The sequence below is a fragment of the Centropristis striata genome, chromosome 4 (assembly GCF_030273125.1).
Source record: "Centropristis striata isolate RG_2023a ecotype Rhode Island chromosome 4, C.striata_1.0, whole genome shotgun sequence".
NCBI lineage: Eukaryota > Metazoa > Chordata > Actinopteri > Perciformes > Serranidae > Centropristis > Centropristis striata.
Genome location: NC_081520.1, coordinates 25,731,448 through 25,803,536, shown reverse-complemented (window position 1 = coordinate 25,803,536; position 72,089 = coordinate 25,731,448). Strand labels below are relative to the sequence as shown.

Genomic DNA, 72,089 nt, shown 5'->3' with positions numbered 1-72,089 from the left:
AAAGTGTGTGTGTGTGTGTGTGTGTGCGTGTGTGTGTGTGTGTGTGCGTGTATGCGCGTGTGTGTGTGTGTGTAATTTATCCAACTTCATCATCACCTACCAAGGTATTTCCAGGTGCATCCGCTTCAGACACACTTCATCACACACACACAGACACACACAGACACACACACACATAGCGAGTGGCTGCAGTCCAACACTCTCACTTACATCACAACAGGAGGCTCAGCTGTGTGTGTGTGTGTGTGTGTGTGTGTGTGTGTGTGTGTGTGTGTGTTGTTGAAGCCCTATCTCATGGCCAAGGCAACCAGATAGACTTGTCAACAAACGTCTACATTAAAATGAAACAGATCCGTCAGCTTCCACTTCCACTGAGCTCCACAGTGAAACCGGCCTCGGCTCCCAGTGAGCACGTCAACATTACAGGAGGGCCACATCCAAAGGTCAGAGGTCAGAGGTCCACCCCGTCTACCCCCTCAAAGTTAAGCTCTTTGGTGGATGCAAACAGGGAGTATTATGTTATTGCGAATATTTTTACATTTTCTCAAACTTCAAACTGTTTTGTGTGCGAAATGATCCGTGAGCTGCTCCTGTTTGCAATGAACACATGGACGAACACACAGCTATCACAGGATTACTGAGATACTGAAGAAAACGTAAACATTATCTTTGTATCAATTCCCCTGAGGATTAACTAGAAGTCCAACGCACTATCCATTGTGCCACAGAGCCTCACATAAGAGCAAACTCTGTGGAGGGAGAGAGAGATAAAAATAGCCCGTGTCACCACCAACAGGTCAGACCTAAATACCACATTATAATTACTATATGTTACAATTACCACCTTCAGTGATCACTCATGTCAGGAACACAAAACGGCCTCATGAATCTCATGAGCTTTGAATAGATAAGTCTTCTGGAATGAGCACATGAGAGGTGATACAAAGGCTGAGGGTTTATGTCCCAAAACAGCAGAAGTTTTAAAGTGACACAGTGGCTTCATAAAAGTTATAAAAGTAAAAACAGGAAGTTTTCACACTGTATACTGTTATATACTGATATTCTGAGCATGCTGATTTGCCTTCAGTCAATTCTATCCAGGGTTTGGTGTCCCTGGTGGTCTAGTGGTTAGGATTTGGAGCTCTCACTGCCGCGGCCGGGGTTCGATTCCCGGTCAGGGAATGTGAGTTTTGTGGCGGCAGTAACTCAACTAATGGGGGCAGGGGGGCAGCACCATAAATTGTTGGAAATATGGATTTTACTCTCTGTGATAATTCTGAAGAGCTGGAATGATCTCTTTTTGACTCCCTTTCCTTCTGCCTGTATATAAACTTTTTCAGCAACCTCACCTATATGACCTGATCACTATGAACCCCAAAAGCACAAAAAAACACATAAAATCTCATGCTCTTTTCTAGTTGGCTGGTTTTTGTAGACGTGCTGCAGCAGCAACCAAGTAGCTACAGAGACTTAGTCCTGGTGTTCTGGTGCATAACAATACAGAGTGCAAAGGTCAAGAGATGAACAGAAAATAGAAAAGTTGCAATAGAAAATATGAAAAAAGGAACAAATAGAGATGTTGCAGAAATCTGTCTTTGACTTTGCGTTAAATTACAATCAGATTATAGTCACTAATAACCCAAAGTTATCATTTGGAGATATTAAGTCCAATAAAAATGTCACAAAGAGTCATATCACTATTTGCGTGCCGTTCATAGAAACTGTAGAGAAGGTCAACCAGGTCACACACACACACACACACACACACACAATGGCTGCTGCCCACTGTTCCTGTCTGGGACAAGACAATGTGAGGAGGCCACACTGACCCAGAGAAGGAAACACACACACACAGAGGCTCAGGGTAAGCAAACACAGTGATGGGGAGTGTGATCTTCCAGTAGTTCTGCTAAGAGAAGAGACACACTGACGCCCTTCTTTGTGTGTGTGGGTGTTCTCTACAACAACAATACTGTTGTTGAAGTGTTTCAGTGTGACAAGACACAGCATTTCTGAAATTAGTATTAATGATTAATATATTAATATTGTATAAACTAATATGCTTTATAACTGTAACATACTTAATATTTAAATATATGTGTCTTTTAAAATGTTTTGGTCAATCATAGCTCTCCCTTCTTTTTTCTTCCGTGACACATTCATGTAAGCACACTATGTAGGCCAGTACACTGTGTGTGGTCCCATTGTGTGTGTGTGTGTGTGTGTGTGTGTGTGTGTGTGTGTGTGTGTGTTCAAAAGAGAAATACAGTGTTTTGCTTATATACAAAGACACACACACACACAGACACACACACACACACACACACACACACACACACACACACACACACACACACACACACACACAGTGAGTGACAGTTGGTCTGAGCACTAACACAGCCTTGTGGCTCTGTGGCGCAATGGATAGAGCATTCAACTGCTAACAAAGTACTAATGCAGTAATTCAAAGGTTGTGGGTTTGAGTCTCACCAAAGTCGATTGTTATTCAGCCTCCATGAAAGCCAATTGTGCATCTGTTTAAAATACAAAGCAATAAATCATTAAGTGAAAGATTGTCTGGCCCAGCATGTAAAGATTTGCAGCAAAGCTCTCAGATACAACAGATACAATCATGACTTATGTAACAGAAAAACGGATGTTAAATCAGTGTTGTGAAAGTTCTCCTGAGGGAAACATGAACTCTGAGACAGAGAGACCTCTGACCTCAGTCTGTTAACAGCTAAATACGGTTCTCTTTCTGTTTGCACTAGTTTGTAGTAGCGTTTATTCCAGTTCAGTTCTGTTTGAAACAGGACAATAACATCTTTTACGTGACCTGATAAAGACGAGGGCCATATAATCTTATAATAAATGTTTGTCTGGGAACGTGCTGACATCACTAAAAAGAAGCAATGATACTTGTAGCAAATTCATTTTGTCTTCTTCTGAATATTATCCTTAGTTTATTTTGTTCAGACAAGGGAAAGTAGGAGATGTTTTTTTACCTGACATGTTTCGACTGACAACTTCAGTCTTCTTCAGAGGTGTCAGCTGATCGATGTGACGTGTCTTTAGTGGAGTTCCATCTGGTACCCACCGCAAACATAATATACAGGATATACGGAACACCCAAAATACATAAAAAAGACCACCCACTCCGCCCCATAGTCGACAGCATAGGATCCGTCACATATAACCTCTCAAAAGCTCTAGTTGAACTCATCAAACCACTACTCAGATTAACAGACCACCACTGCAAGAACTCCAAGCAACTGGCACAAGAAATCAAGAACATAACAATAGCCAAAGACGAGATCCTCATTTCACATGATGTCATATCGTTATTCACAAAAACCCTTGTTGACGTCACTTTCATCATCATCATCATCAGAAATTTATTGAGTAGTTTAGCTAATAAACCGGGATGAAGGAACATACATGCTCTCACACCCCTAGGACGCTCTACTGCAAGGACCAGCGGGCGGCGGGGGGCGTGGTCAACCTGATAGACCTGCCAGTTGTCAGGTTGACCACGCCCCATGAGGAACTCCACAAAAGACACGTCACAGCGATCAGCTGACACCTCTGAAGAAGACTGAAGTTGTCAGTCGAAACATGTCAGGTAAAAAAACATCTCCTACTTTCCCTTGTCTGAACAAAAGAAACTAAGGATAAGAATCAATGATCAAACAGGCTGGAAATGAGGTTAGAAAAATGAACCATAACACCCATCTGAGCTTTTTTGCAAAAACACTTTGTAATAACGTTTGAAGTATTGTTTTAACATATTTTCACAGCTTTTATAGTAACAGGGAACCACACCATCAGACCATTATCAACCTGTGACTTTAGATTTAATCATTTAAAAAAAACTTCATCTAAAAATTTAAGTTAGTTTTTGTTTTCTTAGATCTTTCTGGAGCTGTTTCATCATCTTTCTTCTGCAGCTGTGAGCAACATCTTTACTCCTTTGTGCATTGCTTTGTGGGACAATGGTGTCCAGCGACAGCCGACTCAACAATGGGCCATATTCAGTCGTCTCTCTGGCTGTTTTCATTGTACTTCGCTTTGTCATTTTTTCCACAGTGAACACTCAAAATGTGCTCTGAATTGTGCGTAGTGTGTCTTTGTGACACAACATACAACTGTTGACTAAATGTGCTCCTTCAGAGGTTTAGCTCCAACCAAAAGCTGAGGATTTTTTCTACAGATTTCAACGACAAAGCAGTTCCTTTCGTATAATCCACAACCTTTCAATCACTTCATTTGTGTTTTCTTAGAAGTCCAATGCGCTGTCCATTGTGCCACAGAGCCACAAAGCCATGGGAATGTTCACAGCCTTAAATCTGAGCTATCCCAATCCAAATCCTAAAGTTTGAAGGTTTACCACTGTAATGTAAAGGACGACTCTGTTGGGACTTGGACCCACAAACTTTGAATTACTTTCTTGAAGTTCTCTAGAAGTCCAATGCGCTGTCCATTGTAAAATAGAGCCACTATACCAGCGACAATCACAAATTATACACAAAGCAAAAAGGGATTCATTAATTGAACAGATCAGGACTCTCGTGGGACTTGAAGAAAAAAGTTACGATTTCTGTAGCAGAATTCTTCATTTATATATTGTTAAAACAGCAGAACTTTCCATCTAAACACTGTAACTGTCCAATTAAATCACACTTCTGCATGTAAAGTTTCACTATCTTGGGTCTCAAACTCATAACCTTGGAAATACTTCTTTTTAGTTTAACTTGAAGTCAAACACTATCCATTGCACGACAGGGGCACATAACTATGGGGTAGTTCAGAGCCTGAAAGTTGACCTACAGTGGAACCAGGAATCTAAAGATTACAGGTCCACTGCCGATCTGAACCAGGACTTGAACCAAAAACTTAGCACTTCTGTACCAGAAATCCTCTTTTCCTTCTATGACGCGTCAAATTGTTTGCTGTGAAAAGTCTTAATTCAAGCAGGAATCCTAAAGTCCATTGCCATAATATGAAGGTTGACTCAAACCCACAAACTTTGAATCACTTCTGTACAGTTTATCTAGAAGTGCAACACGCTGTCCATTGTGCCACAGAGCCTCACAAAAACAGAAATAATCACTCACAAAAAATACAAAAAAGCACAAAGGGATTAATTAATTCAACTTTTCAGGAGTCTGGTCAGCCTTGAACCAAAAAAGAAACATCTGTCACCTGTTCCTGAGATATGGTGATGAATAATGGCCAGAAAAGTGTTTATTGCAGATTATTATATAAAAGTAAATTTGACTATAAAATATCATAAATTATTCTATTAGATGTTTGTTTAATATTTTGTCATTATTAGCATATACATTTTCCCTTCCTTAAAAATTCCCTCCTAAGATATAGCATTCACAAGAATGGACAGACAGAAGGTCAACCATAATGTCTCCGGCCTCGGCTGTCGGCTGTGTGGAGGCACTAAAATAGACAAACGTGCAAATATTTAAATGCACCATTGTGTATGTCATTAGAGTAAAGTCTAAATAAAACTGCAGCCTATTATTATTTTGTGTTCTATTTTATTCTATTGTCCTGTGTTGTATTGTGGGAATCCTCTCAGTGGACAGTGAAACAATCAATGTGAGACTCTTTAAATCTGTCATCAGCTTCTGCAGAAAAAAGACCGTAAAAATGCACAGGCTCAGTGTGTGTGTGTTTGGAAATTCCCTCTACATATTTGTGTGTGTGTGTCTCAAATTATCGGAAAGAAACAGAATGACAGAGACAAGAAGTTTTTATGGGAAGACTGGAATGAGAGAGGGGGAGCAGTGATTCATGATGGGAATGTACGGAGACAGTCAGAGGTGTCAAACAAAGAGACACACCTGAACCAAACTCTAATCGCACACCTGGTTTAAACCACTAACACAAGAAACACAATAGAGCATTGTTTCTACAGATCTCAATAATTAAGCTGTTCCTTTGGCCCTTAATAACTGTCACTAATGATTGACTCTGATGGGACTCGAAACCCACAACCTTTGAATCACTTCATTTGTGCTCACTTAGAAGTCCAATGTACTGTCCATTGAATCACAGAGCCACAGAATTACAGGTAACTTGCCAGCCTTAAACCTGACCCATAGTGGAACCTAGGAATTCTAAGACTGTAATACAGAGGATGACTCTGGTGGGACTCAAACCAACAACCTTTGAATTGCTTCTGGAAAGTTTATCTAGAAGTCTCTCACTGAAGAGAACTCACTGTCCATTGTGCCACAGAGCCAGAATTTGCAGAGAATTAATCACAAATAATACAAAAATGGAGGAAGGACTTAATTAACTGAAGAAATCCGGACTCTTATGGGATTTGACCCAAAAACTTAGCATTTCTTGAACAGAAATCTTCTTTTCCTTCTATGACGTGTCAAATGTTTGCTGTGAAAAAGGCCTTAATTAAAGCAGGAATCCTTAAGTTTAAAGGTCCACTGCCATAATGTAAAGGACGACTCTGGTGGGACTCAAACCCCCAACCTTTGAATTACTTCTCTGAAGTTTATCTAGAAGTCCAATGCACTGTCCATTGTGCCACAGAGCCTCATGTCACAGATCACACTAACGCTCGCTTTTCCTACGATGAGGTGTCAAATTGTTTGATGTCTTAATTTAAGCAAGAATCCTAAAGGTTAAATGTTCGCTGCTAAAATGCAAAGAACACCTCTGGTGGGACTCAAACCAACAACCTTTGAATCAAATCATGATTAAGAGCATCTAACGACAAAGGTTGACAGAATGCTGCTTATTTTACCACAAGGCGATTTCTTAAAACTGAAAGTTCAAAGGGTCGTTATACCTTTGATGAAGACCTCTAAAGCTTGACTCTGGTGGGCCTCGGACCCACAACCTTTGAATTACTTTCTGAAGACCAACTAGAAGTCCATTGCGCCACAGAGCCACACAGACACGCAATCTTGTTGTTGATTTTTCTTCAGACATGCAAATTAATTGAAACATGCGTTTGGAAATATAACTAAACAAATGTTTCTCTCTTCAGGCCGGCTTTTTTATTTGAAGCACATCCAAATTCTGCTGTGCGTGTGTGTGTGTGTGTGTGTGTGTAATGAGCATGTATATTTATTGTATGTTTCCATGCATTTATATTTGTGTGTGTGTGTGTGTGTGTGTGTGTGTGTGTGTGTGTGTTGTTTATGTTGTTTACTGCGTTGCTCTGAGGTTGGAAACACTGCGGTATACATCTGTCGCCTGAGCCACACACATACACATACACACGCGCTGCTGTACGTCACAGTAGAGCCTCTGTTGAACCTCAGATGATGCTAAATTGTCGGACTAATTATTATAAACGAAAAACACTGGTCGCTGAGGAAACGATCCTCCCACATCCCATAATTATCCTGCATGGGCGCGATATTAAAACTGCTTTCAAATACTTGAGATAGTTGGGGTGCGTTTGATTTCTGTTTGCCTGTGAATTCAATGGCTCCCTGTGTTTTTAAAAAGCTTCTCAGTCGATACAGAGCAGAGGCAGGAGGACTCAGAGCGCTGATAAAAACCTAAAACCCTCGGCGTTCATGTGTAACATACATGGGCAGAAAGTGTGGAGGGTCAGTGCTGCATTTAACTTTGACAAGATTTAACTTTAGCAAGATTTTAACCCACAAACTTTCAACCATCTCCCCTTTTATTAATCAGAATTCCAATGTGCTACACATTGCGCCGCCTCAAACATAAGTATTGTCATAGGAAACTATGAGAAACTGCCATAGGTCTTTGACGGCTCTGTCACTTTTAGTTAATGTCCAAAAAAGTAATTGAAAGGTTATGGGTTCAAGTTCCACCAGAGTCGATATTAAGAGATGGTCAAATCAGGTACTGACGGTATCCTGTCCTATGAATTTCAGGTTGAGCTATGGTAAGATGGTAAGATAGGCGGAACTCACATCCTTAGAATTACTTGTTTTGTGTTAAAATAGAAGTACAGCACTGTCCATTACACCACAGAGGCACACAATTGTAATAACTGTGTAAGTTCACAGCCTTAAATTTGACCTGCAGTCGAACCAGGAATCTAAACTTTAAAGGTCCACTGCCATAATATAAAGGACAACTCTGGTGGCACTTGAACCCACAACCTTTAAATTACTTCTCTAACGTTTATCTTGAGGTCCAATGCGCTGTCCATTGTGCCACAGAGCCTCATGTCAGGAATAATCAATCCTTTTTTAATACAAAACAAGGAGAAAGGGAGTAATTTATTGAACAAATCAGGACTCCAGCGGGACTTGAACCAAAAACTCAGTATTTCTGTACATTGCAGTGCATTGTGCCACAGATAATCAATCACAAATTATACAAAAAAGGAGAAAGGGCTTAATTAATTGAAGAAATTAGGACTCTAGTGGGTCTTGTACCACAACAACAAATTAGCATTTTTGTACCAGTAATCTTATTTTCCTTCTATGACATGTCAAAATGTTTGCTGTTAATAATGTCTAAGTTCAAGGAGGAATCCTAAAGTTTAAAGGTCCACTGCTATAATATAAAGGACGACTCTGGTGGAACTCAAACCCAGAACCTTTGAATTACTTCTGTAAAGTTTATCAAGAAGTCCAATGCTCTGTCAATTGTGCCACAGAGCCTCATGTCAAGAATAATCAATCACAAATAATACAAAAAAAGAGAAAGGGCTTAATCAGCAAATCAATCAATCAATCAATCAAACAAATCAGGACCAGTGGGACTTGAACCAAAAACTTCATTACACCCCAGAGCCACATAATTATGGGTAAATTCACAGCCTTAAACTTGACCTACAGTGGAACCAGGAATCTAAACGTTGAACGTTCAGCGCTCTTATATGAAGGATGACTCTGGTGGGACTCAAACCAACAACCTTTGAATGACTTTTGTGAGGTTCACAAATAATTCAAAAAAGGATAAAGGGATTAATAAATTGTACAAATCAGGACTCTAGTGGGACTTGAACCAAAAACGTAGTATTTCTGTACCAGAAATCTTCTTTTCATTCGATGATGTGTAAAAATCTTTGCTGTGAAAAAGGTCATAATACAAGCAGGAATCCTAAAGTTTAAAGCTCCACTGCCATAATGTAAAAGACAACTCTGGTGGGACTCAAATACACAACCTTTGAATAACTTCTTGAAAGTGTATCTTGTCCAACGTGCTGTCCATTGCTCCACAGAGCCTCTGAAGGCCTTGTGGCCATGCATATTGATGTGGATTTCTAAAGGAAAAAAACTCTAATGGGACTCAAACCCACAACCTTTGAATCATTTCTCTGTTGCTTTACTAGAAATCCTCTGTGCCATGGAGCCAAATGTTCCCACTACCAAAGAAACAGAGGAAAGAAACACAGACAGGGATAGCAGTCTGCTTTGAAGGTGAGCTTGTTTGGACTGATGGAGGAAGAGAAGAGAGGAGGTGTGAAGGAGGAGGAGGAGGCTTCAGTGTCTCCAAACAAACTGAGTCCATGTTGAAAATCTTGCTTCATGTTTATTATTCTGACAAACTTTCTCTGAGTCCTCCCTCTCAGAACAGTTTGACCCTCTCCACTCTGAACTCAGCTCTGTGAGTTTCTCTGCCATTAATCTTGAACAAAACTGGTTTCAAACAAACATGATGACTCTGCTCTGCTTCTGATTGATCTCTACGATCCAAATTTAAGTAAACTTGAAAATAACTTTCCCTGTGTTAACTCGTTTTTTTTTTTTATCTGATAGGAATATAAAAACGGTATGAGAATAAAATTAGAAACAAGCGAGGAATGATGGAAGTTTACACAGACATGGATGGACAACCAGGTGACACAAGTACTTCACACAGACCATAACTAAAACAACTGAGCTGCTTGCAAAGGATTATGGGATACTGAGGACACACCTGTATAAAAACTACAACTCAAGGAATCAACAAATGTGTTCTTTTACAAACAAACTAATAAAAAAGGCATTTTTATTTCACCCTTTATGACTTTACAGGTAATACACAGCTGCCGTGCATAACTCAAAGTTTAAACTTCACACACACACACACACACACACACACACACACACACACACACATATACACAATGCATCAATAAAAAGTCTGTTTGACCCAGTTAAGACAGTTACATGTGTGGGTTTTTTTCTTGACTTGAAGTGTGTTATTAGTAAGATCGATGCTCAGAAGGACTTAGCTGTCAGCCTGCCAAAACACACAGACACACACAGACACAGACACAGACATACACACACACACACACACACACACACACACACACACACACACACACACACACACACACACACAGACATACAGGCATACAATTATAATTCCATTAGTGTTTTTGTTTTTTTTAGGCAGTAATCGAAGGTCCTTATTGGCTAAATCCCCAACGATTCAGCCTACACACAAACACACACTCACTCACCCACACACACACACATATCCTTCAATTAAGTGGTGTGTGATTAGTCATGTCTGGGTGTCAGCCACTGAGAAAAGATGTTCACTCAGTGTGTGTGTGTGTGTGTGTGTGACACCTCTGAAATTTCTATGAACATTAAAGAAACTTATTTTAGTTTCTTAAAACACCCTTGTCCCACTCTTTAAAGGGTACCTGAACACATTACGACATGTTTAAAAAACGACCATCTACAGTTTTTCTCAGCGCTGTCTATAAAGCACAGATGTGTTCATGTATACTGGTGGTGCATTCACTGACATGACGTGTAGTGCAGCTCTTAATGAAATAACAAATGTCAGAATAAAAGGTTATGTCTCCCAAAAACTGTTTTAAAAAAAGTATTCTATGGAACATTTCCACCTTCAAATGAATCCACTTTTTAAATCTTGGTGGTTTTTAGGTCTGTTTATATTATAAATAGGAGGATTTTAGTAATCAGACGTCTGAATCTGAAGTTATCAGAGAAACATGATGAGCAAACGTAAGTGGCAGCTCAGCTCAGCGAACACAACTGGAAAAAAATAGATTTTTTAAATGAAACTGCTTTATTCTGTATTTTTTATCAGTTTACATGAGCAGGTCTGTTTGTTTTGGAGAGTAGGAAACCTCTGGGGATAATTCTGCTCTCAGTTAAAATCTGAACGATGAAGACTGAAGGAACTAACCGAGAGAACTGACTGAAATTTCGGCATTTGTTCATCTTTCTTGCTTTTTTTGACTGAGTGAAGCCTATTGGGACAAAATTACAAATTGCGCATTTCAGAAGTGGGTCAGTAATTCCCTTCAACAGCTGCTTACTGTAGTTTTTATCAAATAAACAGGAGGAAATAGTTAATTTGTTAACTTTTAACTATTGACTATTTTTTTTAACAACAATGGAACTCTGTGTCTCAGAGGAAGAACATATATTAGGCAGTTGTTACAGATGCATTCATTGGTTTGAAAATTACAGAATATCACCAGAGTGAAACTTGTTTTTTCCATGAGAGTTATTACAGATCTGTTATAATCAGTTCCTTATTTCTCGGGCTCTGTGTGTGTGTGTCTCTCTCCATCTCGCTGACATTCCACATTTCTTTGTGTGGGAAGTTTGTTTTTAAAAGAAGTGTTTGAAAGACAAGACGGAGAGAGAAAGTGACACAGAGAGCAAACAGGACGGGATCACGTTCATGTTATCTATCTGCTGTTTGATTTAAAAACATCAGTGTCAATGTCCTTTTACTGAAGTAAAGAGCAGCAACAGTGTCAATGTTTCTGTTACAAGAAAAAGTTAAAAAGACAAAAAATACTGGTATCAAAATGCAGTTAAAGTACCTAAAGTAAATGACTGGATTATGGGCTGGCTGGGCCATATGGTCAAAATCTATCCTGATATAAGTAATTTAATGACAAGATAACATATAAACACTATATAGCACCGTATCAGGCTATTTAATGGGAAAAATAGTCAATATGAAATATGGTATATCTTATTTTTACGAGAGTATTTTCACAAGGATGACATAACGCAGTTCAGTCGTTTTTTAACATTGCAATAGAAAGAATTTAGAAAATGTATATCAAAGAGCTTTTTATATAGTTATATATAGATTATATATCATTATAATTGTTGATGCATTAATCATTCAAACCTTTATTGCAGGCTCCACATACAAGACATTCAATCTTTAAGGATTAATGTGAGAAAAAGGTTTGTTTTTAAATTAAAAATATGCAATTTCACATTATTTCTGGATCATTATCTGTGCACAAACACAAGGAAAAAGCAGATAAAAAAAACTAAACAACAACCAAAAGCTTAAAGACGGAAGAACTCAACACTAGCGTTCATTACTTTGAAGTTTCAGCTATAATCACTTTACATCTTGCTGGACAGTTTCATCAGTAATAGCACATCATAACACATTGTTTATCATTTGTATTGATAATCTGAATCTGCAAAGTAAAAACTATCTTAATGAGTCAAATATGAGTTGAACTGATATGTGGTTGAGTATAAAATAACACAATATTTTAAAACTGTAGTTTATTTACAGACCAATATATAATTACACATGTACTCTGTTAGTGTACTTAAGGGAGTGAAAATCAACAAAAAAGCATTTAGTTCAAATAAAGTACAAGTCTGCATCTAATAACTGATTAAAGATGTTTGAACAGATAACTGAGCTCAGTTCAGTTTAGTTCAGACTGTTTCAAACAGGATTTAAACTAGCAGTAAAAGGTCCTGACAGTGCTCCCAGAAGGCTGAAATGCCCCCTGTAGGCTGCAGCAGTGAGGACAGAACACACTGATGAGTCTGCAGAAAAGTGATTAAAGTGAAAGAGGTTCATCCTCTGAGGAGCAGGAGAGGGATCAGGGAATATAATGCATGCGTCAGGAAGCCAAAGAGAAGATTAATAACCTCATCAGAAGCATCATGATTATAAAAAGATATTAATGTAGTGCATGTGTGTGTGTGTGTGTGTGTGTGTGCGTGTTCATTTACACGTTTCCAAGACAGTACAAAGACACAATGACACATGTGTCCAAACTTGAGCAACATCCACGCACGCACACATGTACGTGCACGTCTGAGAGAAGATTTTTAACAAACATGAAGATGAAAGAAGCTTTTAAATGATCGATACTGCCATCGATTGGATGGCTTTTATTGTGAAAGGGGCTGATAGGATTTTTTTTGTTTCTTTTTTTCTCAGCTGATCAGTGCGACTAACTTCAATTTTATTTATATTTTGTGTGTTTCAGAATTCATTTTGTCTTATTTTGGAGGCATGCCCACTTCAGACCGCAGAGCTTTCATCTCTCATATCTGCTGTTTGTACAAATGCAACTTAAAAACAAGGTAAAAGTGAGTGTAAAGTAAGTGTACCTCGGTGCCGTTGGGGAGCGGAGACATGTACGTCCAGCAGCCGGTGAGTCGCTGCAGACCCGCTGATCGCAGCTCCTCTGGCCGCCTCTCTCTCGCTCTGTCTCCGGTGTTCCTGCTGTGTGACCGGCCGCTCCGGACGCATTGGATCAAACACGCTCAGAGCTTTCAACAACTTTCCTCTCTCAGGCGCTCAAACACGCATAGCCTAGTATTTTCCCCAAAAATAAACCTCTCAGTCCTCCGGTTTCTCCGCTAACCGACTTGGCGAAGTTTTACGCACCAAAAGCACAAAAAGAGAGAAAATCCATCAAACATCTGTCCGGCGAGAACTTCGTGTAACCTCTGCATCCGCTTTCAGCTTCAAAATAAAGTGAAGAAAAGTAGAATAAAAGGTTGGGGCTGGTGAGAAAGTCAGCGTCCCGGTGAAAGATGTGATTTGGTGGTTTGGAGATGAGCTCCGGGCGGCGGAGAGGCGGCTCGACCCTCTGCTGCTGAGAGGAGGAGGAGGAGGAGGAGGAGGAGGAGGAGGAGGAGGAGGTCCAAAAACCATCAGAGAAAGAAGGAAGAGAGAGAGACTTCTGACTGCCGTCCAGCTGTTTACATGACAAAACACTTTCTAAGAAACACTTAGAGTGTTTTTATAATCCTGCAGAAATTGGAGCGCAACGGGAAATGGGACACTATAGATTTTTTTTACAGTATAATTAATAGTCTTCAATGTTAAATTACAGTGATTTCTTTTAAAAACACAACATATTGCTGCATGTAAAATTAAGGCAACTTTCTTTTTTTGTACAGTAAAACTTTATTAATTTCATGTCCAAAAGTGTAACAAGAAATCGCAAAGAAACAGATAAAAAATGCACTTTTTAACTTTTTTAAACAGAAAAATGTTTAAAAATAAAATAAAACGAGGGGGGAGGGGGATAGTAAAAAGCCTGGCAGCAAAAGTCGCCGTACATATATATATATATATATATATATATATATATATATATATATATCTGTCCCTCTGAGCCAGCAGTGTGATGGTGAAGTCAGACTTTTACATCTCAAACATCCAACATCAACACATCTGGAGATACAGGAAGGGGAGGAGAAACTGTCAACAATATCTTAATAATTACACACACACACACACACACACACACACACACAGAAACTAATGAGTGACAACAGACAATAAACAGAGGCCGTCCTCATGGCAACCACAGGTGGAAATATCAAGGCAGCTCACAGAAGAAAAATTACTCTCCACTTTTTAACTGTATCGTGTTTGTCGTTAAACACACCGCCAAAATATCTGTACATATATTGAAATATTTATATAAATAGTGTGTGTGTGTGTGTGTGTGTGTGAGTGTGTGTGTCTGTCTGTGTGGGTTATGTTTAGTTTCCTTAAGACTACGCTACAAAACCACTTCTCTCAGGCTACGTTCAGACTGCAAGTAAAAGTGGCTCCAATCTGATTATTTTGCTCATAATGTGACTCTGATCAGATTTCTTTTATGACAGTCAGTACATTTACATGACACTTGAAAAAAATGAATTATTGCCATAATCCCACTACAACTGGACAACTGAAGTGCATGTAAACGTGTGAGTCCGACTAATGTTGCAGTACACCAACTCTGATTAAGACACCCAAATAATGCGATTGGAATACGATTTTCGCCAGCATGTATGACAAGATAACGCATGCAACCCCACCCCTTGCGCTGGCATATGACCCTGGAACAAAAACATCCAAGAATGCCGGTTGCAGTAGAAGACTCGTTACTCGGTACGTTACTCGTTATCTGCACAACGAGTAATGTGTACATTATGTATGAAATGAACAGAGCTGTACAATAATCCATCTTGTTGTTCTTGTTGTTCAAAAATGCGGCTTTTCCGCCTTTCTCCACTTTTCATCATGACGTAACAGGTGAACAGAAATGGGGCCGTATTAACCCGCTGAAACGACGCATATCGCCACCTAGTGTTGAGGAGGAGGACACGTTCCCGTCAGTTATTCCATTTTTCAGTTGCATGTAAACTGGGACAAGGACAGAAGTCCGATAAGACGCCAAAAAGAATTTCAATCAGCTCAATTAAACTGCATGTAAACGCACCTATTGTGAACAGCCCACATCACATGGAATCAGACTTTTTCAGATCAGACCTGGGCCTCTTTCATATGTGGTCCTGAATCAGATCCAGGTCTGATGTTTTCAGTCTGAACCGTCACTGTTACGTCACTCTGGAGCGACAACCGTCACAATTACGTGATGTCGGGGGGAATTAAGTCAACATTAGATATTATTCACATCCACCTGCTGTTTCATTCTAAATCAGTTTAAAGTAGGGATGGGTACCTTTCACATTTGAACCGATACGGTACCAATACCCGGCACCTGGGAATCGGTACCGGTACTCAACGGTACCAATTTTCGGTACTTTTGTTTATGTGGTAATAAATGTTAATTTGTTTAATAATAAAATCTAATTTTTTCAATTCAACATATTTATTTCTCAAAATATAAACTTTAAAAAATATATCAAAACAATATAAAATCCAGGATGAGCAGTGCTTTATTGTTGAGTGAACGTGAATTTTGTAACATGAAGGTTGCAGTGTTATCAAAGGATGCAGAGGAGCGCTCTCAGGTGCCAAGTGCACGGAGGAGAAAAAAAAAAAAAGGTTGCAAGTGCACGTGTGATTTGTTGTGATGACGTCGTAGCTGTGTGGCGCAGCACCGGTCAGACAGTATTGTGGGCATAGCATGGTTGGAATAAACAAAGTTGAGTCGGGCTGCTCTGTGCACATATCGAGGATGACGCAGGAGTCCGAGGGATTTAATTTCAGCGAGGCAGTTTGTAGTAAATTGTCAGGTAATATTCCTGAGTTGAAGAGCGGAGTATTAGCGGAGGACCAGAAATGCAGCAGCTAGTTGCTAGCTGCTAATGACTGATCTACAGACGAATGGAGAGAGAGGTCCAATCTGGAGGCAGACAAAGGCCAAGCCCGGATAGAGACATTGGAGAGATAGCAGCTGGCGGCTAGCAGGCCGAGAACCGGCTGTTCGTCTCTGCGCCGGGTTGGAAGAGAGGAGCAGCTAGTGGCCGCGGTGAGCAGACAGGACCAGACGAGGAGGTAAATAAAAAATAGTGCGATCGTCAGCATGCTTGTTAATCAAAGACGTTAAATGAAAACAGGTTGAAATCAATGATCAGTTTAAAGTTAACGCTGTTAAGGTACTGAAACATGGTACCGTTTGATTTTACATGAATCGGTACTCAGTAGTACCGACGGAATTGGGCCGGTACCTATAAAAGTACCGAATTTGGTACCCATCTCGAGTTTAAAGTGATTGAACTTGTTACACCTCTACGCACGCACGCGCACACACACACACACACACACACACACAAATTCTTGACCACATCTGTTCCCTCTGAGCGACCAGTTTCCAAGTCTGCACCAGTCCGAGCTGTATACTGGACAAACACAACGAAAGGTAAACACACACAAACTGATGGAATGCATACACAAACAGAAGCAGATGTAAGCAAGTGTGAACACTAAAAAATAAGGACACACACACACACACACAGAGGGTAAACAGTGGTGGTGAGCTGGCACCGTTCCTGACAGTGTTATTCCAAACGCAGACATTCCTCAACTCACTTTCCTCCCGACAATTACCCTCCGAACCCTGTGTGTGTGTGTGTGTGTGTGTGTAGTTTGGACTGTTTGACTCCAGTGCAGTGTGTCTGAACTCAAACAGGAACCTAAAATCTTTTCTGTATCCTATTCTTTACTTGCTGGTGGAGGTAATTTTCCAGAATAAAACGGTAATGTGAATGATTTTAAAGTCATGCCAGGTTTCCACTGCTCTGGCATCGCTTCACATTCACCGCGGTCGTCTGGTGATTGGAGGGTTTTCTGCCGTGGAATCTTGAAATCCTGTTTACATGCCACTGACCTGCAACATCAAATACATTTTGAATGAATTGTCATGCTCTCTCTGGTTCTCCGGTTCCATATTTTTTGGGAAATTGCATTAAATATTGCTACCTTTTGGCCTTTTCCAGTATCATGCAATAATATTCAGCTGCAGCACAAAATGCAGCTTCCAAAATGAGCGTAAAATTGAATCAACACCTATCTGAACTCAATAGCTGAGATGCAGATTCTCTCATCAAGGTGGCCCTTAACAGGGAACTTAAATATAGTTGGGGGAAATATATATTTTAGCATAATCTTGACTAAAACAACTAGATTTCATGCAAGTACACTTGAATTTCTCAGCTATTCATCAACCACAAGCACATAGCACACTGCTCACTGTGGGCTACTGAGTAATATTTAACTCAACATTCATGTTTCTGTTGTTCAACGAAAGAATCAAAACGGAAAAAAGTTCCACTTACAAGGTTTTTCATTGTTGTATTTTGCAGGATGTCTGCTTATGACAAAACAAAATGTTTATATTTAAGTTTCGATAGGATACAGTTCGTTTAGATTACCCCCAATTCCCATGGAAGGGTTCTGATTTGGTATATTTCCAAAATTCACCAGCTTAACTTCCCATGTAAAGTTTCTGGAAATTTACCAGACATTTTCACATCCCTCTGCAACCCTACTCATGACTACTACAAATAATAATGCCCGAATTGCAATGTGAATGGACCCCAACATTACCCTGAATCAGCATGAATGTCCTAAATGACAGCAGAGCTTTGGTTCGGTTCAGAAACGCAGCACTCGTGTGTTGTCTTCTGACTGGATCTTTGCTCGTGTTGTATGAACTCTCTTTGGATAAAAGCATAATGAAATGTAACATTGTTGTGTCATGTGTGTTTCATGTGGAGTGGATTGTATTTGTTGCAGTGAGAGTTTGTGTTTCTGCTCTCAGGTCAGCCGTCTGGATCTGAAGCAGCGCTGCTGTGGTTGTCTGGTCTGTACCCAGGACTCTGCCTGCAGACTGCAGATTTCTGAAAGCTCTGTTAGCTGTGACAACTTTCAGCAGTTTCTGAGTCTCTATTCTTCTTATTCTCTGTGAATTCAGAGCAAACTGTCTCTGGGTTTGGTGTCTCGGCTGCTTCCTGCATGGCGGATCAGCATGAAGTCACCGGAGCTCGTATTGATATTCCATCTCTAATAACCAACCACATTTCCACTGCTAATGACACAGTGGCAGCCATCTTGGCTCTGTTTGCTGTCTCATTACAGGCTATCTGAGAAACTGACGGCAGAGTGGCGGCACGACGCGCCCAAAACCTCCAGACCTGAGTGTGTGTGTGTGTGTGTGTGTGTGTCTCAGTCAGAGGTGGAATGTGACTCAAGTGCAAAAGAAGACTTTTATTTGTAATAGAGTACTTTTACAGTGTGGTACTAGTACTTTTACTGCAGTAGGAGATCTGAATACTGTCTCATTGTGCATGTGTTTGTGTGGACAGACACATCGGGGGAAGTCAGAGGTCAGAGGTCATCAGCTGGAGGAAAATGTGTGTGTGCGTTAGTCTGTGTGTGTGTGTGTGTGTGTGTGTGTGTGTGTGTGTGTGTGTGTGTGTGTGTGTGTGGTTTTCAAAGCAGGAAGAAGACACTGTGTTAAAGTCTGCAGGTGGCCTTTAAAAGCCTGACAAACGTGTTTCAGGGGGTTACAGTAAACAGACGGACTCTTCCAGTATTTTTACATGCAACATCCCTTTTTCTCGGCTCAGATTCACAACATTTTACATTTACATGTGTCTGTTAAATTATCTGTTTCACTCCATGTTCCCATGCATGTGTGCTTCCGTCTGTCTGCAGCTAATCTCTCTCACTGCTGGACCAATAGTATTTTTTTGCACATTTTCGCCTGTCTGCTGAAGAACCTCTCATGTTTGTCGTGATTTTAATTTTTAATAATGTTTTAGTGACTGTTTTACATAATAATCATTCATTCCTCACTCCTCCGGCCTGTAGGGGGCGCTACTCATCAAACGCTGCTTCAGTTACTGAGAAAAGACGTTTCCTGCAGTCGGCTAAAAACAAGCCTCACTTTGTCTGCTGCAGGACACATTTTGGTCTTTGCAGCATGTGTTCATTGCAGAACTTTTCATTTTGACGCCCCATGAGGCTGAGGATCACCTTTTTGTTTAATGTTCTGTGTCTGAATTAATCCCCACTGCTGCTCTGTAGCTGATCTGGATTCCCATATATGTTGTTTGATAAAACAGCATCATATCTGAATTAATAATATGATCAGGAGGTGAATTTGATCTCTTTCTGCAGGAGCTGTGTCTGGATGACTGCTGCTACAGCACCAATACATCAGTATGAAGCCAAAATAAAGTGATTTATCTGTAATGGTAAATGCAAATGTCAATAAACAGATCAAAAGGATGCAGAAATAACTACAACATTATGCTGATGTGGAAAAAGTCTGAATTCATGCTTTGTCAGGTCTGTCTGCAAGAACACAGCTGTTAAATTGACTGTTTTCTGAATGGAGTTCAGCACAATCCAAGTTATAGATCAATGGATGTGATTAAGAGGCTGAAACACAAAACAAAAAGTTAACTGAAAAATCTAGATAATTTAAGGTTTAAATTAAAGGACACTTCACCGTTATTTGGCCAGTTTTTTTAAAGGATGCAGAAATAACGAAAACATGATATTGATGTGCAAAAAGTCTGAATTCATGCTTTGTCAGGTCTGTTTGCAGGAACACAAGAACGCTGCTGTTAAAATGAGTGTTTTCTGAACAGAGTTGAGTACAATCAATGGACATCATTTATTAGGGAGTTATTGTTGAACAGTTTAAGGAGTTTTTAAAAAGCTGAAACACAAAAACATTTTTGATAATTAAAGGTATAAATTAATAGACGCTTCAATGTTATTTGCCTAGTTTTATTGGTGTTTAAGTATTTATCGGTATGAACCCAGAATAAAGTGATTTATCTGTGATTTGATTTAAATAAATGGATCAAAAGGATGCAGAAATAAGTACAACATGATGCTGACACATGATAAAACTACTGTTAAAATGACTGTTTTTTGAATGGAGTTCAGTTTTATGCTGACTGCCACTTAAACTGCAGTATAATCTCAAAATAAACATCTTTTTTTAATTGCAATGCTGACATAGTGATGCATTTTTTCTGCACAGTCCAAACTCCAACTGTCTCCTCCAATCACAGCTGAGAGACAGGTGGAGGTGTGTCCAGGTGAGCCAACAACCTGCAGCTCAAACATCCTGATTGAACCCTGACTTTCGTCACGTCATCCCTCTCTCTCAAATGAAAGAAATGCTTCAGTGTCGTGGAGGTCAGAGAGTCTGCTCCTCTACAACATGCTGCACGTCTCAGCTCACCTGTTGCTCTCTACAGGTGTTTGATCATTAACAGTGTGATGTTTTCTCTCTGCAACGTTTCATGAACTCCAGTCGAGGCTTTTTTAACGTCTCATTCTTGTCACTGAAGCAGCACATTTTGTTCATTAAATTAGAATTCTGCTCGGATCGTTTTATGGCCTTTAATTAGCAGAAGAGAGGAGAAGCTTTCCAGCCCTGCTGCTGATTACAGACCTACAGTGTGTGAGAGAAAGTGTGTGTGTGTGTGTGTGTGTGTGTGTGTGTGTGTGTGTGGGTTTGGCCTCACCGTTTTGTCCTAATCTCTTCGTATCTTTGCCAGGAAGCACTTCCAGCTGTGGTGTGTGTGACCTACATGTTGGTCATGGTCTCTGGTCTCGAACGGACGAGCGAGCAGCGACACCGCACGAAAAAATCTGGGTGTGTTCAGGGATGAACACGGATCTCCAGCCTGGTGTTCCTGCTGTGTGTCAGTGGTGCGTTCATGTGCTCCTCAGATGGTCGGGAAGTCGGAGATTTACTCACAATTAACTATGTGTTTGCGTGCACATGACTGCTGCCCTGTGCACGTCACTAGAAATGACCGCTAGGCGTCTGCAAATGCAACACACACATGATCTGCAGGGGGCAGTGTAGGAGCCGTACTCATAGTTTTCACAATGATTTAACAGCCTACAGCCTACATATCTGCGATAGCGCCGCCATAGTTTTTTGTGCTGTGATCTCAGAATAAATAATACAGCAGAGAGAGTTTAGAAGGTTTTATCTAGTATCTTTAAATATAGTTTCCTGAGTGTTGCCATGTTTGTTATTTACATCCTGCAAACCTCTGGTTCTTTATGGTCTATGAGTATGTCTAAGTATCTGAACAATTCTGTTCACAACGCGAATCTGTGGTTAAACAACAACTATATCTCCATCCTTAAGCTGAAAGTTACAAAGATGTTCTGAATTTATCACTCAGAACGTTTAAACAAAACATGCATTCCCTAATACTTCTTTACGCGGCAGGTTAAGGCTAATAAACTTTTCTAACTAATCCAGGGCACTCTACGGTAAGAAGCTAACCCCATATTACAGAAAACGTGAGCAAGAAATTGATATGCAATATGTGGATTAATAAAAAAGTTTCTCCAACTCAGCAAGTCATGCATCAACATTTTTGCAGACTTGCAGAAGTTTACAAATTATTTTTTTCAGTTGCAGATACAGAGCCGGAGTCAGGATTTTTAGGCCCATTTTCAATTTGCATATGCAGGGCTTGGGGATTGGAAATTCACATTTGAAAAAATCTATAAAAAAAGTGCAAAACAACTAATCTTCCTGCTTGGTTGAGGGGGTGAACGACTGAAAACCTGACTGAGTGAACTGAAGAGACGAAAACATCAGATTTGTGTGGAGACTTTAAGGGAAAGGGGAAAAGGAGACCCTAAACAGAAAAGTAGAAAAGGGAGAAAATAAGAAAAGACGAGAGAACAAAAGGAGAAAAAGAAGAATTCTAGTTAAAAGTAATAAAGCTGAAAAGACGCTTAAAGAGTGAATATGATGAGGAGAAAATTGGAAAAGAGACAAAGAGAAAGAAAATAAAACTTAAAACAAAAGACAGAAGAATAGAGAGAAAATAAGTTTGGAGGAGAGAAAAAAAAAATGTTGCAGTGGTTTCTGGCAGCATGTTGGTCTGTTTAACACCAATCAGCTGTAATTACACCGTGTGTGTGTGTGTGTGTGTGTGTGTGTGTGCGTGCGTGCGTGCGTGTGTAAGGTCCTTGGGTTCACACTGAGGACTTGATGAATAATAATATATAATAAATTATTTGGTTCATACAGTTGTACAGATCCCAGAAGGTGCACCAACATCATCGTTCCTCTTTTTCTTCATCATGTTTGCAGCTCTGCATAAATAAATTCTGACACACTCACCTTTTCATCAGGCAACATTTGTCGGTCATTGTCGCCGTTTTCGGGCCAGAGGAACTTTTTGTCTGCACAGCAAGAGCTATAGGCAGGATCGTTCGTTGTTCTTATTAGGGCTGGGCGATATATCGATATATAAAAAATATATCGACATATTTTTAAATGTGATATGGAATTAGAGCATATCACATATATCGATATAGTTTTGAAAAAAATATATCTTTATATAAATGCTGCCCTTACTAGTCTTTTGTAATGTTCGTTATTCTTTTCTCATATTTATATTTATTTTGGATTAAGATTTGCCTTTTTAATTTCATAGACTATTTTTATTTAAGATACTTTTTTATTTAATTGTGCACTTTATGGAGCTTTGGGGTTTTTTTTAAAAAAAGGTACTCCTGTTGTTATACAATATTTATATTCACTTAAATAAACGGTTTCAATAAAACTACTTGAGACATGTCATATTTGACTTTGACTAAACATTTGCTCTCACTTTCCGATAAAAAATATCGGGATATATATCATATATCGATATTCAGCCTAAATATATCGGGATATGACTTTTGGTCCATAGCGCCCAGCCCCAGTTCTTATAGAAACTTTTTAGCTGCTGCTTTAAAGCAGTTTCTCTCCAGCAGAAGGGGAACCACACGTTACATAAGTGCATGTTCACTGGTCAAACAAAGCAAAATCTCGAGGTATGAATCAGCGCATCACGCCCATGATATGATTTTATCCCAATACTTGAGTCACGATACAATAATGTTATGATTTAAGCATTTTGTGATATGCTGAGTACTGTGATACAATATATTGTGATTTAACTATTTAACTGCATTTTGTGTCCACAAAATTAAATTCAATCAAGAATTGTTTTGTCCAATAAGAAAAAAATCTCAATGTATTCATCTCACTTCAGTCTTTTTATTTCTCGACAATGAGAGTCAAACCCACAGACTGACCAACAAAGTATTCAGTCAAACTGAACTCAACTGATATCAAACATGTATGGACGACAACAAATGCAGCATTTTATCAAACTTTCACAAACAATAAGCTTCACTGCTAAAAATGTTTCTGAATGAAACAAAAAAGTCTAACTTTGCAGTGTTATTTCGAACATGATATCCTGACACACAATTCCTAAATTTTTTCTGGTAATTTTAACTTTTTTTTCTGGAAATTCTATTTTTTTATGGTAATTCTACTTTTTTTTCTGGTCATTTTGACTTTTTTTTGGTAATTTTGACTTTTTCCTGGTAATTCTACTTTTTTTATGGTAATTTTGACTTTTCCTGGTAATTCTACTTTTTTCTGGTAATTTTGACTATTTCTGGTAATTCTACTTGTTGTGACAGTAAAACTTAAGATTTAATGTAAAAATATATTTTAAAAATAAATCATTTTAAAAAATTTAAAAATAAATAAATAAATAAAACTTTAGCCTAACTTTGCATCGTTATTTCACTTCTGGACACGATATCATGACAGACGTGGTACCAATAGATTCCTTAGATCTTCTAGTTTCATATGATACCAGTACAGTCCCTGACAAAAGTCTTGTCGCTTGGGTACAAGTTGACCTTAAGTGCCCCTCAAATATATTTCTAATCATTTTTTTTTTTTTTACGAGAAATGGCTAATTTTAATCCCAACAGCTTTTGAAATAATATTTTGGTGCCAAACAAAACTGCTGAAAAGCATTCTAACATTCACAGCTTGGTAAAGCCATATGATGCACCCAAACCTAGATTACAGCCTCAACTGTGATCAATAATTAATCAGTCAATTAATGGGTGTGTATAAAAAGAACCCCAGCACACCAGACCTTCACATCAACTGCAACTTGACCTCTGACAACATGCCTAAGATTCACCCTGAGACCAAGGCGTTGATTATCAAGAGGCTGAAGACCAGATCCACTGCTGAGGTGGCTGACACTTTGAATGTGTCTCATGAATCTTCGGTTGAATTACATCACAGCCGTAGCAAATATTGCAGGAGACCTACTGGAGCCAGCATGGATCCGAGATTCACCCAGAAAACAGTTAAGTTTGGTGGCAGAAAAATCATGGTCTGGGGTTACATCCAGTATGGGGGTGTGCGAGAGATTTGAATATCAATAGCCTAAAATATCAAGAAGTATTAGCTACCTCTTACATTCCCAACCATAAAAGGGGTCAAATTTTGCAGCAGGATGGTGCTCCATCGCATACTTCCATCTCTACATCAAAGTTCCTCAAAGATCAAGGTGCTCCAGGACTGGTCAGCCCAGTCACCAGACATGAACATCATTGAGCATGTCTGGGGTAGAATGAAAGAGGAAGCATAGAAGACAAAACCCAAGAATCTTGATGAACTCTGGGAGGCATGTAAGACTGCTTTCTTTGCAATTCCTGATGACTTCATCAATAAATTGTATGAATCATTGTCGAACCGCATGGATGCAGTCCTTCAAGCTCATGGAAGTCATACAAGATATTAAACATGGATCTCACAGCACCACTACTTAATTCACTGATGTTATGCAACATATTTTTGTATTTGAAGTAAATTATTTGTTCAACTTTGACATTACTCTCTGTAGGCGACAAAACTTTTGTCTTGCCAAAATCTGACCTTTCTGTGTTCATTAAATGATCAATCTTTCTTCAGTGAAGCAAATTTATTTTAGTATATTAAACATAATTTGGGAGGGTTTTAGCTTTCATATGAGCCATTTCTAAAACCAATGGATTAATTAAAAGTCAGGTTATAAGCTGTTGTTTCTAAAAAATGGATAAGCGACAAGACTTTTGTCAGGGACTGTATATCCAGTATATTCCTAAAAGTGAGCCCTCTACGTCCCTTCAAAAACCTGTTGGATCAGACAAGGAAAAACACAAGACAGACAACAACTTGTAACAGAACAAGAAAGTTTGGTCCAGAAACACCTGATAATCATCATTTGAGAATCATCTTTCATCATACAGATTGGGCTGTCGGGTGATTTTCACACTCCTGACCTTAATTTTCCATCTTAAAACAAACTAAAAGTGTTCAACATTCTCCCTGCTGCAGATTTGTTAAGCTGTGGCGTGTCTCCTAACTCTCTCTTCTTCCTCCATCCTGTCTCTCTCTCTCTCGTCTGCAGCACTAAGGGCGTCCACCCCTGACCTCCACTCTGACATGTCGATGACCAGGGAGACGACAGGAAGTGACCCTGACTTGTGTGGCTGAGAAACATGAAGCTTTCGGCTTCTTTTAAGTGTCAAAACTCCAACAACACGTGCTGTGTTTCAGTTTTCTTTCAATAACAACTTTAAGGTCGGACTGACACTGAAAACATCACGTAATTTACAGGAAGCTGCATAACATTTGATGCGGATGTGGCTCAGTTGGTAGAGCAGTCACATACTGATTGGAAGGTTGGTGGTTCAATCACTGACCATGGCAGTCTTTGTGTACCTGGACGACATCCAGATTTTTTCCCCGGATAAGACAACACACATCCAGCATGTGCGGTCCTGCAGAGTCTCCTCGACCACAAGTTGTTTGTGAAGGCTGAAAAATGGGAGTTCCATGTGACTTCGGTCTTCTTCCTGGGCTTCGTCGTTATCACAGACCACATCCAGATGGACCCGGAGAAGGTTAGTGCTGTAGCTGAGTGGCCTACCCCTACCAATCGCAAGATGGTGCAGCGTTTCCTGGGGTTTGCAAACTTTTACAGAAAGTTCATTAGAAACTTTAGCACTGTCACAGCACCCAGTGATCTGGGGATTGAGGCAGTCCTCTCCCAGTGGTCACCTTCTGATGGTAAGCTCCATCCCTCTCCCAGAAACTTTCCTAGCGGAGAGGAATTATGATGTGGGAGATCGGGAGCTATTGGCCATGAAGGTGGCTTTGGAGGAGTGGCGGCACTGGCTGGAGGGAGTTGAACAGCTGTTTCTTGTCTGGACTGATCACAGTTGAGTACATCAGAACAGTGAAACGCCTCAACTCCAGGCAAGCCAGGTGGGCGTTGATCTTCAACAGATTCAACTTCACCCTATCGTACTGCTCTGGCTCCAAGAATACGAAGCCTGACGCCCTTTCCAGGATCTTTGATCCTGACCCCAGCCCTAAGAATCCCTCCACAATTTTTCCATCCTCCTGTGGGATAGGAGCTGTCACATGAGTGAAGGAAGCCTCTGTCAACACCCCTGACCCGACAGGGTGTCCACAAAATCGCCTTTTAGTGCCTGTCTCCTTATGTCCACAGGTGATCCACTGGGCTCACACCTCACAGGTCGCCTGCCATCCGGGAATGGCTCGAACTGTTTTCATCATCAAGCAGTGCTTCTGGTGGTCGGCGATGGAGAAGGAGGTGGGAGAATATGTGGCTGCCTGCCCTGTCTGTGCGAAGAACAAGGTCTCCTGGCAACCTCCAGCACGTCTGTTGCAACCACTCCCTGTGCCCTAACGTCCCTGGTCGGACATCTTGCTGGACTTTGTCACAGGTTTGCCTTCATCTCATGATAACACCAACATTCTCACCATTGTGGATAGGTTCTCCAAAATGGTCCACTTTGTGCCTCTTCCTAAGTTGCCCTCTGCCAAAGAAACGGCAGAGGCTCTGTTGTATCATGTCTGTCGTCTTCATGATTTCCCCAAGGACGTGGTCTCGGATCGTGGTCCACAGTTCGTGGCTCGGTTCTGGAAGGCCTTCTGCACCCTTATAGGTGCCACTGTCAGCCTGTCATCTGGGTTCCACCCTCAGTCTAATGGACAGACTGAGAGACTGGATCAGGAGCTGGAGACGGGTTTTCGCTGCCTCATCTCCCAGAACCAGGCGTCATGGAGCTAGCACCTCATTTGGGTTGAGTATGCACACAACACACTCCCCAGTTACTCTTCTGGTCTGTCTTCGTTCCAGTGTGCATACGGCATTGTTCCCAGCGTCTGAAGTAGAGATGGGGGTACCTTCGGCCCAGGCATTCATTAGGCGCTGCAGGAAGATCTGGAGTGGGGCTCGCCACATACTGCTCCGTAGCGCTGCTCGAAGCAAGAAAGCAGCAGATCGACGCCGGACGCCAGCTCCTTCATATCAACCAGGAGATCGGGTTTGGCTGTCAACTCAGGACCTGCCCCTGAGAGTGGAGAGCCGTAAGTTGGCTCCTCGGTTTGTGGGACCCTTCCCTGTCTCCAAGGTCATCAACCCTGCTGCAGTTCGCCTTCAGCTCCCCAGGTCCATGAGGGTCCATCCCACATTCCATGTCAGCCACCTGCAACCAGCTAAGCAGAGTCCTCTGGTCCCAGCCTCCAGACCCCCACCACCCCCCCGGGTCATCGAAGGGGGCCTTGTGTACTCGGTTAAATGGCTGCTGGCTGTTGGGAAGAGGGGCCGGGGATACCAGTACCTGGTGGACTGGGAGGGTTGTGGACCCGAGGAGAGGTCATGGATTCTGGCCAGTTACATAGTCGACCCAACCCTCATCTAAGACGCCATCCGGCTCTCCCTGGCACGTCCGGTACCGTCCCTTGAGGGGGGGGTACTGTCACAGTCAACCCCTCCTCCGCCTACTCCAGTCTTCAGCTTTCCCACCTGGTCGTGGCCCTGCCCCCCTAATCACACACCTGTGTCTCATCACCTCATTGACTCTATTTAAACCCTTTGTGTCCCTTTCTCCAGTGCCAGATTGTTAGCGTACCATGTGTCCTACTCTCCAGCATTTTCCTAGTGTGCTTTTTGGTTTTGACCCTTGCCTGTTTTTGAACTCTGCCTTTGCCTTATCCAGGGCTGGACTGGGACAAAAAATCAGCCCTGGCATTTTTGCCCCGACCGGCCCACCACAACTGATAACTCACCAAGTATCTTAGTGCTCTCCTAACCATGTAGATATCTGAACTATATCACTCCACACTACACTACATTTAGGCTACCTAAGATGGCTCTCATCCTAGAGTGTCAAAACACAGGAAGTCAGAATAGATAACTTTCACTTTTTAATATAGATGCAATAACTTGCAGCACAACAAAGCAAGATAATAGGCCTGCAGGGAAAAAATTAAAGAACACACAGTACTGTAAAAGTACAGTGGAAACTCCATGCTCACTTCAAAATGGTGTTCTACTAATGCTCAAGAAACAAATGTTTACATATCTAAAAAGATCCCTTTGGGTGGGCAAATTAGCCTGCAGAGACAGAAATGTCCTACTAGCAAATTTAACACTGTCACACCAAAATCATCATTTTCACGTCCAACTGCTCGTCTGTTTATCAACTCCAGATCTATCAACAACTGATCAAGCTAACACAGACAACAGCAAATCAGCTTCACTACACTAACAGAACTGACCAACATGAAATTATGACAACGAGGCACTAGAATGTTAAACTGGTAACAACAGCTAGCCGAGCATGTTAAACTGGTAACAACAGCTAGCCTAGCATGTTGCTGTGCCAGTCAATGAACTTCAACTAATTAAGTCATTAAGTTAAAGTCCATAACTGTTAAACTTCATTAAAAGTTCAGACGTGCCAAACATAGTGGAGGCAGCAGAAACTGTGCTCTTGCCCCCTGGCTGCGCGCGCACCTGTTACTGTTTGTAAACAAGACACCATCTATACACGAAACATTGATGATGTAGCAAGCGAACTACACTGTGTTCAAAAAGTTAGCAAGCTAACAAAATAAAGTTATTAACCTGACTTCATGATATTTGAGCCAGGCAGAGAAATATTTATCACTTCTTACCGCATGTTGCCGGGTGCTGCCATCTTTCCACCTCTCTCTCCCATAGACTCCCTAAAGGTTAATTCCTCCATCATCGTGCTGAGTCAGCTCCAGCTGCCGCAGCAACAAACATTTCAGATAGTTGAGCGCATTTTGCAGCATCTGCCTGAAGGGCTTGTCGTTTGTTTTTCTCGTAATATCTCCGCTACTTCTATGCGTTTCTCTTACATTTTTATTTTCTGGCTGTGCCGTGACTGATTGATAGAATGACAGCCGATGGGCCCAAGGAGGAGGGCTCTCGCAAAAGTCTGTGAAATTCAATGTAGTATGCAGCAGGTTGCTTGGTGGTACTGAAGCACTAACACACAAACATCACCAAGACATTTCTCTTCTACTCCTAGTAGCACGGAATAGAATAGAATAGAAATAGAAATAGAAATAGAAATAGAAAAAAATGTCCCTAGGTAATTAATGCACCTTCTCTGTTCTATTCTATTATCTGTGATAATTCTGCTGGACTGCTGAATTGACTCCTGATAGTTCTCAGAGCTGCAGGGTAGCTTGAATGTCTGACTGATGGAAACAGTCCAACATGTTTGTTGTCGTTTGCCTGGACATCACATGGATGTTAGGTAAATGTGACGAGAGCCAGCGTGAGCTGATCAGAGACACTTTGCATTTGTAAGCCCCAAAAATGTTGTCGCCGTCTAAAACAAAGGCACATTTGATAAAATATTTTGTCGTTTTCACCCGAGAGCTTCGTGTAAACAGGCCCTTAAAGTGCTTTCAGAGCACAAATTCAACTAAACTGCAGCTTTTTTTCTTTTTTTAAATGTATGATAGTGAACCTTACGTTTATGTATAATGACAATCATATAGGTAGTTTTGGGTGGAATTGACCTATTCTGTTATTTTGGTTGGAGATCTTGTTGCTGGCCTCTTGTGGTTTGGAGGGACTGGGAGGCCACTTAGCTGCGTGTGACGCCCACAATGCAGGGATGTGAAGCCAGTCAAAAATGTACCTTTCAAGAGAGCAGGAATGTGTTCCATGTTGGTGGAAATGGGATACGTGAGTCGTGTTCTTGGGTTCGAACTTGCTGAATGTCAATAAATTAATCTAGTAATGACGCATGGTTTGTTCTTGGTTGGTATTTTCAATGGGAGGAGTTCCAGATTAAAAATAACTGTAGTCTGAGGAGTTATTTTAAGAAAGAGAAATCCTATAAAAATGCTCCTGATCATCTCATTCTCCCTTTATGATGTTCCTCAAAGCCTCCAACTCAACTGCCAGGTATGCCGCTTCAGCAAAAGATCCAGAGGAAAAAATAACACCTCAGTCAGTCAGTTAGTCAGTCAGCCAGTCAGTCAGTCAGTCTTTATCCTGGACTGCAGTGAACTGGATTCTTCCTTATCATGATATCACACACAGAGGAACCTGTCTGTCTGTGATGACCTCCTGAGAGTCAGTGCTCAGGGTTTACAGTCAGATGTGACTCACTGTGGAGGTGAGACCACATCTGATCCACCAATAGGACCTTGATGGATATTAATATCTACTAGACAAACACTACTAATGTGAGATAATCCCATAATAAGTGACTTATAACTGATCAATAACAGATGAAGTGTCGAGTGCGTGTGTGTGTGTGTGTGTGTGTGTGTTAACATTCCTTACAGGCATGTCAGCACGACTTCAGCTTCCTGGCAGTGGTCTTATAACACAGGCATGTTAACTGCATGTGTGTGTGTGTGTGTGTGTCAGACAAGGAAAAATGACTCCATGGATTAGGTCGTTTTTTTGTTGAGTCAGCCCCTTTAAAGTCATGTCTTCTCACTCCAAACTGTGAGGTAAGTGTGTGTGTGTGTGTGTGTGTGTGTGTGTGTGTGTGTGTGTGTGTGTTTGTGTATGTGTGTGTGTGTGTGTGTGCATGAGAGAGAGAGAGAGAGAGACAGTCAAAAACACACAAAAACCTGAGAAAGTCGGGCAGACTGACTATTTATGATCATCCTGTGTGTGTTCATGATGTCCTTATTCATTTCTACTGTTTCTGCCTTAGGGCAACACACACACACACAGACACACATGCATGCATGCACACACACATATAAATACGCCCACTCATTCTTCAGGGACTTACACACACACAGTCTGACCCCTGCGGCAGTGCCAGTTATCTGCAACCACAAGTGATTCAACACAGTAAAGACACACACACACACACACACGCACACACACACTCACATACATACATATATATACACACACACACACAGAGTCATTGTTCCTGCTGTGTGGGAAACTGAAGGGCGATTTTAAGCATTTCTGGAGCTTTTTGACAATATTAAATAAATAAAAAAATCCCATTAACCAAAATAATATATTTATATGAATAATATATACATATTTCAAATGTTAGTCTATCTTTGGAATGGGATTTATGTTTATGAGTCATTTTTATGACCTTTTTTTCACTTCACACTTGTATTTATTCTTCTTTGACATTTACGTATGTGTCATGTCAAACTACTTTTTCTTCAGTATCCAAAAGTCTTTTCTGTTCTTCTTTGTTTCTTATTTTGGATCCTTTCTCATTCAGGAAACATGAGGTCATATTTGTCTTACAGCTGTACAGGTAATATTGTTGGTCTAATAATATCAACCTGAGCCTGAAAAGGACTCAGATCTGATCACCCAATCCACCACAAAACAACAGAAACCAACTTCACTTGGTAACATCACAGCAGCTGGTACAGCGTGCAGCAGTTATATTACTGGTTGGTTTCTAATATGCACCATGTTTCACCTTTTAGTGAACATGTAATTTTATGAAGTAAAACCTTGTAGTTTCGTGACTCTGCCAGCTTACCGTAACCATCTATTCTACGATCAGAACCGGCCAGAACTCCGACACCAGAGCTCAGAAAGTCAGCTGACAGCTTTGGATCCACTAACCACTGAAGTATTTCATATGACTTAATGTCTGAAATCCTGAACGATCACTTTAATATCTAAAAATAAACTGTTAACACTAAAACTAAATGTACGTTTTTTGGTCATTTTTATTTATTTTGTTGCTCTTTTATTATTGTTTTGTCTTTTTTGTTCATTTTGTTGTTTGTAACTTTGTGTATTTTGGCAATTTTTCTGGTTACTTATGTCTTTTGTTGCTTTTTTTTTGCTTCTGTAATTTTGTGGTTTTTTTATTTTTTTGTAATTCTTTGTCTTTTCCTACTCTTTTTTTAACTTTGTGTCTTTTTGAATATTTTTTGTACTTTTGTGTCTTTTTTTGTGTAATTTTTTTGGTCACTTTGTTGCTCTTTTATTACTTTTTCTTTTCATTTTGTCTTTTTATTATATCATTTTGTGTCCGTTTTTTTATATTTCTTTGTCTTCTACCAGAGAAAGTGCGCAGCGACTCCTTGGAGTCTTTTAGTCCGACCGCACGCTGAACACGACATTTTTAAATGAACAAAATGTTAAAATAAACTCTGATGAAGTGACAACACGGTGAAAGGGTCAAAGTTGTGTTTAGATGAACATGTTGCCGTGGATACGCATTGTTCTGCTTCTATACGGATGACAGCCACCTGTCAATCAAATCACACCCTGCTTTATCATCAGTTTGCTTCTAAATGGGACCATTATTTACACAGTAACATCAGATTGTCTTGAAGAACCTGAAACTAGAGATTGAGATAGATAGGACCAGAGTGCTTTTGCCAGTTGCCACCTGGTCATAATGTGAAACGCTGTAAATAAAAAACACTAATAAAGGTCGACTCTGGTGGGATTTTAACCCACAACTACTGAAATGAACCTCAACACACTGGATCAGCTGCTGCAGGGGTGACATCATGTCCTCTGTCTTCTTCTACAAATACATATAATACAGCATGATTACAGCTGAGCCTTTTTTGTGTCCGTCACCGTGTAAAACCATACTGCTACCTGGTTACCATGGTGACCACTGAGCCTGAGTAATGACAGGGCGGTCTGTTGCCGTGGCAATCAGGTGAGCTGTGAGGTGATTGGCTGAGAGTATCAGACTCAGTTAAATGGTTTGGGCCCCGCGGCTTCTAATCATCATGTGACCAGATTACAGAGCAGGTAAACATGACTGTGTGTGTGTGTGTGTGTGTGTGTGTGTGTGTGTATGTGTTTATGATGTTTGTATGATCACAGAGCGAACAGTCAGTAGCAGACTGCAGCAGCGTGCCTCTGTCATAACTCCACTGAGGCGTCTGTAAAGACTGTGATGACTCTGGTGGGACTCAAACCCTCGACCTTTAACCTCTTCAACTCCATGAGGACTCAGCTCACTGGCAGTCTTTAAGAGGCTGGAGCTACTGTGAAGACATTCATACCAAATGAAGCTAGAACACCTCAGGAATCCATTAGTACCAGCCATGTTATGCTCACTAATTGAGGAAAACTGCTGCAAAGTTAGGCTGAATTATAGCGAGGGAAACATTTTCAAAGGGGTCCCTGACCTCTGACCTCAACACATCGCGGTCAGAGGTAAATATTTTCGCATCCTGGGGTTCTAAACAGTCTGTGAGCTGCATAAATCGGGTCTGACTGGAAAGATGATACTCTTGTGGATTCAATGAGCCCAATGTTCTTCATATATGATGATGTTTGTTCAATGTATAAAATGAGCTGCTGTGACCTCTAGGATAACCACAGCCTCATGAATATTTACAATCACAAACTAGAGACCTAGAGAATTCAGCAGATGGATGTCTGAGACAGTAGATTCACAATAAGGGGGTTTCTCAGCAGGCAACACAGAAAATTTGCTGCTGAGACTGTATCAGTAGAAGCCTGTTGACTCACACCAGCAGCTATCTGTCCGGTATTTTCTCTGAGGTTTAGTCAGACGGTTAAAGAGGTCAGACAACTCAAGACAAACAACGGCCTGAAGTATTTTCCATCTCAGCACTTTAATATTTCTCAGGCTCTTTATAGAAAACAACCTCTGATTCACTGTGAACCTCCTCTCTCTCTCTCTCTCTCTCTCTCTATCATTCTCTCTCTATCATTCTCTCTCTCTCTCTCTCTCTCCCTCCCTCCATCTTTCCACATCTTATCTCTCTTTCTTTATATTTAGCTCCTTTTGATTTATTTCTGTCACGTAGGTGGGGTGTGGTCAGTTATTTTAATCCTGCTCAGATATGAATGATTTTTACCCACTTCCCCTTGTAATTATCTACAAAAGTAGTGCTTTTTCTGCACATTTAATGATCTTTACATAATTAAAGTCCAATCCCAAAGTCTGCATTTGCCTACAGATCTGGTTGGTGCAGGATCAGCACAGGACGTTTTGGTCTCGATAGTACCAAACCTGGCAACCTCACTGTGACGACGAGACATCAAGAAGATGCACAAGATCTTATTCTGTTATTAAAATTTTATCAGACCCATTAATCACGTTTTTTTTTTACACATTTTCCAATAAAACCTGTTGAAATGTTATACAGGTGATCTGTAAATCAGCTGTAGCATAGAAAAAAGTAAGAGAAAAGAAATACAAGATAATAGATTGTATTTTTGATCAGTCAGATATTTAGACGATCAGTACATGAGCTGGCTCTAAACACTGCGGCTGCCTCGCATTCTGATGTCATTTCCCACCTGCAACATCTTCTCATGAAGCATGAGTTCCTATGAAAACTTTTGCAGCACGATTCAGATGGTATCCAACGAAATGTGACGTCTGACTAGAGCTGTTTTACCCTATATCACCTCGAACCTACTTCACTTCCGGCATTTAGGTATCCAGCCATTCCAGGCGGCAATCTCCGTGTCTGAGCATGGAGGCCAACCAGGAAGTGCCTTAAGCATGCATTCTACCGAAAATTCCAGCAGGGTTGCTAAGTTTGGCTGCAAAAAAATCTGTCCATTTATTTTAGTGTAAAATTAGAAAACTTCTCACTTGATTTATTACCTCAGAAATTTTTTTTAGGACAACACTATGGTCTCAATCGCTAGTAAAAAATCTTCTTCAACACAATTTGATGTTAATAGTGTAAAAAATGGTCCCATTTAGAAGAAAATAGAAGATAAAGAATCGTATGATTTGGCTACCTTTAATTGACAGGTCACTAACAAGGCGAGCCGTCAGCAGGAGAGAAGCAGAGAAATGCGTATCCATGGCACTGTGTCAATAAAGTTATATATAACGTTATATAAAGGACGTTCACCGATTTGGTCTCATATCTTTGATCCTTCTACACTGTATTTTCACTTAATGACAGTTTATTTGAACGTTTTGTTCATTAAAAATGTCTTGTTCAGCGTTTGGTTGGACTAACAGACACTCCAAGGAGTCACTGTTCAGTTTTCTGAGGGAAGTAACATATGTATTGTTTTTTGCTAGCCAAAACTAACATCCGAGTTAATGCTCCAGTTAATGCTAACATGAATTAGCAGCGGCTTTGCTCAGTCGGGCTGCCGGTGTAGAGAGGCGTGTAGGGATGGGTACCTTTCACATTTGAACCAATACGGTACCGATACTCGGTACCTGGGAATCGATACCGGTACTCAACGGTACCAATTTTCGGTACTTTTGCGATTGTTTATGTGGTAATAAATGTTAATTTGTTTAATAATAAAATCTAATTTTTTCAATTCAACATATTTATTTCTCAAAATATAAACTTTAAAAAATGTATCCAAACAATATAAAATCCAGGATGAGCAGTGCTTTATTGTTGAGCGAACGTGCATTTTGTAACATGAAGGTTGCAGTGTTATCAAAGAATGCAGAGGAGCTCTCAGGTGGCAAGTGCACGGAGAAAAAAAAAAAAGGTTGCAAGTGCACGTGTGATTTGTTAGGTCAGGTCACAGAGTACTGTGGTTGGAAAAAAACAAAGTTGAGTCGGGCTGCTCTGTGCACATATCGAGGATGACGCAGGAGTCCGAGGGATTTAATTTTAGCGAGGCAGTTTGGAGTAAAGTGGCCGGTAATATTCCTGACTTGAAGAGCAGAGTATTAGCGGAGGACCGGAGATGCAGCAGCTAGCTGCTAGCTGTTAATGACTGGTCTACAGACGAATGGAGAGAGCAAACGGAGTAAGGAAGGTCCAACCTGGAGGCAGACGAAAGCCAAGCCCGGGTAGAGACATTGGAGAGATAGCAGCTTGCGGCTAGCAGGCCTAGAGCCGGCTGTTCGTCTCTGCGCCGGGTTGGAAGAGAGGAGCAGCTAGTGGCTAGTGACCGCGGTGAGCAGACAGGACCAGACGCGGAGGTAAATAAAAAAAAATAAAATAGTGCGATCGTCAGCACGCTTGTTAATCAAAGACGTTAAATGAAAACAGGTTGAAATCAATGATCAGTTTAAAGTTAACGCCGTTAAGGTACCGAAACATGGTACCGTTTGATTTTACATGAATCGGTACTCGGTAGTACCGACGGAATTCGGTCGGTACCTATAAAAGTACCGAATTCGGTACCCATCCCTAGAGGCGTGAAGTCAGTGTCGTCAGATCCCTCGCCCTCCTCCACAGTCCAATATATAGTCTGCTCCCCGTATCGGAAACAAGATGGCGACACAAGATGGCTACGAGTCTAACGCTGAACTTGATGCTTCCAACGGTCAGTCCACAAACCAATGGGTCACGTCACGGTGACTACGTCCATTATGTATGTCTCACCCAATAGAAGACCTACACGGGTTTTATCATTACTTTGCTTCATCCACAGACAAAATTTAGTGGATTACTTTTAGTAGAAACTATTCATGAAACCAGTCTGCACTTTCTGATGCACGGTGTCACAGTTGGGTTAATGTTCTGAAGTCAATCTTTGCAGAAATGTACAATTCTATTTTTAATGCCAACTTGATGGCTTTAGATGTGTTGTTTGGCATATTTCTTTTTATTTGGGGAAAGCTGTCCCCGAGAACTCTCAGAAAGAGAATAAGCTCCTAAAATGTTGAACTTTTTCTTAAATCCTGTCTAAATGGGCCTTTTTGTCCTCTCTCTCTAAATATTTGTATTTTTTTATTCCTGCCCTCTTTCTTGTCACTCTTCCTCCCTCCCTCTCTTTCTCTCTTTCTTTTTCTGCCCTTTTTAAGTCTGACTGGTCACCAAAGTGCCACCAGACGAGCCTTTTATAGAGAGAGAGAGAGGAAGAGCGAGGGAGATGGAGGTCATCTGGTGTCGTGGGAATGGCTCTAAAAAAAATACACACACACATGCACACATACACACACACACACACATACACACAACAACTGCTTTCAATTTCTGACTGGAGGTCAGTCCTCTGACACACATCCTCTCCCTCTCCCTCTCTTCTTTATTACTATAACAGTTTCTTTGTGTCTCCTGGTGTTGAATTTCATGAAAATATTCCAAAAATGATTTTTATAACAAAGTCATCTTGATATATTTTGAACTCCTAAACAAACTACAGAATATTTCTGTCTCACATTATTGTTGAAGGAAGTTTTCAGATCGTTTACTTCAGCAAAATAAGCATTATAAGATAAATAGCTTCAGTCCTTGGTTCTGATTGGCCGAGCTGCGTTTAAGGATGTTGTAAAATAGTCCATAAACACACAGCTGTGACCACAGTACAATATCAACATTACTGCACCAATTAGTCACCTGTTGCAGCCGCATGTGGGACACAGAGCTGAAGGAGGCCATCGCAACTGTAGATTGAATCAGCCGGTCGGTTCGATATGAGCGGCGCCGCGTCTGTAACGTGGAAGAAAGCGGGCAGCGACAGCAGGGGGTGGAGCCAAAAAGCTGCAGACAAGCTGGAGATTTTCCAGATCTTTCAGCCTTCAGTCAGTACAAGAAGTCACAGAACCCCTCAGATCCTCTTATAAAATCCTCTTTTACACACTGTCAGACATTTATCAGTTTGCACGCAGTCTCCAATTGTTTTTATTATGAGAATTTTATTATAAGAAAGGCTATACTGGTCATACTGTTGGGTCAACTTCTAAGCCAATCAGCTGTTAGTTCAGGTGTTTCCCATCATGCCCTGGTTCTTGCAGACGGTGGAGAGCAATGGCGATGCCTGGCTCTACAAACTGCAGCAGTCTTGTTCTCGTGGAGTTACCTCTGCCTACGTGCTCACTACGTCAGAGCTAGTCGGGTTTAAATCTGACACAAATCTGACCAGCATGCATCACTGGTGATCGATTCTGATCGATTATTTCTTATTCCTGTTTATTTTATGAAACACTGCCAGGTTCTGTATGTGTAGTGACCATTTTATAAAATCCAGGAGGAGCTCCACATCCTGCCAAACAACACCCCTAAAATCCCTGTAAACCATGACCTTATTGCTCAATGTTATTCTGTTTCAAACATGTGCATCATTACTATCACCAACACATTAATAACTGTGTTTATTTAACCATATTTCTCATCCCAGTTGCTCAGATTGTGTCAGTGATGGTTTGACTGGTATCTTTGTTTCAGGACAGAAAAACAAACCCAGCTGACTCACTCTGTGTGTGTGTGTGTGTGTGTGTGTGTGTGTGTGTGTTTAGTCCCATATCTGAGAAGTGAGCTAATATCACAGTCTTCAGGGTCTAATTTTAGAGTTGCATGTTTTATTGCAACACCAAGGACAAACTAAGTGCACATAGTCTCTCTCTCTCTCTCTCTCTCACACACACACACTCACACACTCACACACACACACAGTCCAGATGTTTCCTATTGGATGGGTCTGGGGAGACTGAAGCCGGCTCGCAGTCTGCCAGCTGGGCCGAATCTACGACATCAAGAAACACTGTCAGGAAAACATGGAGGAGTCTTTTGTCTCCACAGTCAGGTGGTTCAGATGGATGGACATCAGTTTCTGTCCAGAGAAAAGTCCATGTGAGTTCACCTAGTCTCAGAAAGAAAGACTGGAAACAGAAGAGCACACCTTCTTTGTCCAATAATGTGCGTTGTGTTTTGCAGTGGTGGAATGTAACAAAGTACCTTTACTCAGGTCCTACACTGTACTTAAAGATCACCTCCATCTGCATTCTTCTCCAAAAGGCCGTTAGTAAAAAGCAGTGATGAGGCTGCCACAGTAAGCTGTGAATGTAAGCACTAGCTGACTCAACGTTTGTTGGAAATCACGGCACAGAATATATACTGCTGTAGACGCCACAGTTACACAACAACACAAAAAACTTGAAGGGGGTAACCCGCCATTTTTTTTTCTTTGAGATAAAGTTGCAGTTTGAATTGATGGAGTCTGGTGGCTTTGACGAGACCACAGATAAAGGCTTCAGTTACCGGCAGAATGGGCCCGGATTAATAATATGGAGACCCCTGTGCACAAAATGTTGAATTAGTGGCCTAAATAGACTCCGTAATTGAGATTACACAGGTGAAAAATGTATTTTAGCCAACTGAATTAAAAAAAAAAGTATATTATAATTCAAATACATACACTGCCTGTGGATAATTGATACCTCATAAAACCCACTTCAATCACAATAAACTCAATATATCTGTTTTTATAAAACAAAGCAGAATTTGCTAAATTGAAGGTGAATTACCTTCTCCATTAGCAGTTAGCCAGCATGGTTAGCCTCAGACTAACTAGTTTACTGCTACTTCTACTAAGTCACCAGAAGCTCCACCCAGGAGCTTTTTACAGCAGAACCCCCAAAATAAGGTTGATAAGTCCTGTTCCAGAATGCGCTTCCTGGTGGAGCAGCACAGTTTGGTAGCTCTCTGATTTTGCACAAATTTGCTAAGTATATATATTTTTATAATATTTTGATGGATACTTCTGTGGAGATAAGAGTTTATTCAAGAGAGGAGCTTTTTTAATTGAAACGAGCAAGTCTGGAGGACACCATCACCCTATTCCAGCTGAGTTGAAGAGGTGTTTTGGTGGTTGCCGTGCTGGTGAAAAGTTAAGGCTTGGAAATGGAGATATAAGCCTTTTCTGTCGTCAGTCATCATGGGGAATGTCAACTCTCTGCCCAACAAGACTGATGAACTGGAGATATTGGTGAAGACTCAGAAAGTATACTGTGAGTGTAGTCTCTTGTGTTTTACTGAAATGTGGTTGAATCAAAACATCTCAGACTCCAATGTGGATCTACCTGGCTTCACTCTCATAAGCTCAGACAGAGATGCTAAAGCTACTGGCAAGAAAAAAGGTGGGGGCTTGGCTTTATTTGTGAACCAGAGATGGTGCAGTCCTGCACATGATACTGTCAAGGAGAAGATGTGCTGTCCAGACATTGAATTATTGGCAGCTAGTATGAGACCATATTATGTACCAAGGGAGTTCAGTCATATCATAACAATACTTGTGTACATTCCACCCACGGCAACTGCTGAAGTTCCATGTGAAGTTCTACACGACCTCGTTGCTAGGATACAGACTAAACACCCAGAAGCATTCTTGATAATATCAGGAGACTTCAATCATGTTTCCCTCTCCTCCCACCTGACTGGATTTACACAGTTCGTTAATTTTCCCACCAGAGAAAATAAAACCCTTGATCTGCTGTATGCTAATATCAAACAAGCTTACAGAGCTACTGCCTTACCCCCAATTGGACGATCCAATCACAACTTAGTTCTTATGGAGACTTGTTATAAACCCTGTGTGTGGAGGCAGCCTACAACTAAACTCACATTCAGGAAATGGACACCAGAGGCAACTGATGCTCTAAAGGTCTGCTTTGAATGTACAGACTGAAATGTGTTGCTGGAAACAGAGGCGAACAGTATGGACATTGACAGACACGTTGACTGCTTTACCGATTACATCAACTTCTGTAGAGACACGGTCATACCCACTAGGACTGTATGCTGTTTCCACAATAACAAACCTTGGATTACTACTGATTTAAAAGCTATCCTCAATGAGAAGAAGGCAGCTTTTAGAGATGGTGACAAAGCACGGCTCAAACTAGTACAATATAAATTGAAGAGATTAAAGATAGCAAAGGTGGAATACAAGAAGAAACTGGAGATAAATCTACAGAACAGCAACCTCCGTGAAATGTGGAGAGGAATCAACACCATCTCTGGTTACAACAACAAGAAAAGACAGCCAGTGGCGGGTGGTGTAGAAAGAGCTGATGAACTCAACCAGTTCTTCAATAGATTCAATACAGCGGCCTCACCCAATGCCAATGCTGCTGCTGCTCCTGCTCCTCCTCCTCCTCCTCTTCAACATGTGTACATCTCCAAAGCAGCATCAGACCCCCCTCTTACACCTGAGCCTCTAGGAAGGCTGCTGGCCCAGATGGTGTGTGTCCAAGGCTGCTCAAGGACTGTGCTGCCCAACTGTGTCTACCTCTCCACAAGATCTTCAACCTCAGTCTACAGTTGGGGCGTGTGCCGGCACTGTGGAAAATTTCCTGTGTTGTGCCAGTACCAAAAATAAAATCATCACATCAATCACAATCACATCATGCAGACCTTGGAGCGGCTGATTCTACGCCTACTGAGAGCTGAAGACAAAGATAAACTCAACCTCCTGCAGTTTGCATACAAACAACACATCGGAGTGAACGATGCTGTCCTCTACATGCTTCACCATGCCCTTGCTCATCTGAAGGAAGGTGCTTATGTGAGAATCATGTTCTTTGATTTTTCAAGCACATTCAACACATTCAACATACTCAAAAACAAGCTCACAGAGATGGGAGTGGATCTTTCCTTCATCTCCTGGATCACAGATTACCTGACAGGAAGACCACAGTATGTCAGGTTGGGGAACTGTATTTCTGGGACATTAATGAGCAGCACAGGCGCTCCACAAGGGACTGTTCTGGCTCGATTCCTGTTCACACTGTACACAGGGGACTTCAAATACAACTCTGAGTCCTGCCACATCCAGACGACACTGCTATTGTGGCATGTATCAGGAATGGACAGGAATCTGAATATAGGGATCTGATAAAAGCCTTCAGTGACTGGAGTCACAAGAACTATCTCCTACTGAACACCTCAAATGATCATAGATTTCAGCAGGTTCAAGCCCCCTCTTCAGCCAGTGAATACCTGTGGGGTGGACATCGAGGTGGTGCCAAGTTCTAAGTATAGGTGTATGCCTGGATAATAAATTGGACTGGTCCCTAAACACAGACGTGCTCTACAAAAAAGGGGCAGAGGCGCCTCTTTTTCTTAGGGAAGCTCAAATCTCTTTACATCTGTAGTAAGATGCTGCAGATGTTTTATCAGTCTGCTGGGGAGGCAGCATGAGACACAGAGATGCAAGGCGGTTGGACAGACTGGTCTAAAGAGCTGGTTCTGTGGTTGGAGCCAGGTTGGACACACTGGAGGAGGTGGTGGGGAGATGACCTGTCAAGATGTTCGAGGCCATCCTGAAATACCCAGATCATCCGCTATACAAAACCTTTATGGACCAGAAAAACAGCAGTGGACGACTCCCCTCTCCGTTGCAGGACAGAGAGATACAAAAGATCCTTTGCTCGTACAGCCATCAGGCTGTCTCATTCTTCCAGAGATTCAACCAGACTAACTGAATTTACCCTTGGGGATAAATAAAGTAATTTTGATTTGATTTGATTGATTTGAAGTGTATATCTGTTAGAAACACCTGTATCTTAGACAGGATTTACACTGACAGGCTACAGTCTATGATCAAAACCTGAAGGACAATATAAACACCTGTAGATCTCTTCTATCCTACAGGATTTACACATGATTTCAGCAACACTTTCCTGGGCCAGCAGCAACAATATCAAGTTAGCATACAATGTTTAGCTCAATAACATACAGCAGCTAATACTGCCCCAAATCTCCCCAAGTGGAGGTTTACAACCTAATGTTTCACAAAAACAACCAATGTCAACTACTTCTCACTGTCGAGACGAGAATAAATACACTGAATAATGATAGACCATAGTTTGAGTGTTTCCAATTTTATGAAATATCATGAAGTGGGAAGCTCTTGACTCTCTGGCACTACCCAACCTGTACCGGAAACCGGATTTGTTCTACTTACTGTTGAAGCAAGTGGAATAAAAACGGCCACTTAGCCGTATACCTACCATAGACTGTATAAAATATCGACGTAGTCTCAGTGACGTCACCCATAGGGTTCTGGAGAGCTCAAATTAAGCTTTGTGGGCGTTCCCACAGTCGCCATTTTGGCAAAGCTGACTCCACCCAACTCCCAGGATAATCCAAAATTGGCATAGAGCTGCAAAACACGCCCACTTAGCTTGAAGCTACCAAGCTAGCGGAGGCTACCGGAGCTAACAAGCTAGGCTACATGCTACACCGGGACAGACAGCAGCCGGCCGGCTTGCTGACTAACACTGCCGTGATGTTCCTGTCTGTTGGTGTCCCAGCTTACACTGCTTTGCTCACGGTGAATTACTCTCAAATTTTACCACAGCAACTTCAACTTGTTTTAGATATATAGTTAGGGTAATTTGAAATAACGGTTTTGTCGAGACTTGCAGTAATGTCGCCAGTGTTTCCTTGAATAAACATAACATATACGGATACTTACATGAGGCAAACATGTTAACCTGAATTTTAATTTAATTTACTTTAGCTAGAAGTTGTTTATTTTTGGATGACCCTTGATTAAACTTTATTATGAGCTGAGTGATATGTAATTAGGTTAGTATTCTTACCATAGATGTTGGATTGATACTGGCATATAATTATATATATTTTTGCCTATTAATAACTTCTACTCAGGTATGATTATCACAAACTTATTACATTAGAAAATCTGCGGGTTGTTTCTCAGTGTAGATGTGTCAGGCTGTATTGGTTAATGTGTAAAATGAAAATCCCCCACACTGCTATTAAACAGTATGCATTATGACGTGACACTGACACTGTCTGGGATTATTATCTGGAATATCAATTAAGACAGAAAGACCATTTTATATTTATATTTACTTATTTCAGTACATTTGTCAATAAATTTAACTTCCAGTCTTGGTAACTTGACTTTAGACAGCTGACATTATGATCACATTATCTGTCTTCAAAGGACTACAAAATAAATTAATTTGAAGAATGTTTTATATTTTTGAGGTGTGGATCCCTTCTTCCATTTTATCCTTCACATGTCACACACTAGTATTTTCAACATTATTTAGGCACTCTTCATAGCTTTTTGTTATATATATTGTTTTACCTGAAGCATTTAATACTCTCATTTATTTTCCTCCCATAGTCACAGTGTGAATCATTGGTGACAGCTCTGTGTCCAGTGAGCTGCTGGACATCAGTGTCTGCTGGTGTGGCTGGTGGACTGTGGTGGAAAGACCTTCTCCCCTTCTTTGAGGAAGAGCAGCTGTCTTTATCTTCCACTGTGACGACAGAAGCAGCAGCAGCATGGGGGAGGTCAGCAGGTCAAGCTGCTCACCATCATGGAGAACTTTTCTAGTCTTAAATATTGTCCACCTTTTTGTTTTTTATGCATTTCAATAAATTATATTTACATTTGAGCTAACGTTGTCTTTATTGCTGTGTGAAAATGTTAGATTTAAATATCTGATATAATACAACAGAGATAAAAAAAAATTAAGCATTTATGTTCAACTTTTATTCCAGGTGATATATGTCTAATTTAAAAAATGTGAGAATACAATCAGGAAGCTGATAAATGGGTGCTTTTAATAATATGATTTAATGCAAAAACGTAAAAACACTACAGCAGCAAAAGATTTAAGTCAAATTACACATGCATAAAAACGTCAATATGTAACCTCAGATATTGATAAGTTGTTGATGTGTTTGAGTCGAGTTGTGTCTTCTCATGTGGAGCATCAGAGGTCCACCTTGTCTGCATCACCTGCAGAGGAAAACTTTACACAGACAAATAGAGATGTAAGTAAAATATGGGTTACATATTTATACAGGCTTCATTTTCATTTCAGTTTTAATATACTGATTATTGTTTAGGATAATGAAACACATTCAACAGTATTGACTACTCTCAATATAGCCTGTTAGTAAACATTATCATGTTTTGCACAGTTCCTCCTGAAATTCAGACTTAACGTTATGTGTCAACTAAAGTCGATCACAAACAGTCAGTTTCTGGAGTGTTTTAATATTCAAATGCCTGCTTTGATAATGATATTAAATAAAAAGGATAAAGTCTGGGGTCCTGCGCTGGCAAATTTTACATTACCGAATATTTCACAGTCTTAATAAGTCTTAATAACAAAATCCGTTATTTCTGAACCATGCTTAAATGCGATGCTTTTTAATTACACACACATTATTGTAATTACACACAGATGAACACGTTAAATTGGGCCGAGTGTAGCGTTAACTTGATGCAATGGTAAATTTCATCATTTCATAACATTGCATAATGTTACCATACTAACATGGTGAAGCTTTATTTTCCAAACAAGCAGACGCCTTTTGATTCCAAGTATTACAAAAAATAAATTATAACACTTCTGTATTACTTATGACTTCAATCATCATACCGGTTTAATAATATCTTCTTTACTTCACTCCCGTTAGCATCGAAGGCAGCATTAGCTGGCTAACAAACTACCGTGAACGCTAATAAATGATAATATATAAAATAAAACGAGAATAACACTCACCAACAACTGGAGCCTGGGCTTCTTGTAGAGCAGTGGTACAGCTCACCACACAGCAGGTGATGTTATTAGTCCAGTGTTTGCCTGTAAAACTGTCCGACAGCCGACAGGGAAAGTTTCCAGTGAATTAGCCACGGCGCTAGCTACAGACAGCTAGCGGCTAGTGCCGTCAGCTACGTCACCTGTCACTCAAAGCGGGGACCGATTCATTATGCAGAATTTTCGAAACTTAAACGAGTGAGATATAAAATAATTCACCCCCCTCAGAGTTGACATGGAAGCGGAAATCAGCTTTTGAGAGTAGAGGCATCGTTTGAACCAGGCTGTAAACACGTTTATTTCTACTGTGAAATCGGACATTTTAACATGAGAGTCAATCTAACTTGCTCCCTTCTGCAGCCAGCCTCAAGTGGCGAGTTGAGGAATTGCAGCTTTTGGTACTTCCGCATAGGCTTCACAGCTCCGGACCGGAGCTTGCCGCTTGATACCTACAGCAGTGACCCAACCTTTTTCTGTAAGGGACACATTCTATCTTTGAATAAACTGACAGCCCCATTTTTCATTTACATGTAATGCCTAAGATCAACAGTGCAGAACAACGATAACCTATACAATTAACCCAGAGAGTAAACGCAAGATTTTACACATCTTAAAATCTAGATGGCCTCATAACCCTCCGTAAAGCTTTGGCGACCCTGCCTTGGGGTCCAGAGCCCCAGACTGGGAACCAGTGACCTGATTAAAACTAAGTCAGTCCTCCATAGTAACCATAACATCAAATCAACACTCCTCTAAATGGGTCCAACACACAAACAGATGGCAGGATTTAGTTCAAGAATGTAGTTGCTGAGTGTATATTTATGAGAATTTATTAACTCTCTAAAAAATGACAATGGTGACAGCGAGAAGAAAAAATCTCGGGCAGCATCACACTCCACTGATCTCCTCATTAAAACCAAAAACAACAACAGTGAGTTCAGTATTTTTCACCTTCAGGCAGAGTGAAGATAAACTGGGAGCCTTAACAGCCTTGACATTGATGAATTTACTGTTTATCAGCTCACAAATGAGACATTAGTTAGCCAGCTAGCACCGCCCGCTGCGGCTATAAACACTAATTGAGTAAACACACCTACCTCATGTGACGTCTTCTTTCTGCTATTTCTCCTTGAAAAACTCCTCAAAAACATCAATAAAGTCCAGTTCAGACTGTACCCCCAGTGTTGGTAGAGAGTTGACTCGTTCTGGTTCAGTTTTAATCCTCTCCATGTTGAAAACGAGCTCCTCTCAGCTGTCTGTCACCGCAGCACTTCAACCCTTATTAATATACAGTCTATGCTTCAAACACACCGCGGCCCGAAATCTCCCGGTCACCTGACCTCGCTACGTCATCATCATGATGGCACAGCCAGCGACCAATCAGAATACTTTTCTCATTGATTAATTAAGTAACTATGCAGTCATTGGTTCGTTTTTAACGCACTCAATTGGCTTATTTGATGTGATTATTATAATTTTTAAAAAATGAAGAAGACAGGTTAGAGTTCTAAATCCACCAGACTCCACTGAAAAAAATCAGTACTTTCAGTTTGTTAGTTAGTTAGTTAGTTAGTTTGTTTGTTTGTTTGTTTGTTTGTTTGTGTTATTGTGTGATTTTCGGCCTCAAATCTCAACTTACCTTGCATCCACAGCACACACTGCCTTTGGATACAGATATACTTCTGGTCACGTCGGGGGAAAAGTTTTTATAAGGGATTTAAAAACGAACATTTCAACGCTGAAGCATGCAAATTTTGACCCAAATTAAATGTTTTGATAAGGGAAGCTACAAAATGAGATACATATAAATAAATACAATCAAAATAATAATTATATAATAATAATAATAATGTACTCGCCCTTTAAGCAACATTTCGAGAAACTACTTGACTTTAAAATTTCCATTTGATGATACATCTCAGACTGAAATATTTTATTTTTCACTCCATCTGGCAGCTTTAGTTACTTTGCACTTCAGATTATTAATACAAAATATAATAAATTATGATGTACATTTTACAGATTAAACCACCCAGCAGTATGAAAAATAATTAATATGAGCACAACTTTTACCTCCTGCAAAATTAAAGTGATGAACATATTAATGCAACAATAATGATAATTCCATAATTTAATGAATCTGATTCAATGAGCCATTTTACATAATGACTATTTTATTTAATATTTATTTTATTTTTGGCGTTTTTTTATTTTGTACTTTTACTATTAGATTTAATTTAGAATGCAGGACTTTTTGATGCTATGCTGTAGTATTGTAATTTTTATTTAAAGTAAAGTAACAGATCTGAGAAATTCTTCCATCATTGCTGAAAGTTTAAAGCCTTTATCTGACCTTAAACCTGTAAAAACAAACACATAAACACAAAAAACTATGTACTAAAGTATTGAACTGGTTAAAAAAGAATTGGACTTGGATGGGCCAAAATGCAGATAAAGTCAAAAAGCATTTTACAGCAGAAGGAAGTTCATGTTTTATAACTTTTATGGGTTAAAACTGATAGTTTTGAGTTAAAACAGGTGATTATTCCAACAATGCACATCGCATGTGCGCAAACAACCCTCTTGCTTGTTCTGCAGCCTCTCCTCACTTGAGACTTTGAGGTATGTTTCATTCGCTGACCCTCCCAACAGTGTCAGCTGCTGCAGTGCTGAGCATAAAAACACCGGCTGACAATCTGTAGAGGAAGCTCAATAAAATACCAAGATATTTCTGGAAGGGAGAGAAGAACCATCAGTATCAACAAACATTCATATATGCCCGACATGTACTGTTTAAAAACATGCATAATACTGCAGGAAAGTATCTGAATACTCCACCACTGTAAGCTGCTCTCATCCATCCTGTCAGCTGTTTGCTTGACAGTAAAGTTCGAGCAGAAATGTGTAACAAGAAATCCTTATCTGGAGGATTTCATCAGAAACAGAAAGGTGTCTCTTTTCAACATATTTTTTGTGGTTTCTCAGTTTGAACTTACATAAGTCTGATTATCTGATTCAGTTACTACTAGTTCATTACATTACCAAACAGAAATGCAGAATAGATTTCACAGATGAAAGCAGAAAAGACTGTAATTTGTACTCGAGCACCGTGAAACGTAATGATCCTTCATTAGGAACTGCTGGATCGTTTAATCTATCATCTCACAGTCAGAAGGTCAGCGTTCACTCCATTAGATCACCTCAGAGGCCTCAGTCCACTGAGGGATGAACCGCTGACAGATTAAAGGAGCTTTCTCACATTTTGAGAAGCTGAATATCTGCATAGGGAACTGTTATCCTCGCTCCTTTAAAAGTCAACACGTGATTAATACAAAATGTGCAGTTTTATCACAACACGATGCCACAAATGCTCCAAGTTTTAGACCGCGCGTCATTGGCATGACCACAGGAATGTCCACCGCGGCTGAAGCCTGCTGAAGCCTGGATGTTTATCTCATTAGTCGTCTCCGATCTCAGAACATGTGGTGTTACATGACCTCCACATCAGGGTCTTCACCTGCCAGATCATCAGTGCAGTGGATTTAAATGGAGAAAATGTGATAAAGTGTCCTCTGTGGCGCCCTTGAATGGAGAAAACGAGATGCAGTTTCCTTTATAGTGCTCTTCCAGTGATGTAAAAGAGATGCAGTTCACTAATGAGAGCCTTAGAATTAAGAAAACATGATGTAGCACGATAAAGACCCCTGCAAACTAGAAAACTTGAGAGTCTGAGTTCACCAGCCGGGCCTCCACCTGCAGTTTGGTGTCGTAACTGACTTAAATGAGCAAATACTCGTCTTTTATGGCGTCCGGTAAGGAAGAGAAATGTTCTCTTTACAGATAAATAAACATCTGCAACCCTCATGTGAAATCCAGCGTTCAGATCTGAATTAATATCTGTTTTCAAGATGAAACTGTACATTTTAGAGCCGACTGTTACTGAGAGATCACACCTGTAATCAGGCTGTTTAACCAGCAGGTTGATATATCACACTGTCGGCTTGATGTCCTCATTAATATGGATTTTTATGGAATATGGATACCAATTTGTGCACAACATATGAGAGAAAAAAGCTTTTTATTTGCATAGAAAAGATTTAGATATTTTATTTTAAGTCATGCAAAATGTGTATTTATATTTATAATGTAAAACTACTGATGAGAACTCAGATGACCATGACTCACTGCTGCCACCTGCAGGTCAAAACACAGAATGACACACTGACCTCAGTTAATATTATTTATTTACTATTTATTTGATTTATTAGTCAGTCATTTGTTTTTTATTTGTTTGTTTTACATTAAAAGTATTAGAATGTTTAATATGTTCCTGAGCTCATTATTCAAAATATATGGTATTTCTATTTTACTGCCGTTTTTACAAATATTACTGATGAAAAAACTTTTAACAACATTATAAAACAATAATAACTTTAAACTTAGATGACCCTGTAGCACCTCTCAATCAACTTAAATGAAATATTCTACATGTAAATAAACATCAAGCCATCAGACTCAAAACAGGATCTTACGTGTAGATTAATAAAGAGTTAATTAACAGTAACAGTAATATTTAAAATAAATTTAAATCAAGTTAATTTCAGGGTTGTTTTCTCAGGAGTCATGATATCATTCGGTGCACAGAATAATGTTTTTGAAATGTTTTTTGTGCACATTTGAAACAGTTGAAAGGTTGAATCTTTAGGCTTTCAAAACCGATCCTTCAAGTAAGCGTATTTTCAACGACAGTTTGATAGTCATTCTAATAAAAAAAAGACAGTTGCTCTTTTACAGACAATGTTAAGGTTTGGTGCAAAACTACTTTGTTAAGTTTAGTCAACAAGATCACATGTTTAAGTTTAGGAGAAGAGAACAGAGTCCGGCTTTATGGCTTCACAGGCTGACGTAGAACAGTGCATATACAGCCTGCTGTATATTTGAGGTGATCCTTGGATGAAAATGTGTTTCTGACAGTTTCTCTGTGGTCAGACAGCTTCCTCCTGCTGTACAGAAGTTGCAGGTTCCATCATTGCCTCTGCAGCCGGCTCCTCTGCGTGGCTGAGCTTCTGCGTGCTGCTGCAGGGGAACATCTGGAGCACCGTCTGTCTGAACGGAGCGTAGAAGTAGAAGAAGAGCAGCGGGTCGAAGCAGAGGTGCAGCACGCTGAGCAGCAGCGTGGACTCCTTCCCCAGGAACAGCTGCCTCTTGGTGTGGCAGTCTGTGATCACTTTGGTCTGGGCCAGCGTGTACGGCGTCCGCACCACGTGATATGGCACAAAGCTGAGTATGTAGGCCAGCGCCACGGTCATCACGCTGCCCGCCACCCGCCGGGCCTCCACCCACAGCTTGGGGTCCTTGCGGCTGGCCAGGAGTCTTTTCAGAGCCAGACCGCTGGAGAAGAACACGGCGGCGGAGGCATTGAGGAACAGAGCCGTGCAGAGGAAGACGGTCAGAGCGTGCCAGTGCAGGCTGATGTCAAATTTCAGAGACGAACAGCTGAGGTAGCGCTGCTCCTGCAGGGACACATTCCAGTTAGCTCTTAACAAACATAAAACAAAGACTTCATGATGAGAAGCAGCAGAATTAAACCCAACTATTGTTGGAGGAGCAGCAGTACTACACTCTAAAAAAGATAAACAATAGCTACTCCATAAAATTGAGGCAAAAGATTGCATGCAATATTATTAATTAAATCTAACTACGTTACAAGTTGAGTTAATAACAACTTAACAGGAAGTGCCTGTCAATTAAAAATGGATTAATTCTATTGTGTTGGATCGATTCAAAATTCTCTTGATTTAGAATTACATACACATAAAGATTATATTTAATGTGATCAAAATAAGTAGATTCTATCTCGAACATTTTTATATTAAATTTACTTAAACAACTGCCTCAAAATCAAGGACGCATTTATATTTAATACATTTTATCAAATATATTAAGTAAAATGAAATGGCTACAGAATAATTTATTACAGTGTAGTATTAATATTACTCATGCATTAATATAAAACACCAAACCTCAACATTATTATTGATGCATTAAAACTATTAACTATGAATTTAAATAATAAAAATGAATAGAAGAAAATTTAAAATTAATAGAAATATATATATCAAAATATATCAAAATGAATAGTAAAATAAATACATATAAATTACAATTATCAAAATTACTAATGAGTATTTTGTTTAATTTGCTGATTATTTTCTCCATTAATTCATTGATTGTTTGGTTTGTTAACAGTTTGTAACAGTGAAAATATATGTAAAATATAAAAATAAATAAATAAATTCAAAGCATTTAATAGATTCAATTAACCTTCATCCCACAGCTGTTTCATTAGGTTTGTTTCCAGATAATTTAAAGATTAAGTACGAGAGCAACAATGGAGACACCTTGGATCATTTTGGATATTATGTCACAGAATCAGGAAAAAACTGAAATTTTAAGTTGAAAGAGAGAAACTGGCTGCTAAATTAAATTTCCTTGGACAAAGACAAAAAAATCTTTGTTTGATCTTTTACTCAGAGCTGAAGTTTAAGGCTACCAGGTGTGTTTTTTCATGCATTTTTGCATTTTTTCAAGAGATTACTGATTTTATGCTACATTGCTCACTTTTATTATTATACTTTTACTTCCATTTTATGGAAAATATATTCATTTTCATGTCCGTTCAATGTGAAGCACTAAGTGTCTGTCATTTCTTTGTTTTAAGCACTTTGTGCTGTATTTCATGTCTGAAAGATGCTATAGAAATAAAGTTAATTATTACTACATGCTTCAGCCTAGACGAAGTTCTGTTCTCCTGTGTTACAACTGATCCAGAACTCTGATCAGGACACATTACACCAAATTATTTCACTTCTTTTTAAAGCACTTCATGGTCTCGCACCAGCTTTTATGCCTCAGATGCTCCAGTGTCGGAACCAGAACAGAACCTGTCTGTTAGTTATTCCAAAGTGTCGGACTGAAACCTTCGGTTAAGCAGCGTTCAGCAGCTCTTTAACAGTCTGAGGATCTGAGAGCAGCTGGAACATAAACTATAAACCAGCTGAGCATTTGAATAAAAAGGGTTTATAGACATTCATATTATTTTATCTCACTGTATTTGTGAAGCAAATTTTACATTATTTGAATGTATCTTCTATGTGTATTTTTCTGTCTGTTTTTCTGTTTTTAGTATTTTATTGCATTCCATTATCATTATTTATTCTTGTTATCTAATTTCTAATGTAGTTTTTTTATTTAAAAAAAAATTGCTCTTCTTATAGTTCTTAAGTACGACGGAGTATATTAGGGCTACATTTAGAAGAAAAAAAAAAGTTAATTACGAGAATAAAGTTGAAAATATTATATAATATAAATACTTTATTCTCGTAATGAATTAATAATTTATTTATTTTTTCCAAATGTGGACCTAATTCTCTGTCGTACGTTAGTGTTTCTTCTCTTAAATTTTTACTTAATTATTTTTATAAAATGTTTTACATTTTTTCTGCTTTTTTCCCTCTTTGAGCTGCACTCACCTGCATGTAATAAAGTGTGATTGATTATTGGTATTACAGTGTTCAGTACCTGTACTTGCTGGATGGGCAGAGCCATGTTGGGCACCATGATGAGCAGCAGCAGCAGCCAGACGACCAGCGTCAGCAGCCGGGCGAAACCGACCTCCTGCAGCCTCAGAGCGCGCAGCGTGTGACAGTCCTGCAGGAGTACAGAGGACAGTCAGAGAGCGGATACGTCTGCATCACCTGCTGCTAGTGGCGGTTCTAGACCAATTTTACTGTGGGGGCCAAGGAGGGGCCAGTGTTTAATCAGAGGGTCACATTAGCACATTAAAAAATGGCAAAAATGATGATACTGAAGCATTTAAAGTCTTTATTTTAGCTCGTTTAAACATCTCTTTTAAGTATATTTGGAAGATACAAATACATTGATTTAAAAAATTGAGACTGACCAACAATAACAGTTTTTTTTGAATGACAATGACATTTCTCATTTTTGTGCACAATCACTTTTTTTATTTTGAAAGTGCAGTACAGTCAGAATGATCTTTATATGTATATATATATATATATATATATATAATATATATAGATATAGATATAGATATAGATATAGATAGATATAGATAGATATAGATATTGTTTGAACAAAAAAAGGTTAGAATTGTTCCATTGTTCATCATTATAAATTGATCATTTTATTATTAATTTGACACAGGGGCCACAGTAGGGGCCAAGGGCTTCTTCACAGGGCCAGTGGCCCCTGTAGGCCCCTGTGTAGAACAGCCACTGCCTGCTGCCGTGATGAAGACGTGTCGGGCTCTTTACCTGCAGGTAGCGGTCGGTGATGATGAAGGCAAGGAAGGCGATGGAGGCGTACAGGCTGATGTAGATGGTGACGGCGCTGGCCTGGCAGTGGAACACCATGAGGCTCCACGGCGCCGCGCCCAGGTCCTTCAGCAGCTTAAAGGGCAGAGCGAGCAGCAGCATCAGGTCGGCCGCCAGCAGGTTCACCAGGTACACCACGGTGCTCTGCTGTTGCTGAACACACACACACACGCAGAAATGTGCTTATAATCAGTAAAATGTAGTTAAAGCCTTATGAGTATAAAAACATCTCTGCAGGCTGTGACTGTTCTACTCTGATCATTAGATTATTATAATTAATCATGCATTAAGATAAAACACCAAACCTCAACATTATCATAAATGCATTAACACTATTAACGATAAATTTGAAATGTAAAAAAATAAAATAATACATATTAACTGAATTGATTAAAATTGATAGAAGAAAATATTATAAAAATATAGAAATGAATATGAATACAGTAACATTAAAAAATAAATAATTAAAATTAAAAGAAAAATATAGAAAAAAGAATTGTAAAATAAATACATATAAATTGCAATTATTCAAAAAACATTTTTTAAATAAAAACTATATATAATTAATTTATATATTAATTTATAGAACTCCTATATATATTAATTCATATATAGAATAATAAATATAGAAATTATGATTAATACACTAACATGAAAAAACAAATAATTAAAATTAATAGAAAAATACATGTCAAAATATATCAAAATGACTTGTAAAATAATATGTTGAGAATCAATACATTTTAGTTAAAGTATAAAAATGTCCCTGCAGATAGTCGCTGTTCTTCTATTATATATGATATCATTAGATTATTATTAGTCATGCATGAATGTAAAAGCAGGATTTTACTGTTGCAGCTGGTTGAGCTCATTAACTAATGATTATTTTTATTAATTTGCTAATTATTTTCTCCATTAATTGATTGATTGTTTGGTTTGTTAACAGTTTGTAACAGTGAAAATAGTGACACTAAAACCTTAACATTATTAATAAAACATTAACACAATTAACTCTAAATTAAACATGTAAAAAATAGAAAAAATATATGAAAATATATTGAAAATAAACGTAAAATAAATAAATATAAATTAAAATTATTTAAAAAATAAATGTGAATAAAAACTGCAGAATAGTTCATATTTACATGATGATAAATATGTTTATAATCAGTAAATTTTAGTCAAAGTATAAAAATGTCCTTGAAGATAGTCGCTGTTCTCCTATTATATTATTATATATATATATATATATATATATATATATATATATATAAATGTAAAAAATAATAATAATAATTAAATTTAATAGAAGAAAAATATACCGAAAATATTTCTAAAATAGATAAAAAATAAATTAAAACTTTTTTTAAAAAAGTGAATAAAAACTGCAGAATATTTCATTTTTCCATGAAAATAAACATGTTCTCGGGCCTACCTGGGCTCTGGGGCTTCGGATGAAGATCCACACTGACAGCAGGTTTCCAGGCAGCCCGACAATGAAGACGAGGACGTAGAAGACGGTGAAGGCTCCCATCTGGTCGTTGACGATGCACTGCTTCCCCTCTGCAGCTCCTCCAGTGCTGAAGTTGGAGGACGGAGGCATCATGGAGAGCTTCTCCTGCAGCTGAGACACACAGATCCTGTTCATTAATAAATCACAACACCTTCTAGACACACAGAGAAAGTTTGCATGTTTGAGATGGAGCTTACTCTGGGGCGTATGGAGGAAGTGTGAATCTTCAGAAGCTCTGATTGCGGTTCGGACGTCTAGTTCTCAAAGCGACAGTCAGGTTGGAAACAGGAAGACCCTGTGGGAAGGAAACCCAATATGAAACACTTGAAAGACCCTGAAAATCTTTAATCGGCTTCTTGATGTGAGCAACAGGTTGTGATGAAGTTGTAGTAAAGTTGTTGTGATGTTTCCAGGTTCTCCCTCCCGTCTCTCCCATCACCTGACCTCCACCCACAAACCCACCTGCTTCCTCTAAACAGCCTTGTGACAGGAATTACAGCTCTCTGCAGGGAGCCACCTCTGATGCTTCCATTCTTTTTCAGAGGCCTGTGATTACAACGTTTATCAGTAAATATTTCACCTGATTGGTTCAAGATTTTGATGAGATATCCCATCAATGTGATTTCATTGTGCAGGTGTTTAAAAACTTTTAATTATGTCACTGCCAGTTATTTCTTTATTTGTGGCAAGAAAAAAATTGGAAGATACTTAATCTGCAGCACATTGAAATATTGTGTCATATTAATGTCAAACATCGGGATATGTCAAAATTAACTATCATAGTTGTAGTATATTAACACTTGTAATACATTAACACTATTAACTTTAAATAAAAAAAATAGTAAATAAAATAAAAAATAAACAAATTAAAATTAATATAAAAATATATTGAAAATAATTGTAAAATAAATAGTTATAAATTAAACTTATTTTTAAAAAATGTGAATAAAAACTGCAGAATAGTTCATAAACTATTAACTCAACATTAAAAATGGAAAAAAAATTCAAATGAAAAGAGATATCCCACCAATATTTTTTTCTTTTTGCAGGCGTTTAAAAACCTTAAATAATGTACCGGTAAGTAGTAAGTATTTTCTTTACTTGTGGCAAGAAATAAATATGCACACTTCATCTGCAGCACATTGAAATATTGTGTCATACTGATGTTAAACATTGGGATATGTCAAGATTAACTGTCATAGTTGTAATAAATAACTCAACTCTATATGGACATATTTCAGTACGATACAAAATATTTATATTCCTTATAATATATGTATATATTATAATATTTATATTTTTTCCTTTATTTTAATCGTACAATATATAATTGCCCTTGGAGGTTTCTCAAATAAAACTGTAACAAAAAACGGATCGATGCTGCAGTGTTTCTCTGTTTGGATTCCTTTGAGCCAAATTAACTGCCGAGTTCTCCAACTACCATATTTAAAACAAACACATCAGCTGATTAAACCAGTACAACCACTGAATAAAGCAGTTTCACGTTAAAAACCAGTGTTTCTTCAATGCTGTCTGGTCTGGTGGATGCAGAACATCCTGCTTACATTTGCTCAGCTTGTTTCTCTGATAACTTTAGATTCAGACGTCTGATGACTTAATACAGAGTTAAAAACGACTAAGATTATAAAAGTGTAGCATAAAAATGTGTCTAAAAACTGCATCAAAAGTGAGTTTCTGACAGACAACGCTGACCATGCACAAAGAGGATATGATGCCATTGGCTGGTGATCAAATGAAACACACATAAAATTTCATTTTTCTAGTTTTAACATTATTTGAAACTTTTTGGATAATGTCAGAACACAACTCAACTAAATATATAACATAGGTCGGTCGTTCTGATTCCTTTTATTGTTGAAATGTTTGGGTATTTGTTTCCTAATCCTCGCTGCCACACTCATCTCTCAAATAAAAATTTCCCTTACAGGATTAATAGAGTATCCATCTATTTTATAATCTGCTTTCGCTGCAGGTTTTTAAACAGTTTGGCTGTAAACATGTCGAGAAGTGAATTTGCTCTTCTTCCCTGCCAGCCCTGTGACAGAGCCGGAGATGACTGACACGTCTGTGAGCTGCAGCATGCAAGCAAACTCTGCGGTCACAAACAAACCTGCTGCAGCAGGAAGTCGTAAATCAGGAAACTTTCACTCACAACAGTAGCTACTATTCAGCCTCACACAGTTTATAGTCTCACTGACAGAAACTGATGAACACAGCCTCTATACATTATCACAGGTTGAGGAAGTTAATAATCTGTTACAGTAAATACCTGCTTTGAAAATGTTCCCTCTGTAAATTCAAATTCAAATGAATAAAATACAGTTCAAGTATTAAAAGTATAAAAACGTTCCTGCAGGCTGTGACTGTTCTACTATTATATATGGAATTATTAAATTATTATTAGACTAGGATTTTACTGTTGGAGTTGGTTGATCTTATTAACTCATGATTATTTTCATTAATTTGATTATTATGTTCTCCATTAATTGATTAACTATTTGATTTGTGAAAAAAAGTGAGAAATGGAGCCCAAAATGACACAAAACATAATTATTAAAACACTAACACTATCAACTATGAATTAAAAATTTAAAAATACAATTAATTAAAATTATCAAAAAATATAAAAAATATTTTAAATGTTATATACAAATTATATAAATAAAAATATTTAAATATAAAAGATTGTGAAATAAATATACATAAAAAAATAATATATATATATATATATAATATAAATAAAAATAATATAAAAAAGTGAAATATATATACATTAAATTTATTAAAATAATAAATGTACATTAAAACAGCAGAATAGTTAATATTTACTTGATGACAAGTATAAATTAAAAATGTAAAAAAAAAAAAAAGAATAAAAACAATTAAAATGAATTGGAAAATTAACTATATAAAATATATACAAATAATTGTATAATTGTATTAATAATTAAATAATTAATTAAATAAAAAGTAAATCATTAACATTTTTAAGAGGGTAAGCAGCCGATCTGAGACCATGAAATTGATTTCAACCACTAATTTGTTATTAGATTAATGGTTTCAGCTGGACTTTTATAAACTGCTGGAGTTGTATTAATAATGAAACATCAGATTTGATAAACTATAACGGTACTAAAGCTGTCAGATAAATGTAGAGGAGTAGACGTGGAAATAAAAGTTGTACTTTAGTTCTTGACAAAATGAACCAAAGTGACAGAAGTAAGAAAGCTTTGTGGAAAATCCCGACATTTATAATAAAGTAAATGACTAACAGCGTGTAGGAGTTTCTCTCAACATGTCCAGACAGACAGATGGCACATGTCATAACAACAACAGAATATTGTTGTCTATTCAGTATTTCTGTTTTTCACATCTTACAAACAGCACGGCCCAAAGACAGTCGTGGGTTAAAGGCCACCAGGTTCCTGCTGAAGGTGGAAAACTTTAAAAACACAAATATAAAACCTTAGAAGTAGTCTCAGAACTTTCTGAGAAAGGTCCCAGAGTTCATTCATCGTTCTCAGTTCTTTTATTATCTGGCTTCACTAAAACCAACAACCACAAATGTTCCTATGAAGCTGATTATCAACTCTGTGGATCAATGCAGGGTTTCCTCATCTGGGTACGAAAATGTCTGAAGTCGAGTATATTTTAAACTAAGTTAATAGACTTTAAACACAGAATTCAGACTCGGCAGTAGGAAGCACAGCTGGAGAAACGTGGAAAAAAGTCTGAAGCAGAGCATGATGTTGATGATATGTCACCGTGTGGTATTTAAATTAAATGTCATCAAGTGTGCAGACTCAATTTTTTCCATCTTATAATATCACTGCTGTATCTAGACCATGAGTAGATCTGGTTATAATTACATTTACATTTGCTTGCTCTATTATTACAGCAAGTTTAATGATATAATTCTTTCAGCTGCAGCCCGGCAGTGTAGAGCAAATAACTTGTAATTCAAAGCAGTAATGAGGCTTATTTTCATTTCTTATAAGTACAACAAGTACTGTGAAGGACTAAAGTAGAGATTAAACTTTAGTACTTCAGTCTCTGCTCCAGGATAATATCTTTATAAAAACACAATAATATGTTTTGAGATGCAGCTGGAGGAAACTGCTGCATTAAAACAGTAATTAATCTTTTCTTGTGTGTTTGTCTTTCACGTGATCGTTTAGTTTGTATTTGTTGATAAAAAATGTAATACATCTCATTATTATGTTACTTTTCACTTGATTTTAACCTTGTTTCTGTGAAGAGAACTGCTTGTACAAACGACTCAGGTGAACTTTCTCGTGTTTAGAATTTTCTGTTTGACAAAAATCTTTGAGAGGTTCAGACCTGCAGAAGTCATGTGCAGGTTTTCACTAATGGATTGTGAATTTAATCACTTGTGAAGTGATTTCCATTTGAGTATGAAAATGTTCTTGCATGAGGCCCATAGTTACGCAGTGTAAGATTCTTATTAAAGGAACTTTAACTGGTTATCAAACACTCTCAATTTAATGCTGAAGCCTCCAACGGACCTACGTAAGCAACCACAACCATCAGCAACAATATTGGTGATTTCTATATTGTTATTCTTAATTCCCGTGCCGTGGACAGACTCTGACAGAAATCTGCAGTCCGAGCTCCGTGTCCGAGCCAAACTGACACCACGCTGCTGGAGGAGACTGAGGCACATCAGAACCAGAACCAGGCCTGAGTGGATCTGACTCTCAGACCCTGCTACAGTAAGATTATAGTTTTTTTAAAGTGACTCTGGTGCGTGTGGAAACATTAGTTTTTGTCCACAGGGGGCGCCAAACTCAACACTTAATGAAAGTTTCTTATAGCGGCTTTAACAGTTCTGAACAAGAGATTTTATTGGCTGGTCGAGGAACAGTTTGAACAGCCTGAATTCATTTCCATTTTAATTCTGGATCAGTTTTAGACTAATTCAGTGGCCATGTCATCATTACAACTTCTCATGTTTCAGTTAGTGTGAATCCTCCATTTGAGACCGAGTGAAAGAGGAACCCGCTTCTCATCTGATATTTAACTCGGTTTGATTATCAGCCTGTGAAAGTTAAAATTACTGAGCACTTACGTCCTGTGTTGACTTACAGCAGTCCTCTCACAGGTCCTCAGACCACGTGTTGGATCCCTGAGGACTGTCCAGCCTCCAGGTTCCCCCTCAGGTCCTCGGGGTGCATTTGAGTCAATGTATAGGAACAGATTGTGTGCTCAGAGCTGCGGAAGCTGCAAACGGATGAAAGGTGATTTCCCTGAAAGTAAGCAGCACGTCAGAGAGACCACAGCACACACCTCCTGCAACACACACACACACACACACACACTGTGTATGTGTGTGTGTGTGTGTGTGTGTGTGTGTGTGTGTGTGTGTGTGTGTGTTACTGTTAAAGGGCTTTCCAATAAAATTGAGTCATGAATGGTTGGTTTCAAAATGATTATATCCAGACAGGGAGGGTGAACTGACTGAGTAAGACTTCTGGTTTATCTCACATCCACAGATATAAATTACACTCTAACATCAGGCTGTGGAGGCGTGAAGTGGAAGAGAAAGTGTGAGATATGGGTGACAGGATGCAAAAGAAACCATAGAAGATGACATTTAAATACAACTGAATGCATTCAATAAAGAGCCAAGAGAAAACAAAAACTAGCTTAAACAGAATATGACAGGTATGAAACAAGAGTAAAAGGCAAGAGAGTAAACAGTGCAGTATAAGAAATTATTAATAAAGGCAGCAGAAAAAAAAGTCATCAGGCTTGATTCAAAAGAACAGTAAAATAATTTGCTCCTCCTCATTGTCTTATTTCACAAACACCTTTCAGCTTCAGCTCTAACAGAAATGTGTTTCATATCAAGTTGGGACGATTGAGTCCGAACCGGTTTGATTTTATTCAATTTGGCTGAATCGTCATTTGTCACTATGACACATTATGGCAAGATAAAAGTCAGGAACCTGTGCTGCTAAATCAAACTTACATTTACAGTGCAACATCTAGACTCTACTTGGTTTATGAATGAAAACAGGCCATCCTATCTACACTCACTGTGTTGTACATGCTGACACACGTCTATTTTTTAATGTTTTCTTTGTGAGACAGGGTTAACATCTTTTGGGTTAACATAATTTCAAAGTTTAAAAATCTAAAAAAAAAAAAATTTCAAAGTATTTTTTCATAAGAAGAAAAAAATTAAAAATGTAAAATAACATTTAACAAAAATCAATGGCATGTTAAACCATTGTATTTTATGTGTAGGTCTTAACAAGTTTTAACATGCATTTTTTTTTATGAAATCTGTGAGAGGTAAATAACACCATTAACTAAATATTGATTGAAATTGTTAGTAATGGAGTTAATGATGAAAATAAACAATGTTTATTGGAATTTTTTGGTTTCTGACACTTTTGGATAATTAAACATGCCCTGGGTCAAACTGACCCCTTCGAACATTATTGCTGTTCCTGAGAAAAGAACATAACAGGAGGGTTTAATAAAAAGCCACAAATGGATACCTTACCTCCTTACTCAGGTCTACTGCTATTTTTTTTTTTTTTAAAAAAGGGAAAAAAATAAGATGCATTTGTCTTTCACAAACCTTCAGAACAGAGCAAACTCAGCCAGATCAAAATCTTTGAGGTAAATGTGCTCATAGAAGCACTACCACTTCTGTCCATATGGGGGCGCCACAGTAAACACAATATCAAAGTTCTTGATTTATGATGTTGAATGCAGGACTTTTACAGCTGTGTACCTGTCACTTTTTACAGATGCCCTGAGAACAATGAATGAACTCTGGGACCTTTCTCAGAAAGTTCCGACTTCCTCCGAGATTTTATATTTGTGTTTTTAAAGTTTTCCACCTTCAGCAGGAGCCTGGTGGCCTTTAACCCATGACTGTCTGTGGGCCGTGCTGTTTGTTAGATGTGACTAAAAACAGAAATACTGAATACAGCAACAAAAATACAGTGCTGTGAATGTCTAAATAATAAACAACGGTGTACATATTTAAACAAAGCCGGCCCATACCTATAAGTGAACTCAGCAACTGATGCAACGTTAGTTGAAGGTGACTGCAGGCCTGCCCTGGCTACCCTACTGATCAAAAATTAATCGGTTCTTGTTGGACTGCGAGAGGACTGTAGCTGCAGAGTTTTGAATGTTACTAATGCGATGGGATCTACCAACAACTTAGATTATCAGTTTGATGATGCACATGACGCCTCAGCAGGTTCAAATTCCTGAGAATGATAAACAAATGATCTAGTGAACTGTTTGTAAGAAATGGAGACAAGTTTGTGTTCCGGGCTCCATCGCTCACAAAGAAATCATTGTGCAGCTGAAAGACTCTGTAATTATATTCCTGAAACAGGACACAAATGCAAACTATAATGCAAATGAGTGACGAACAGCTGTTAAATGAACACAATCATTATCGTATCTTGGCAGTACTCACTAACTAGAATTAAGCTTTTTGTTTGCATACAAAGTCTTGAATAAATCGAAAACAAAAGTTTTGCATTCATATTTTTAATGCAACAGTAAGTAAGCAGTATTCTCATGTAACATACACAATATATTTAACATTGTAGCATAATATTGAGTTGTTGGCGCATTTGTTCTTGATGACGTCTTGCTGTAAAACGTTCAGCAGCGTGTTTCCAGCTTCCCTCTAAAGTTCTGCCTTCAAACTCCATGACTGTTCTTGTTTGATGATGATAGAACAAGTAAAACCGGAGATAAGGTCAAATATATTTAGCATAAAAATACAGAACTAGATGTTCTTCACTATTGTTTCCAAGATTTAAAATTCCTCACTGAGCATCAACGTATTCTGAAAGTTAAAAAAAAAAACATAATTTTCAAAATAAGATTGCATGTTTTTTTGTGGTCAAAATGTTGATCCAGTAAGTAAAACTATGACCAGGTCATATAGGTGAGGTTGTGCTGAAAAGATGACACCAACATGGCATGGTAAACATATTTAAGTGGGATATACAGGCAGAATGATAAGTATGCAGCTGTGTGCAACAAGCTTTGAGTTTACTTTCATTTGGTGGGTGTGTCAGGGTGTTCAACACACAAATCAGTGAAACAAACATTTTGCAGTTTTATGAGGCTTGAACGTTCCTCCAGTGTTAAATAATACACTAACATTACTCACAGTTCCTCCTGTGCTGGAAGAGTTCCTTCTCTGGAACAGGTGCTAAAAAACTTCCTCAAAACAACGTTCAAAGAACTAGGATGGTTTGAAACTGTGAAATAGTGGGGCATCCCGATCACTCTCTGGTGGAGCACGAGTCCTTGTTGCAGCGGACCCGGGTTAGAGTCTGGCCCCGGATCCCTTTGCTGCATGTCTCCCCCTTCCATTCTGAAAAAGTTCCTCCTATATTTGATTATGGTTAAGGAACTACCTTAGATATCAGAGTTTCATATCATTGTTAATATCTGCTCTGATATTTACATATTAATAAAGCTGCATTGCTAGAACATGCTGGATCATTGCAGGTTACACTGTTGGCGGTCTACTTCACTTCAGTTCCTGGAACTAAATATGTTCTGCTCAACAGGAGATACTGGGTATAATTCCTAAGAACTCTGTGGGCTGCAGTGCTGTTGAACATAAATTCATCAGTCATAACTTTGCATTATTTCTCACAACTTCCGCCGTTAATTTGTTCATGTATATGAAACTGGAAAAGAACTCCATTCTGTCTGATGGCTCAGTTTCAGCATCACTGTTGCTGCTCCAGAAACACTTAGTTATAACCTATTCAATTCTAATCCTGGAATGAATTTCTTTTTTAAAAATATGTATTATTTGTCCGGCCCCAGCCTACTCAGCTTTCCAAAGATGTGACCCCAACCCCAAGATCACAACAGGCCTTTTTACATGAAGTCTTTGAAAAAATGTCCTTCAAACTTTCCATGACTTGAACAGAATCTGTTGCCACATCCAAACATCCAACCAATGTCTGCTGGATGCCTGAAGGATGAAAAGATCTCCTGTTGGCTGCTGGATGTAAACAAGTACATATTTACAGTTGTGGTGTCAGAGGTCTTTAAGCTACAGCATGCCGATCTGCTTTGTCGACGCGGTGAGCGACGTCTTCCTGTAGTTTCTGATGGTGCTCGTCAGCCCGTCGCTGCTCCTCCCCTCGGCGTTCGCTGCCTGCGTCTGAGTCTGTGTGATGCTGAACAGCCTCCGCGGGCTCAGCTGCGCCCGGAAGGCCTTGCAGAAGATAAAATAGATGAGTGGGTCCAGGCAGACGTTAAGAACCGACACCATGACGGTCAGCTCTTTCAGGTAGAAGAACACCTGGCTCCAGGAGCACCACCTGCTCATGAAGGCGTAGGGAAGGCGGACCAGGTGGTACGGGACAAAGCAGACGCAGAAGACGCTGACCAGCACCAGCATGTTCCTGCGGGACTTGGCGAGCTTCTTGGAGCCGGAGGACGCCGGCTGCCTCTGCTGGGCCAGCGCCAGCCTGCGGGAGGTGCTGTAGTAGAAGAAGACCAGGGAGACGAGGACAAACAGGAAGATGGCGGCGGAGCAGATGTGGACGAGTTTGTAGAAGAGGCTAACCTGTCTGCTGTGCAGGAGGTCACAGCTCACCGCCTCGGGGACGGAGGAGAGCGGCTCCTGGGTGAGCAGTGACAGGGTGATGTAGGTGCTCATCGTGGCCACCAGGAAAACCCAGGTTACCGTGGAGATGATGTGAGCCGCTCGCACCGTCTGCAGGACGTGAGTTCCTAAAGGATGGATGATCTTCAGATACCTGGAGACACGAGAGGACGAAATGGATCATCGCCAACACTACTCAATCATATACAATATCATACAGCTAGGTTAAAGGGCCAACCTAAAAGGAAAGACCACCCTGACCTGCAAACCACCTCCTGCAGTGATGATGGAGCTTTGGACGTAAATCACAAGGAACAACAGTGGGCTACTGATAACATACGGATATTATTTACATTATATGGATGTATCCGAATACAATATTCAGGAAAACACAAATAATAAAAACATAGACTGTATAAAAATAGTTGACGTGTTTAGCATGATGTCACCCACTGGTAAATCCGGTTTGGCATTTTGGCCTTCACCATCTTGATTTATTGCTGTCACAATGTTGTTTTTTGGAAAACAGGACATGTGCAAAACGGATCAGGTGTCTGAATAATGCTAAGTCATTAGTTACCGATAGCGCTAGTGTGGTTAGCTCAAGGGACGGTCATTCTTCTAAATAAACAGCCAACTCCTCTGAGTGTTTTTAGGTCCAACTGAACACTAAACAAGACGTTTATAATCAACCAGTTAACTTTGATGAAGTGAAAACACACATAAACTCATTATGAGAATATTTGCTGAGGTCAAAAATCAAGTCAGAAGTAGGCTCATATGTATTGACTTACATACAAACTGACTTCTTTTTGCAGCCAATGGAGTCACCCCCTGCTGGCTGTTAGATAGAATGCAGCTTTAAGACACTTTCACATTGACTTCACTTTACAGGCCTGGATGTAGCCGATTGAATAAGATTGAAACACACAGCCTCAGCCCTTCAATTAAACATTACACGTTTTTTTAAATTAAACCTCAGTACAGTATATTAAGTCGTTAAAATTAGCCTGGCCTTGAGAACATTAAAACACTGCTTACATAAGCTTGCACCTCCTGCTGCTTTAGGATCAGACTTTAAACATGCGGTACATGATCTGTTCAAGTACTAATGAGATCTCTTTTGCTAACAACTAAGAACAAAAATGAACACAGCCCATTTATCTCTGAGTGTTTTTTTGGTTTTCTGCATTTTACATTTTAATAAACAGGAAGAGGGTAGATTAAAAACACTGTGTTTAGGTTTGTGTTGACAGCCACATAGTCACGTACTGTATATAGGCTGTTTTTATGCAACAGGAAGTCGACCTCAGGGGGGTAGTGGAGAGGTCCACAGCCCCCCTGAAACCAGATGTTTTGAAATAGCAACCACAGTCAGATTGATGTAATCTACAGGCGGTTCTGTCACTATCTGATCTAACGTGGTTACAGCTAGTTGACTTCATGAGTAGAGCCAGACGGTTATGGGACTTTCGAGTCCAATGCTGATAATGATTAAAGGGGGAAATATTTTATAGATCTTTTTTATGTGGATTGTGCACCAATGTTTAACCACTCTGAAAATGTACCCAGAGAGCTACTTTCTCACACATAAAACTTTAATACTATTTAACGTTATTATATGTTAAATATGCTATATGTATTACACTGTAAAAAAAAAATTGTAGAAATTACAGTAAAACACTGTCAAATTGCATCAGGAATGGGGCGTAAAATTAAAAATTGTGTATCATCGTAGTAGGCACTTTTAATTACCGTAAATCAAGGAGTAGAACAATTTTTACATTTACTGTCATGAACTGTAGGAAACGCACAGTTTTGCTGTAAAAATATAACATTTTCATGTAAAGTTAATGGCGATTTGCTATGATGTGTGAATGAATGACACAATTACCTTAAAAATAACGAGAATATTCAGTCTAAATTAGTTTTTGCTGATATTTAAATTTACAGTAGAAAACTCACTCACTGTATTTTTTACGGTGAAGTTCTGGCAACCACAGCTGCCGGTAATTTACCGTAAATTTAACAGATTATTTTTTTACAGTGTAGACTGTCAGCTAGTCATTTTTTAATTTTGATTTTTAAATTGTTAGAAATTATTCGTGAGAGTAATTTTATCCAGACACCTCTCCACCTGTGGAATTATGAAATAACAGGAATCAGCCAAATCCCATCTGTACAAATAATCAAGGTCTACTGCAGGTGTCTGCAGTTTTAGATAACAGAAGGACAGCTTGCCATAATAAGCACATTATTCCAGGTTTCCAACCAATAAAAAACAGTAACAATATGCTAAACTCATAACTTAACACATATCGGACAGCATATACACCGATACAGATAAGCCTTTGATTTCTTCAAATATATTATTTAAATATTTCTTCTCTGAACACGCATCTGACAAATTTACAAAATACATTAAAAGTATGAAAAAATACTGAAGCTCCTCCTGCAGATAACACACGGACATGGTGTCAAAGACAGAATTAACTTGTCTGTGTTATACTGAACATGCAGCAGAGTTCAGATTTGGCCTTGGTGACTCTTCACTTTGACTGAACTAAAACTACAAGCTGCTCAGTTGAAGCACCGATGCTGCAGCAAGTTTCTTTTTTATTGGAAAACTGCTCCCTGATGCTTTTCAAACAGAAATCTCACATCCTTATACATCGGCAGCAGAACCTGTAACAGTGCAGCTGCTGAAGCAGATAATCATATTTATAGTGATAGAAATTCAATTTTGAGCTTATCTTGTTTCACATCGTCAACAAACGGAACTGAGAGTCTGAGGTATTTTTACCCATCACTTCATATGAACTAACATTTTGAACACTATTGCTGCTGCTTGAAGCATAATTAAACATTTATGTCACTGTGATCTGTTTTAACAAAGTTATCGCCACAGTGCGTACTCTAACAAAATGAGGAAGAAGGAAACCTCAGGGAGCAGCAGCACAACTATTTACTCTTGATATGCAAACACATTGTGGAATTAGATACTGTTACTATTGCGGAAATCGAGTCGTGTGTGTGTGTATGTATATATATATATATATATATATATATATATATATATATATATCACGAGTCGTGAGTTGTGCTGCTGCTCCCTGAGGTTTCCGTCTTCCTCATTTTGTTAGAGTACGCACTGTAGCGATAACGTTGTTATATATATATATATATATATATGTATATATATATATATATATATGTATATATATATATATATATATATATATATATATATATATAAATAATGTATTTAATTAAACAATAACAAAAATAGCAGTTTGTTAGATCCTCCTGTCTATATACAACCGGTTATTATTTCAATTTAGTTCTTAACTTTTTATTTTACTTTTTGCTGGGGGGGGTTTCAGTTTGTTTTTGTTTTTTTCCTCTTTGTCAGAAATTGTAAAATGGGAATCAGTTGCGCTGGACATATGAAAATGGCATTATCGGTCTAAATCTTCACAGCAGCGTTCAGTGACACAGACAGGAAGTGGGCAGCAGCACTGAAAAATAAGGTTGTCCTTCCAGTAAAGAGTCACATCTGCAGAAAAAAAAAACTCAGCAGTGTCCTGGCCTCAATAAAACCATAACTCATGATGAAGAGACACAATACCACACACTTGTTTTCTTTGAAATTTTTACACTTCTTGTGACGTCAAACACCCATCAAAAACATTGTGAAGCCACAATTTTCACACTGACTCACTTAATGAGTTTGAAAGGAGCTGGGGGTTGATTTTGATACAGTTTGATAAAGCCAGGCCAAAACATGTTCACCCTTTTTATAATCTTAATGCTAAAATAAGCTAAACAGCTTCATAGAGAGATACAGTATGAGTGGTATCAATCTGACAGTTTAACTCTCAGCTAGAAAGATGCTGAGCTTTTACTTTGAATGTTTTTTGCCAACATTTACATGCACTTTAATATCACACTATTATTCCAAATATAATTATTTGATGCAGGTCATAATCTTGAATAAGGATTTATTCTGAATGTAGCATTCTCATATTAAGACATGCAGGATATGCAGGTGTACTTCAGGATATAGAAGTATTATTGGGACAACACATTCTGAATCTGCCTCTCTGTTGGGATTTTCTTTTCTTTTTTTTTCTTTTTTTACAGCTGTTTGAGACACACGTCCTCTTGTTTCCCGGTTACGGTCAGCTCTGTGTGTTATACACAAACCAACAAAGCTGCAGTAGAGACAGTCAAAAGAAAAGAAAAGGAGAAACACTTCTGCTTTTAAGCTTTATCAAAGGCGTGGCTATCATCAGGATAGAAGTAATTATCACCACGCCTACCTTTTCACAAAGGTGGTTAAATGATAGAAAGGGCAAAAACTGGAATACTTTGTGCCACTCTCCTCTCTGCAGGCCTGCATCACACACACCTGAACTTAATGTGCTCGTCAGTGGTGCTGCATGTCAAGAAATGGCCACTGAGCTGTGGTGTTGAGTTTGTTATTGGTGGAACTCTGTGTACCTCGATATAGCTCTGTTAAGCCCATCCGTTGTTTTAGCTGAATAGTCTGTAGGAACGTCTTGTTCAATTAGAAAAACAACAACTTTGGACCTTATAAAGCTTCTCTACCATTCATTTTGTTTCCCTTTTTTCTCCTGTTTAATGGTCAGTTAGGATGCTTAGCATTTCTGCAATATTTATCATTTTCCTGCAAATAAATGTAATTTATTGTTACACTTTAAGTGTTCCAGCAGCCTTTTCTAGTTGTTTTGGTCCCTTTATTGCAAAGTTTTTAGGCGAAACTCTTTGTTACTCGCTGTGTTCCTCTAGACATTACGTAAAGGTTTTAACACACAACAAGAAATATGTTGAGCTTTTCATTTTAACATTGTTATGAACTCATGACAGCAGCCATTAACAATCTGCTCTCCCTTCCTTAGTGCCCTGCTGCTGTTTCCAGTGCAGTCCTACCTGTTAGCTGCGATGTAACACATGAACAGGATGCTGGCGTACATGTTGAGGTAGAAGGCAGAGGCACCAAAGTTGCAGTAGACCCGTCGGATGAAGACAGAGCTGCTGGCGTAGTTGGTGATTCGGAGTGGCAGACAGAGGCTGATCAGGAAGTCGGCGGCTGACAGGTTCTTCAGGTAGATGGTCACGCTGCTGGACACCTGCTGCTGAGCTCGGCAGAAATAAACCTTCAGGGTGAAACCGTTGAGGAGCAAACCCACCTGCAGAGGAGACAGAGACCGGATTTACAGTCTGGAGTTGATTTGATATTTATTGGGTCAGTTCAAACAACAAATCCTTTCCTCAGACAGAGAAAGAGACTCACCAGAAACACCACAGTGTAGACCAGCAGGAAGAAGATGTGGGCCGAGGTGTCGACCTGATCACAGACAGTCGAACTGCTTCCATTCGTCAGGTTGAATTCTGAGGATTGGTTGAAGAAGGGAGTCACTCCCACTCCTCCATGTTCCTGCATGTTTCTAGACGTTCCAAGAGAGTTTAGTGAATGATGTGTTGGTTCAAACATCATCTTTCTGCATGTAGGAACTGTTTGAAGCTGATAGAGAAGTGACAGATCACCACAGCCGTAGCAGAGAAAGCCTCAACAGCACGAACACTAAAATACACCACAGGTAGCCCAAAGAGCTCGACCTAAAAGAACATTTAAATCTGACATCTCTGCTGGCCAGTCACATGATGTACCAGAGTCTAGAATCAGACCTCAGTACCCTGGTTGTAAAGCTGCTCTTAAGGCTGCCAACTGCACATTTCATCTAGAAAAAACTGTGATACGATGTCTAATAACATAAATAGTATCAATCTGTTTATTAATGCCTTAGAGGGAAACCTGCTGGTTTTGCTTACAAGCATTACAGGTAAGAGGTTAAAACTAAAGTACAGACTGCACATGAACATTGCAAACATCTGTCAGTCTGTGAAAGATTTTGAGAAAATGTCACATGAGCTTTTATTTCTACAAAAAAATTTTGATCCTGATACTTTGTATTTTTACTGCCGATTTGTAATGCAGTATTTTTACATTGTAGTAATTCTTACCATGAGTATTTCAATACGTCCTCCCCCACTACTGATTTCAATAAAAATCTAAAACTCTTGTTTTTGTGACTGTAGCTGTCATTTACAGTATTACAGCTCAAATATATGTCAGATTTGAAATAATAATGTAATAGAAGTACAAGGAACAGAGTTACCTGCAGTACTCACCTGTGTATGTCTGTCTGTTTGTCTGAGTGAAGCTCTGATGAGAAAAACTATTTGACTTCCTTTTGTACAGCGAGAGGGAGGAAGACTGACGCGGTTATAAAACAGCTATTGTAAGATAAGCTGCTGCTCATTTGCATGGCATTAGCACAGACACACTAGAAAGAGAGCTAATGGTGATGAACAGGGCATAAATATTATACATTAACAAACCCTTTAAAATACTTTTTATCCTCTTAAAACTGAAAAATAGTGTCTCAAAAATAATATTTGACAATTATGCTTATAAATGCTAAATGGGGGGATTTAAATTGTTCTTGTCCAACAATAAAAAGCAAGTAAAACTCATAAACTATGGTTAGATTTAGTGTTAGGCAATTAAAAGTATTTTTTGCTGGTTTATGACACCAACTATGCTGAATTAAAAAGTCAG

At 39.1% G+C, this 72,089-nt stretch overlaps 3 protein-coding genes and 1 long non-coding RNA gene across 4 annotated transcripts in view; 1 reads left to right on the top strand and 3 right to left on the bottom strand.

The window, feature by feature from the left end:
* plekhg2 (pleckstrin homology domain containing, family G (with RhoGef domain) member 2) overlaps nt 1-13,756 on the bottom strand; it is a 105,801-nt gene extending 92,045 nt beyond the window's left edge. Inside the window, exon 1 of the mRNA XM_059332110.1 lies at nt 13,335-13,756. The gene's annotated coding sequence lies outside the window, so the exon portion shown is untranslated. The remainder of the gene's footprint in view (nt 1-13,334) is intronic.
* Nucleotides 13,757-50,153: 36,397 nt separating this feature from the next.
* Nucleotides 50,154-56,036, bottom strand: gpr171 (G protein-coupled receptor 171). Its single transcript, XM_059331749.1, has 5 exons — nt 55,983-56,036; nt 55,708-55,896; nt 54,213-54,425; nt 53,455-53,583; nt 50,154-51,386 (listed from the first exon to the last, which is right to left on the bottom strand). The coding sequence occupies exons 2-5, from the start codon at nt 55,876-55,878 to the stop codon at nt 50,859-50,861; spliced, it is 1,041 nt and encodes a 346-aa protein (XP_059187732.1). The 5' UTR covers nt 55,879-55,896; nt 55,983-56,036; the 3' UTR covers nt 50,154-50,858.
* An 8,210-nt stretch (nt 56,037-64,246) lies between these two features.
* On the bottom strand, nt 64,247-70,910 carry LOC131969538 (P2Y purinoceptor 14-like). The gene is made up of 3 exons (XM_059330586.1): nt 70,761-70,910; nt 70,397-70,656; nt 64,247-65,597 (listed from the first exon to the last, which is right to left on the bottom strand). Exons 1-3 carry the CDS (start codon nt 70,908-70,910, stop codon nt 64,886-64,888), a joined length of 1,122 nt encoding a protein of 373 aa, XP_059186569.1. The 3' UTR covers nt 64,247-64,885.
* LOC131969540 (uncharacterized) lies at nt 69,920-71,549 on the top strand. Its single transcript, XR_009394128.1, has 2 exons — nt 69,920-70,090; nt 70,366-71,549. It is a non-coding gene; the product is annotated as an uncharacterized LOC131969540 (long non-coding RNA).
* Nucleotides 71,550-72,089: the final 540 nt, after the last annotated feature.

Bases quoted from the DNA above. Each gene is read 5' to 3' on its own strand.
- LOC131969538 (XM_059330586.1), bottom strand. From the start codon at position 70,910: ATGCAGGAACATGGAGGAGTGGGAGTGACTCCCTTCTTCAACCAATCC. The intron at 70,657-70,760 runs GTGAGTCTCTTT...TCTCCTCTGCAG, and splicing joins TCTACACTGTGGTGTTTCTG to GTGGGTTTGCTCCTCAACGG. The intron at 65,598-70,396 runs GTAGGACTGCAC...TCGTGTCTCCAG, and splicing joins TGTTACATCGCAGCTAACAG to GTATCTGAAGATCATCCATC.
- gpr171 (XM_059331749.1), bottom strand. From the start codon at position 55,878: ATGATGCCTCCGTCCTCCAACTTCAGCACTGGAGGAGCTGCAGAGGGG. The intron at 53,584-54,212 runs GTAAAGAGCCCG...GTACTCCTGCAG, and splicing joins TCACCGACCGCTACCTGCAG to GACTGTCACACGCTGCGCGC. The intron at 51,387-53,454 runs GTACTGAACACT...GTGTCCCTGCAG, and splicing joins TGCCCATCCAGCAAGTACAG to GAGCAGCGCTACCTCAGCTG.